A 72,089-nucleotide genomic window follows, 5' to 3' on the forward strand; every position below is an offset into this window, starting at 1 on the left:
TATGATGATTCTTGAACACAGCTTCTTTATGAGTCTTGGCTGTGGCCCTAAGCACTTTGTTTTCCAGTATTACCACCGGATACATAAATGCCACAGACACATAATTGGGTGAACCTTTTCAGATTGTGACTCAGCTTTGCTAAAGTCCCCAATTAGAGGTGTCCAGGGTTCTTAAGCACACTCTTTGTTTTTGCTTTGGACCTTGACTTTAACCGCTCAGTCTCAAGTTTTCACTTGACACCTACACGCCACAAGCACATGGTTAGGGACAGCTTGGTTTAGCCGCTTAGACCAGGATTTTATTCCTTTAGGCCCTCCTATCCACTGATGCTCAAAGCCTTGGGATCCTTTTTATTTGCCCTTGCCTTTTGGTTTTAAGGGTTATTGGCTTTTTTTGCTTGCTTTTTCTTTTTCTTTCTATTTTTTTTCTATTTTTTTTCGCCTATTTTTTTTTTCTGCAAGCTTTGTTCTTTGCTGCTTTTTCTTGCTTCAAGAATCATTTTTATGATTTTTCAGATTATCAAATAACATGTCTCCTAGTCATCATTCTTTCAAAAGCCAACATATTTAACATTCTTAAACAACAACTTCGAGTTCTGTAGCTCCAGAAAATCCACTTTGAGTGCAGGGAGGTCAGAATCCAACAGCATCAGCAGTCCTTTTTCAACCTCTGAATCTGATTTTTGCTCAAGTCCCTCAATTTCAGCCAGAAAATACCTGAAATCACAGAAAAACACACAAACTCATAGTAAAGTCCAGAAATGTGAATTTAACATAAAAACTAATGAAAACATCCCTAAAAGTGATTAGATCCTACTAAAAACATACTAAAAACAATGCCAAAAAACGTATAAATTATCCGCTCATCACTTCTCAAGTAAAATCTTGTGCATACACATAGCCAGACTTATCCTTTTCAAGTCACTAATGGTCCACCCAAGAGCTATTTTGTGGCTTCTAAGTACCTATATCAACGCCTCCTCTTCATCATGACTCAGAGAGGAGCTAATGATCACTGGATAGGAATTCTGCTCGCCTAGAAAGGCATACTTAAGAGAGGGAGGCAAAGGCTTCAACTCAAGCTTGGGTGGCCTTTCCTCCTTAGTATGCATGTTTGGTTCCCCCTTTTATGGTGGTGGATCATTCAAGCACATTAAGAACAACCTCTTCATCATTGACTTTCAGAGTTAACTCACCCTTTTGCACATCAATAAAGGCTCTCCCTGTAGTTAGAAAAGGTCTTCCTAAAATAATGGAAGCATTCACATCTTCTTCCATATCCAGTATTACAAAATCAGCAGAAAAAATAAAGGGTCCTACTTTTACTAGTAAATTCTCAACAACTCCAAGAAGAAATTTAATTGATCGATCGGAAAGTTGAAGAAAGATTTTAGTGGGTTTTACCTCATTTATTTGGAGTTTTCTCATAAAAAAAGTGGCATGAGATTGATACTTGTTCTAAGATCACATAATGCCCTCTGAATAGTGATATCTCCAATGGTGCAAGGAATTAAAAAGCTTCACAGATCTTGCATCTTCTCAGGGAGATCCTGCTGGATAATTGCACTGCATTCCTTGGTAAGCACTACGGTTTCACTCTCTTTCTAATTCTTCTTATTAGTTAACAATTCCTTCATAAATTTAGCATAGAGAGGCATTTTTTCCAAAGTCTCTGCAAAAGGAATGTTAATCTGTAGCTTTCTGAAGACTTCCAGGAATCTTGAAAATTTTTTGTCTTTGGATGCATTCTAAAGCCTCTAAGGATATGGAATTTTTGGCTTGTACTCAGGCACTAGAGACTTCACTTTGTATTGCTCAACATTAACCGAAAAAGGGTTGTTTGGGTGCCTCTCAGGGGCGTGCTCCACCTTGTCCTAAGCCTCCTCTGGAGCTTCTTTTTCAACCAGCTCCTCACTAACCTGTGCTTCTGTATGTGCTATCTTACCACTTCTTAGATGTATGGCCTTACACTCTTCTCTTGGGTTGGACACTGTATCACTGGAAAAGGTGTGAGGAGGCCTCTCAGCTACTTGCTTGCTTAACTGACCCATTTGAACCTCTAAGTTTTTAATTGAAGCTCTGGTTTCCTGCATGAAACTATTAGTGTTCTTGGAGAGTTTTGCAACTAAAGATTCCAAGTTAGAAGGTTTCTGAGAAGGAGGGGGTGCATGGTATTGCTGAGAGGACTAAAACTGATGGTTGTTGTTGTTGAAATTATTCTGATTGAAATTACCCTGGGGAGAGTTGTTGTTGTTGAATTGGCCATGTAATTAACCTGTTCAAAGTAGAATTGACCATAATTATAATTCTCACTTTGAGAAAATTCACCACTCATATTATAAGGAGCATCTTGGATATTAATAACTGAAACTTGTAATCCACCCAAGTGTTGAGTAATAGCATTTATCTGTTGACACATGGCTTTATTCTGAGCAAGAATAGTATCCAAAGCTTCTAGTTTCATGACTCCCTTCCTCATGGTAGTTCTCTCAAAAGAGTATAAATACTGGTTGTTAGCAACCATCTCAATCAACTCTAGAGCTTCTTAAGTAGTTTTCTTCATGTGAAGAGATTCTCCTGTAGAATTATCCAAAGAAGTTCTGGCGGCCTGAGTAATCCCATCATAGAAGATTTGTAATTGTATCCAATCAGAGAACATGTCGGGAGGGCACTTTCTGAGTATAACCTTGTACCTCTCCCAAGCTTCATAGAGAGATCCACCCTCTTGTTGCCTGAAGGTCTGAACATCGGTCCTTAGCTTGGTCAGCCTCTGAGGTGGAAGAATTTAGTCAAGAATCTACTGACCATATTGTCCTATGTATCGAGGCTTTTCTTGGGTAGTGTTTCAAGCCACTGCTTGGCTCGGTCCCGTACAACAAACGGAAAGAGCAACAACCAATAAATATCAGGATATACTCCATTAGTCTTGAATGTATCAAAATTCTGTAGGAAATTAGAGATGAACAAGTTTAGGTCTTCTTGTAGGAGTCCATGAAATTGACAGTTTTGTTGTACAAAAGTAATGAGTTGAGACCTCAACTCAAAATTATTAGCATTCACAGGGGCACAACAATGCTACTGCCATAGAAAGTGGGATTTGGAGCAGTGTAAGAGCCAAGAGTTCTCGTAGGTTGCTCAGGAGCATTAGGGGCAACAACGTTGTTGTTGTTAGGCTCCATAGTGATTTTCTTCAATTTCTTTCTCAAACTCGTCCTTGAAACTTTCAGTAGTTCTATAAGCTCTAGCCTGCTGTTGGCGTCTTCTAACAATCCTTTCAATCTCAGGATCGAAATCAAGAAGAGGTTCCTTATCCCTGTTCCTACTCATAAACAAAAAAAAAAAAAAAAACAAAAATAAGTGGGAATCTCTACATTAGAGTGAGGAGAATTTCCAATAAGGTAAATTGGATGAAACAAAATTTTCGAAAATAGGAAAAATTTTAAGCAAAAATTTCGAAACTAAGAAAGAAAAATAAGAAAATAAAATGAATAAAAATAAGGGAAATTAACATAAAATTTCGAAAATTAAGGAAGAAAAATAATCAAATTAAAGCAAAAAAACATCTAATCTAGGTAATCAAACAACAAGTTGTTGTCAATCATAGTTAATCGCCGGCAACGGCGCCAAAAACTTGATGCGGATTTTGAATACCATAAATTAACTGGCAAGTGCATCAAGTCGTACTAAGTAATAACTCAGGTGAGTGAGTGTCGATCCCACGAGGATTAATGGACTAAGCAACAATAGTTGAGTAATTAGACTAGTTAGACAAGTTAAAATGAGTGTTTTGAATTACAAGTAGCATAAAACAGTAAATTAGTGAGCTCAAAAAAGCAAATTGTGAATGATTGGTGAAAATAATATGAGAAAATAGTTAAGACTTTGGAGATGTTTAAATTTCCGGATTAACAATTCTTGTCAACTACTTTAATCATGCAAAGATACAATTCATGATAAATCTTAAGCGATTAAATCCTAATTCCTTAGTAATTTAATCTCCTCTAACCCAATCAACCGCCAATTCCTTGGTCACTTAATTTAAATTAGAAGATTAAGTCCAATTCTAGTTCATGAGCCATGCAAACTCTAAATACCCAAAAATGAGGCAATTATATGTCACGTATCGCATTAAATCTAGATAATTAGATAGTTGTGAGGAATTGATTTCAAGCTGTAATTCTAGTGATATAGCCTTTCCAAGATTCAACAAGCATTCAAATAGAAAAAGAGTTATCTTCTAATATATTCTAGCTCCTAGGATGAAGAATGAAATTAATCCTTGAATTTAAAGTAATGCATTAATTAAGAGTAGAATGACAATAGTATTAATTCATTAAAATAAACAAAGCTCCTAACCTTAACAATAGAGGTTTAGTTGCTCATGGTTCAGAGAAAAACCTAGAATTGTCAAAAGTGTAAAAGTACAGAATGAGGAAGAAGAAGAAAAGAGAGCCTGAAAGGCTGAATCTTTTTTCCTTTTATATATAATCCTAATTGATACAAAATTAACATTCTAAAACCACATAATATCTTTTCATAATTCAAAAATTAAATAAAAAACCAAAAATTGTCTTCTGTGGATTTGCTTGACACATGTGGTCCCCACTTGAAAATGCGGGCCTGGTGCTAAACGCCGAGTAGTGGCGTTTAGCGCCACCAAAACAGAATGCAATTCTAACTTTTTGAGGCACCTGGCGCTAGTGGCGTTTAGCGACACCTTCACAGAATCATTGCACATATTACGAGGCTCTTGGCACTAAATACCGAGTCATGGCGTTTAGCGCTATCTTCACATAATGCTGGCACGAATTTCGAGGCTAGCGGCGCTAAATGCCGGGTAGTGGCGTTTAGCGCTAGCTTGTCAACAACTATTTTTCTCGCTTTTCTTTTACACGAATTCTGTCAAATTCGGCCGAATTTTACCTGTAGTCAACAAAATAGCAATTTAACTCAAAGTAGCATTCATGATGGTTTAAAACACCAAAATCTCATAAAAACTCAACAATTCCACATCGAATTTATAAGAAAAGATAGGGAAGATGCTCATGCATCAATTGCTCATGTCAAGGATTCATCAAGGTCTGCAAATATATTATCGATGTATTTCAATTCCGTTTCAACACCATTAGCTTCAACTTCATCTCCTTGTATAGTTAAATTGGCCTCTTATTTTTGTTCTTTCCTTTTAATAGGTTCTTGATATAGCTTGACAAAATGTTCAGGGGTACAACATATATGCGACCAATGACCTTTTAATTCACATCAATAGCACAAAATTTTCACATTATGGCTTGAAGCACACTTCTCATATTTATTTCACTTTTGGTTATGAGTAGGAATCCTATTGTTCCATTTGCCACGTCCACGTCCACGACCACGACTACGACCACGATTTCAACCGTTATTCTGACCATGGTTTCTTTTATGTTCACGAAATGCTGCATTCACTTCAGGAAAAGTGGTCGAGCCAGTTGGACAGATTTCATGATTTTTCATTAATAATTCAGTATTTTGTTCTGCCAATAGGAGACAACCTATTAGGTCAGAATACCTTTTAAAATCCTTTTCATGATATTGTTGTTGTAACAGCACGTTGGATGCGTAGAATGTGTAAAAAGTTTCTTCCATTAAGTCCTCATCAGTGACTTCTTGGCAATACAATTTCAATTGATAACTTATTTTGACTGTTTTAAAATCTTGCAGCCTTAAATGTATCCACTCATAACTAGCTTTAGACAATAATACAGTTTTTTGATGTTTATACATTTCTTTTAAATTTGCCCATAATCTTTGTGGATCTTTAACAGTCAAGTATTCTACTTTCAACCCCTCATAAAAGTGATGATGTAGAAAAATAAGTGTCTTAACCTTATTTTCGCTTGAGGATTCTAATTCTTTCTTTATGACTCCCTAAGTTTTTTGGATACCAAATGGGTTAGCATCAAGTGTCCATTCTAAATAATTTTTGCCCGTTAAATCAAGAACGAAAAATTCAAACTTTTACAAATTTGACATGATAGATTTATTAACAAAAATAAATAAAAGTAAGTAAATAATTAAGAATAATAATATTAATAATTCATATAAAAAAAGAAAGATAAGAGAAGAAAAATAAATCAATTTACTTTATTTCAGAAAATTAATAAAATATATTATTCCTTTTAAGATAATAACAGTAAATTACTAAAGTTATACATTTATCGCTGAGAATGTAAATAAAATTGTGATACGTACTAATACTACAAGTGCTATATCTTCACTTTAAAATAATATTTTTAATATATATTTTCTTTAAAAAATTGTTTTTCATTCACTTCGAAAAATAAGTATTTATATGATTAATTATTATTCACTTCAAAGAATGATTATATTTATAATTAATTGTTATTTACTTTAGAGAATAATTATTTATATAATTAATTATCATTCATTTTGAAAAATGATATTAATATTAAATAAAATATTATAAAAAATTTAAATAACAATAATAATGTAAGAAATAAGAGAAAAAATAGGGAGGGAAGAGAGGTTCAATTTTATGGATATGGAAGGGTAGGGTGTGTTCTTCTCAGATATGGAGCTATGGTGTATAAGACAAAAATGTGGGATAGTTTTTTCTGAGTCCAAGGTAGAACAACTCGGACCGTACGAGTTCTTCAGACATAAAAATTTGCTGCACAAATCGCATGGTACGATTTGCAGTTAGAGAAAATTTGGTGTCTGAAGGAGGAATTTGGACCCTCCGTTTTGCTTGTAATGGGAAATTTTTTTGAACGTTATGGGGGATGAAATCGGAGGGTACGAGTTGATTTTTTATTATTTTGTTATATGGACATATATAAAAGTGTGTAACTGAGAGAAGAGATCTAGTCGCGTTTTCTTCTCCTTCTTCAACGTCTTCTTCTCCTTCTTCAACGCCTTGTGTTCTTGGTTTTTTTTACTGCGTTTTGAGGGATGCAACTCGGACCGTCCGTTTTGAGAGATGCAAGTCGCAGGGTCCGAGTTCTGCTTCCTCTGATTCCACAATGAGGTAAAGCACCCCTCCTCTCTATATGCGAGTCCAACACATACTTTGCTTTCATATACAAATTAAAAAGTGGGAAAGAGAAGTAACAAACTAAGAAAAAAAATTGAGAGACGATCGAAGAAAAAAAGAAAAAAAAATAGCATACGCGTCATGGATTAAGAAGTAAAGCATACGGATTCTTCGTAAAAATTACTTTAAAAGAATGCATACAGTAATATGTTCAGGATATACTTCATATTTTTTTTTTGTGACTTCAGGATATACTTCATATAATAATTAATAAGTACTGTTACGATGGGTAACCGGAGATTATTGGGTTGGATTAGTTTGGCTGGCCCAATCGTCTGAATGAGGAAGTATCCAAGCGGATTGATGATCCAAGGCCCCCGTCCAACTTCGGTATGAGAAAATGGGGGGTGGTACCTGCAAAGACACTCCGATGCCAAAAGTCAGCAAAGGGAGCAAAACAGGTCTAGAGAGTATTGGGTCTCTGTTATACCTGAGTCGCGTCAGTGTATTTATAGTGGTGAACCCATAATCACCGTTGGAGTAGTTCCGCCATTTAAGGTGGATAACCGTCCCTTTATCTTAGGGAAGTTGAGGTATGGCTCCTGGAAGTGGGTAGAGAGATTTTAGGGGCAGTTACTCATTTGAATGAGTGCTTATCTGCCAGCTAATCCTTGTCCCTGACTTCTTTAGGGCAAGTCGTGGTAAGAACCGACTTCATAGAGAGAAGGTCGGTGTAGTGCGAGGCTCAATCCTTCGGATTGGGCCTTTCATCTGGACCTGGGGCCTTATCATTGGGCCAGGGTATGAACAGTGCCCCTACTCAAGCCCAATTTCTTTCAAGACTTGGGTTCGAGTATTCTACTCGGGGTCGTAGCCGACTTGTGAGGGAACCGACATGATTGTTCGGAACCGACGTGATTATTCGGAACCGACGTGACTTTCGTGACTTTTGGTTTTTACAGTTACGTCTAATCAAACGTCGCATCCGTTAGAGGTTTGCGTAGGTATTAATTACCTTGGTAACGGTGCACCCATTAATGACCGCTTTTCGTTTTTACCATTATGCCCCTAACGTATCTATAAATACTTTCCCTCTCTTTTGTTATTTCGTTTCTGCGATTTTCCAAATTTTCTTCTCATCCGTTTGTGGAACATTTTTGCTTGAAGGCTTTCATTTTTTTCTACCTTTTTCCAGGAAAAGGTTGGTTCTTTCTCCCCTTCTCTTTTACTAAGTGCTTCTGTTTGCATGCTTTTTATTATTTAGAGGGAGAGAAGGTGACGTCGTAGGCTTCTGTTTAATTCCATGCCCCCTTAGGAACTCTCGTTTTTTATTCTTTCCCTTTTCCTTTGTAGGTTTTCATCATACCTTAGGAAAGAATGTCTTCTATAGAAGTTCTTGCTCAATGGGTCGATGTCACGGTCTTAGGAGAGGAACCTTTGGTCGATACCGAATTTATCACCAACCTTCGCACTCATCACCAAATTTGTACTTCTGAGGAGGATGAGCCGAAGTATGAATTGGTGGTCCCGGGTCCGGAAGACCGGGTTTGTTTCGGGAGGGCTTCTGAAGTAGCCCCTCATTTCTTTTACATGTATGAGAGTATGATCACCTGTCTGGGCGTTTTTCTCCCTTTTTCTGATTTTGAGGTTGCCATCTTACGTCACTGCCGAGTTGCTCCTACCTAACTTCACCCCAACTCTTGGGGCTTTCTGAAAATCTACCAGTTTATCAGCCATGTTTTAGACTTTCCGACTTCCTTGAGGATTTTCTTTTATCTCTTCCACATGACCAAGCCCTTCAGTGGGCAAAATAACAAGCAACAATGGGTGTCTTTCCAAGCTATACAAGGTCGGAGAGTTTTCACCCTTTTTGATGAATCCTTCCAAGACTTCAAAAATTATTTTTTCAAAGTTCAAGGTGTAGAGGGTCACCACCCCTTTTTCCTGGATGAGAATTCTTCTCCTCGCTTTCCTCTATACTGGTTGGAGGCCTCCCCCTGTGAGAAATATAGTTTGGATGATCTGGATGAAGTGGAGGCAGCCATTGTGGGGTTCCTCCGAGAAGTGTGGGGGAGGGCCCCATATCTGGATACCAAAAAATTTCTTCAGGGGTCGCCAACCTTTGTCCAGGCACAACTAGGTAGCTTTTATTTTTCTACTTTGTTTCCGACTTGCGATTTGTTTTTACCGACTTGTCTGACTTTTTGGCTACTAATTGTTTGTTACAGAGATGGCGAATAAGAACTCCAGTGAGTCTTTCCAGAGAGTCCAGGAGGCCAAGGCGAGGTCCCGTGCCAGGACCGGCGGCGCCAGGGTAACTGGTCCTCCTCTTCCTCCTCCTCCTCCCTCTTCCCAAAATTTGGGGACTCCTTCTCAACCCATCGTCATTTCCTCCTCGGCTTCTTCTCAGCCGCCCCCTCCTCCCCGATCTTCTCTTGAGCCAGAGAAGAAGAAGCGCAAGACTTTAGAGGCTAGCTCTTCTTTTGAAGGTGAGGCTAAGGTGGATGCTCCTGCATTTATCCGGAAATACATCTATCCCCATACTCGTATAGGTATGGATGATGTTTCTATCCGGAACCACCTCACTATTCTGGCTCAGGAGAATGTCAGGGCGGCGGCGGTGTGCACCAAGTTTCTTAATATTTTTGAGAAGACTCCTCTTAGCTCTCTGGGTTCAACTTCGAGGGTTGAAGAGTTGGAAGAAAGGCTTCTCATATATCAGAAACATGAGAAGGAGTTGAAGAAGGAGGTCGCTGAGTTGAAGGAGGAGAGGGATGTCCTTCGGGAGAAGGAGAGCAAGTTACAAGCCCAATGCAATATGGAGGAGGGCTTGAGGAAGAAGGCCCAGGAGAGTTATTCGAGCTTGTTCGAGGACCTCGTGGCGGTGAGGAAGGACTTGTTGAATTCTCGAACTGCTTATGCCGAGTTGGGGGACTCTATTGCTGAAGGAGCCGAGGAGGCCTGGAGGATTTTTAAGGAGCAGGTCGGAGTCCTTGCTCCCGACCTTGATCTCACTCCTTTGGATCCTGACAAGATTGTCATTGATGGTGCCATAGTTTATCCTCCTCCCTCCCCTAAGCCTGTCACTGATTCCGATCTGAAGACTCGGGGATAGAGGATAATCGAGTCCCCTCCTCGTCCAAAGGATGCTCCGAGTTCCTCAAGGCCTCATTCAAAGGATGCTCCGAGTTCCTCAAGGCCTCATGGAACCTCCTCTCCGTCTCCTATGGACACTTCTCTCCCTGGTACTGATGGCGCTCCGACTACTCTTCCTGGCTCTGGTGGTGATCCGACTACTCTTCCTGGCTCTGGTGGTGATAATCTCTGAAAATTTGTTGGGTATATGAGGGCCCAGCCTGTGGGTCCCCTCTTTTTTTAAACTCTTTTTATGTTTATTGTGGTGATTTGGTTGACATTTCTCTTGGCCTTTTGAGGCCGTAAACAAAATATTTATAAATACCCTTTTTTGGATAAGGGTTTAAGTTACCTTTTGTGTGCATGCTTTTCTGTTTTTGATACTTTAGGGAATTTCTTTGACCTTTTTGAAAACCTTTTTCTTTGGCTTGTCTGTCCTCCTGAGCTTTTCACTTTTAGGACAGTCTTTTGGCTTTTTGATAGGTTTTTCGATCTCTTTTTCACTATTCCTTATACTCAACTTTGTGATTTATTGAGTTTCTATGACTTAGGTTATTTTTGCGATGCGTTTTCCTTTCTACTCGGTTTTTCACTCCGACTTATGAGTCGGTATGTTTCCGAGTCTCTTACCATCAACTTTTATAACCTCTTTACACCGACTTGTACCTCGTTGTTTTATCCTGACGACCATCTAGGTCAGTTCATGGGATTTTTATGCTTTGTCGAGCTTAAGTCGGCGCGTTTCGTAAAATGAAAAATAAACGAAAAGGAATTTATAAGAGATATTGTAAAAGATCTTTATTTATTTGGGAAGGTACTTTACTGCTACTAAGGGTTTTTAATAGTCTATTCCCCCTTAGCCTCTACTATGATGCCTCATTAAAAACCCTTCTTCAGAAAAAACCTTTTGACTTTTGGAAAAAAATCGTGAAATTGAGAAAAGAGTACATCAGTGAGTAGAGTTCGCTTTTAACTATAGTACCTTTTCATGTTACAAGCATGCCACGATCTTGGTAACTCGGTGCCGCTTAGGTCGGTCACCTTATAATAGCCTTTTCCTAAGACCTCGCTAACTTTGTAGGGTCCTTTCCAATTGGCAGCGAGCTTTCCTTCCCCCGATTTGTTGACTCCAATGTCATTTCTGATCAAGACCAAGTCGTTTGGGGTGAAACTCCTTCGAATGACTTTTTTGTTATACCTGGTAGTCATCCTTTGTTTCAATGCTGCTTCTCTTATCTGGGCTTGTTCTCGGATTTCGGGGAGCAACTCAAGCTCCTCTTTGTGCCCCTGTATGTTCCCGATTTCATCATGGAAAATCACCCTTGGGCTTTGCTCACTGATTTCCACTGGTATCATAGCTTCTACGCCATAGACAAGTCGAAAGGGTGTTTCCCCAGTGGCAAATTGTGGCGTCGTTCGATAAGCCCATAACACTTGGGGGAGCTCTTCTGTCCAGGCTCCCTTTGCTTCTTGTAATCTTTTCTTTAGTCCTGCCAGTATGACTTTGTTGGCTGCCTCGGCTTGTCCATTTGCTTGTGGATGTTCCACCGAGGTGAACTGGTGTTTGATTTTCATACTGGCTACTAGGCTTCTGAAGGTAGAGTCAGTGAACTGAGTTCCGTTATCTGTAGTAATGGAATAAGGTATTCCATACCTTGTGATGATATTTTTGTAGAGGAACCTCCTACTTCTTTGGGCTATGATGGTGGCTAATGGTTCTTCTTCTATCCACTTTGTGAAGTAATCTATTCCCACGATCAAGTATTTGACTTGTCCTGGCGCATGGAGAAAAGGACCTAACAAATCCATTCCCCATTTTACAAAGGGTCATGGAGAAGTTATACTAATGAGCTCCTCGGGGGGAGCCACGTGGAAATTTGCATGCATTTGGCAAGGTTGGCATTTTTTCACAAATTCTGTGGCATTTTTCTGCAAGGTCGGCCAGTAGAATCCAGCTCGGATTACTTTCCTGGCTAGCGACCTGGCTCCGAGATGGTTTCCGCAGATCCCATTGTGGACCTCCTCTAGCACTTTTGTGGTCCTTGAGGTCGGTACGCATTTCAACAATGGCGTTGATATTCCTCTTTTATAAAGGATATTTTTCACCAGAGTGTAATATTGTGCTTCCTTCCGGACTTTCTTAGCCTCTTTTTCCTCTTTGGGGAGGATGTCGAATTTTAGGTATTCGACCAAAGGATTCATCCATCCGAGGTTTAGCCCGAATACCTCAAGGACATCTTGTTTGCCCTCTGCTTTCACTGCAGAGAGCTCTTGGAGAGTTTTCTGGATCAGGCTTCTATTATTCCCTCCTAGCTTAGTACTTGCTAGCTTGGAGAGGGCATCTGCTCTGCTATTGAGATCCCGAGTTATATGCTTAACCTCGGTTTCAGCAAAGTGCCCGAGGTACTCCAGAGTTTTTTCCAGGTATCTCTTCATGTTTGGATCTTTGGCCTGATACTCTCCATTTATCTGGGAGGTTACCACTTGAGAGTCACTGTATATCATTACTTTCGTTGCACCGACTTCTTCTGCCAGTTTCAATCATGCAATCAGGGCTTCATATTCTGCCTGATTATTTGAAGCTGGGAATTCAAATTTGAGGGATACCTCTATTTGAGTTCCCCTTTCATCCACCAGTATTATGCCTGCGCCGCTTCCTGCCTTGTTTGAGGATCTATCTACATAGAGTTCCCATGTAGTTGGCTTTTCCTCTTGGTCTCCTGCGTACTCTGCTATGAAGTCGGTAAGGCATTGGGCTTTGATTGCTGTCCGAGTTTCATACTTCAAGTCGAACTCGGAGAGCTCTATTGCCCATTGAACCATTCTCCCTGCAACATCCGTCTTCTGGAGGATTTGCTTCATGGGTTGGTTCGTTCGGACTCTTATTGTATGTGCTTGGAATTAAGGCCGTAGCCTTCGTGAAGCTATTACTAAGGAGTAAGCAAACTTCTCTAGTTTGTGATACCTTAGGTCGGGACCCTGGAGAACTTTACTGATGAAGTAAACTGGATGCTGTCCGACCTCGTCCTCCCTTATCAGGGCTGATGCGATAGCTTTGTCTGCTACGGACAAATATAGGACGAGATCTTTCCCGACTAGAGGTCGGGTTAGGATTGGTGGTTGGCTCAAGAACCTTTTGAACTCCTGGAATGCTCCTTCGCATTCTGGAGTCCATTCAAACTGGCGTCCCTTTCTTAATAAAGAAAACATTGGAAGGGATTTGAGTGCTGATCTTGCCAAGAACCTGGAGAGGGCTGCAAGTCGGCCATTTAATTGTTGAACCTCTCTTAAGCAAGTTGGGCTCTTCATTTTCAGGATAGCTTTACACTTATCGGGATTTGCTTCAATCCCTCTCTGTGTTAGCATAAAACCTAGAAATTTTCCAGCCTCTACCGCGAAGGTACACTTTGCGGGATTTAGCCTCATCCCGTGTAACCTTAGGGTGTCGAAGACTTGCGAGAGGTCTGACAAAAGGTCGACTTCTTCCCTAGTTTTCACTAGCATGTCGTCGACGTAGACTTCCATTAAACTCCCCAGGTGAGAAGCGAACACCTTATTCATCAGCCTTTGATATGTGGCCCCTGCATTTTTTAATCCAAATGGCATGACCACGTAGCAAAAATTGGCTCTGGGCGTGATGAATGATGTTTTCTCCTGGTCCGGCTCATACATCGGAATTTGGTTATATCTCGAGTAGGCATCCATGAACGACAAGTATCGATATCCCGAGCTAGAGTCTACTAGGGTATCAATACTTGGGAGTGGATAAGGGTCCATGGGACATGCCTTATTTAAGTCAGTGTAGTCGACACACGTTCTCCATTTACCATTTTGCTTCTTGACTAGCACTACATTTGCTAGCCATGTTGGATATTTGACTTCTCTGATAAAGCCGGCTTCTAGGAGTGCCTGTAGTTGCTTTTCCACCGCTAGAGCTCGTTCCGGGCCGAGCTTGCGCCTCCTCTGTTGTACAGGTCGCGACCCCGGATATACCGAGAGTTTGTGGGACATGAGCTCGGGGTCTATCCCAGGCATGTCAGAAGTTTTCCAGGCAAAGAGGTTAGAATTGTCTCTTAGGAGCTTAGTCAACCTTGCTTTAGGGTTTCCCCCAGGTTGGCTCCTATGTTGGTATTCCTCCCTTCCTCTTGGCCGACCTGTATTTCCTCGGTTTTTTCTCCTGGCTGTGGTCGTAGCTCTTCTTTGGCCCTTGCACCACCGAGCTCTATGGCGTGAACCTCTTTGCCTTTTTTCCTCAGGTTCAGGCTTTCATTGTAGCATTTTCTTGCCAACTTCTGGTCTCCCCGCACCGTTGCTATTCCCGCAGGTGTCGGAAATTTCATGCAGAGATGGGGGATAGACACCACCGCTCCGAGTCGATTTAGGATAGCTCTGCCGATTAGGGCATTATATGCTGACCCTACGTCGATGACTATAAAGTCTATGCTCAGAGTTTTGGATTTTTCCCCCTTTCTGAAGGTAGTGTGGAGGGGTAGAAATTCCAGTGGTTTTATTGGCATGTCGCCTAGCCCGTACAAGGTGTCGGGGTAGGCTCTTAACTCCTTTTCATCCAACCCTAGTTTGTCAAACGCCGGCTTGAAAAGGATGACTGCCGAACTTCCTTGATCTACTAGGGTTCTGTGGAGATGGGCATTGGCTAGGATCATGGTTATCACCACTGGATCATCGTGTTCATGGATTACTCCTTGCCCATCTTCCTTTGTAAATGAGATAGTAGGGAGGTCGAATGATTCATTTCTGACCTGGTAGACTCGCTTGAGTGTCTTTTGCAAGCGGACTTAGTGAGTCCCCCTCCCACGAATCCGCCTGAGATCATATGTATATGTCTCTCCGGAGTCTGCGGTGGTGGGTCTCTTCTATTTGTGTCGTCTCGCTTTCTCTTCCCATGATTGTCCGACCTTTCTATGAGATATCTGTCTAGTTGGGTTTCTCTGGCCAACTTTTCTATCACATTTTTAAGGTCGTAATAATCGTTTGTTGAGTGCCCATATATTTTATGGTACTCGCAGTAGTCGCTGCGACTCCCCCCTTTTTTATTTTTAATGGGCTTGGGAGGTGGTAGCTTTTCAGTATTGCAGATCTCTCTATATACGTCCACTATGGAAACCTTTAGAGGAGTATAAGAGTGATATTTCCTGGGTCTGTCGGGACCGAGGTCTTCTTTCTTCTTGGGCTCCCTTTCCCTCTCTTTTATCGAGGGAATGTGCCCAGATCGCCAACTCGACTCTCTCAGTCTGGCATTTTTCTCCATGTTGATGTACTTTTCAGCTCGTTCTTGTACATCACTTAAGGAGGTGGGGTGTCTTTTTGATATGGACTGTGAGAAGGGACCTTCTCTAAGTCCGTTGACCAGCCCCATAATAACTGCCTCGGTGGGCAGGTCTTGAATCTCTAAGCATGCCTTGTTAAACCTTTCCATATAATCTCGTAGAGGTTCTCCGACCTCCTGCTTTATTCCCAGGAGGCTCGGTGCATGCTTTAACTTATCTTTCTGAATGGAGAACCTCATTAGAAACTTCCTCGAGAGGTCCTCGAAGCTGGTGACTGACCTTGGAGGGAGGCTATCGAACCACTTCATCGCTGCTTTCGATAAGGTGGTCGGAAAATATTTACAGCGCGTCGCGTCAGAAGTATCAGCCAGATACATCCGACTTTTAAAGTTGCTTAAATGATGCTTCGGATCTGTGGTTCCGTCATAGAGGTCCATATCGGGGCTTTTAAAGTTTCTTGGAACTTTTGCCCTCATTATGTCTTCACTAAAAGGATCCTCCCCTCCTGGGGGCGACTCTTCTCGATCGTCACGGGAGTTCCGACCTTTGAGGGAGGATTCTAACTTTAAGAGTTTTTTCTCTAACTCTTTTCGTCGATCCATCTCCTCTCTTAGGTGCTTTTCTATCTCCCTTTGTCGCTCCCGTTCCTGTTTTAGTTGTTCCAAGCGACTTTGGTGGACGTGGACTAGCCCCATTAGTTCAGTTGCGTGGGGTGGTCCATCCTTTTCTGATTCACGCCCCTCCGAGGAATTTGTCTTCGGATTTTTAAATCTGGAGGTTCCTTCCCTGTGTTGGTCGTTGGTTTTCTGGTGGAGGGTCAGGTCTGCGTCGTTGTTTCCGGTATCCAGATTCTCTTGTTCAGAATCCGACGCCACATGACCATCTTCAGGGGATACATCCGCCATTACTGGCTGATCTCTCGGGTCCCCGGCAGCGGCACCAATGTTACGATGGGTAACCGGAGATTATTGGGTTGGATTAGTTTGGCTGGCCCAATCGTCTGAATGAGGAAGTATCCAAGCGGATTGATGATCCAAGACCTCCGTCCGACTTCGGTATGAGAAAATGGGGGGTGGTACCTGCAAAGACACTCCGATGCCAAAGTCAGCAAAGGGAGCAAAACAGGTCTAGAGAGTATTGGGTCTCTGTTATACCTGAGGAGCGTCAGTGTATTTATAGTGGTGAACCCATAACCACCGTTGGAGTAGTTCCTCCATTTAAGGTGGATAACCGTCCCTTTATCTTAGGGAAGTTGAGGTATGGCTCCTGGAAGTGGGTAGAGAGATTTTAGGGGCAGTTACTCATTTGAATGAGTGCTTATCTGCCAGCTAATCCTTGTCCCTGACTTCTTTAGGACAAGTCGTGGTAAGAACCGACTTCATAGAGAGAAGGTCGGTGTAGTGCGAGGCTCAATCCTTCGGATTGGGCCTTTCATCTGGACCTGGGGCCTTATCATTGGGCCAGGGTATGAACAAGTACGTACAAGCAGTGTGACGCATCTAGAAAATTTTGATAGTTGGGGCAAATATATATATATATATATATATGTATGTATGTATATAATATAATAATAATTTTATAATAAAAATATTATGTGTACATAAAAATTAGTTATCAAATTATTTATTAATCATTATGTATTCGTATATAAATATATGTATTATTGTTTAATTTACTTTTAATGTGTATTTTTTATTTCAATATATATACAAGTAATTATTTTCGATGTAAATATAACATGATTAGTTTTTATAATATCTAATTTTACAAATTAAAACACTAAAATAATCATTTATAAATAGGGTAAAGTATATTTTTTGTCCTTAAAGTTTGACAAAAGTTTCAAAAATATCCCTAAATTTTATTTTGTTTCAATTTTGTCCCAAAAAATTTTCGATTTGCATCAAATATACCCCTGACGGCTAATTTTTCAAAAAATTTAAGATCGATTCAACAACAATTTCATAAGAACAACCCCTCAACATAAGCAAATCAAGTATAATTTTCATGCATTATTGTTATATTGGTCTTAAATTTTTTGAAAATTTAGCCTCCAAAGATATATTTGAGAATTAATTATTCTAATGACATTTAATATAAAATTTTTAAATTGACTATAAAGTACTAAAAATTGAGTAAAAAATTATTATGGGGTTAAATTTAATAATTTTGTGAGGACAAATAAATATTATTATCGTATATTACTCAAAAAAATTTCAAATCGTAGTAGAAACGATTATCCCACACTTATGTACATACATCCGTTCCTGCGTACAAGATGTGTATATAATAAAGCAAAGCATGTCAGGCATAATAAAAAAAAATTGATGCAATGTTATGGATATAAAATAGTTTATGTGTGACATATACAAAAGAAACTTGAAAGTATAAAAAAAATTAACAATGAAGTTTAAGAATAAAGGAAGAGGAAAGCAATATGTTGTGAGGGTCATTAATTCATTATTGTGGTGTAGAAAAAGAAAATGAGAAAGATAAAGTAGATATAAAAAAAAAATTATTTAATCTTAGAATAGAATTTTGTGCTGATAATATATTATAAAAATAAAAAAAATATTATTTGTATAATAAAATTTAATTTTTAGCCAATTTTTAATATTATTTAATTATTTTTTAATTAAAACATATTTCTATTTTTTAGGATACACATTTATAATTAAGATTAATTTAAATTTTAAAAACTAAAATTTCTCTAACTTTCTACTCACTTCATAATTAGTTATTATTTTCTTTAGGGGTAGCAACGGGGGCGAGTTTTTGCTCTACCCAACCCCGCCCCGCCTTACAGTAACACGCATAAAACCCGCTCCGCTCCTATCCGCGGGTAGTAAATGATTGGACCCTAACCCGCCCCCGCACCCGTCCCGCCCCTATAATTATTAATATCTAATAAATAAAATTAAATTTCAAAATTTATATAACCATCATCACATACATAACATAAATTCAAGTAAATTTTTAAATATGATACAATATTATCAATCATTTTACTAATTATTTTACGTATATTACACATATTATATATTAAAATTATATATCATATATATACCGGGGCGGGTAGGGTGGAGTGGGTACCCGCGAGTTCGGGTGGTGTTGCCATCCCTAATTTTCTTCTTTCTTCTATTCTGCTGAAATATTTCAATTTGTATATGCAAAAAAAAAAAAAATTCAAAGTCAGTGCATTTAGAAAAAAATTAACCTCTTATTTATTATACCTTTGATAAAATGCAGGATCTGTCTTATGACTTTCTAGTGATGAATGGTCGAATATAATTATATACACAAACTATTTTTAATACTATAACAAACTCTAATAAATCGAACGACATAACTTAGAATTCCAAAAGATTCAGAACGATCGGAATGTAATTTTAGAGTTTATTACAACCCTTGCAGTGGCCGTAATTTCTTTTTCAATTGTAACACATCTAAAATTATTAAGTTATACAAAAAAAAATATTTTTGAAACACATCTAAAATTATAAATCTAAAATTTAAATTTAAACATCAAAAAAATAATTGTAACACATCTAAAATTATGATGTTATACAGAAAATGTTTTTGAAATATATCCAAAATCATAAATCTAAAATTTAAATTTAAACATTAAAAAATAATTATAACACATTTAAACATTAAAAAACAATTGTAACACATCTAAAATTATGAAGTTATACAAAAAATATTTTTAAAACACTTATAAAATACAGAAATACGCATACAAAAATAATTTCACATTGTAATATATATAAAAATCTCTTCAGACCATTTTATTTTTGTCAGACCTATTCAAACCTTAGGAAGAAGCACAAGTTGGAGCTTCCTCTTAGTAAAAAATGTTGATAAATGCAGGATGTGGTTGTTGTGAGGTTCATTGTGAAGAATGCAGGTAGCAGAATTGAAAGAGGGGAATGAGAAGAAGGTTCTGGAAGAAGAGTGTTGTGAATGGTGGAGAAGAGTGAAGCAAGTTTTCAAAGCCATTGGCACGGGGAGCAAGTTTCCATACTTCATGTGTTTGGGTTAAAGCCTTAAAGGGAAAAAAAAGGTAAGTAAATAAATAAAAATTGTTTGGGTTAAAAATTGGCGATGAAGATGAGCGTTGATAAAGGAGAATGCGGCGTTATAAATGAGTGTTAAGGAGGAGGAAGGCAGTGTTGAGGATGAGCGCGGAAGAGGAAGGTGGTGTGGATGAACGGTGGCGGAGGGCAGAGGATGATTTTTTTGGATTTTCGATGTGCGCCTCTGAGTGTTTGATGTGCGACTCTGGATTTTGAATGTGGGATAAACGTGACTAAGAATTTACAATCCTCTTTGCTGAGCGAGACTCTACTCAAATCTTTTTTGAGTGTTTTGTACGGATTTAGTTAATAATTAGAAAGTTTAAGGTTTATTTTAGAATTTTAAAATTAAAATTTTGAATTTTGAATAATTTAATTTTTAAATATGTATTTAAATTATAATATATTAATAATTAAATATATTAAATCACAGAAATTTAAATTTTAAATTTTAAATTTCAGTTTTATTTAGTTTATATTTTGAATGTGTATTTAATTTTAAAAAGACACTAAATCTATTTATAATTTTTAGATATATTTGTTTTAATTTTTTTAAAATTATTGTAATAAAAAGCTGAATATTGTACCATTTTTAAAGGATATCTAGTTGAATTGTAAAAATAAAGATTAGAATTTGAGAAAAGAAAAAAGATGAAAAAGAATAAAGAGAATAAAAAATGGCTTTATTAATAATTGATGTAGTACACAGAACATCAACTATTTATAACCAAAAGTTCAACTATTAGCTGACTCAACTATGTTACATTTATAACTGACTCTATTTACTTGAAATTTAAATTATGATTATAATCTAGAACATTCATAATAAATATATTTATAACAAGTTACTTAAATTTAAATAAAAAGTTTTAGGTTCAAATGTTAAAATTATTTAAAAGAAAAAATTAAAAATATATAATAAAAAATATTTTAAGAAAAAATTTGTACATCAATTCAACTAGACGTATCAATGGTTTAGGCAGAGAGTGGGTGAAGAGAATCAAGATGCTGTTGCTTCACCCAAAGAAACTTGCGGGGGTGGAGGAAGCTGAGCAGAGAATTTTGCCATGGGGAGAAGACATGTGAAAGGGAAGGGAAAGGAGAGAGTTTCGGTTTTTTTTTTAACTGAGTGAGAGATAGAAAGTGCACCAATAAAGATGGATTAGTTTGGGTTGATTTGGATGTTTTTTTTTTTTTTTTATTGGCTTGTTTATAGCTCAACTAATAGTTAAGTGTTTGCCTAGTTCCTTAATCAGTTACTTAGCATAATTGTATTTTTATATTTGTAAAGAGAGGGCATGAACTAATAAAATCAAGCCTAGCTTAAACTTATGATTGCAAGGAGAGAGAGAGAGAGAGGCCAATGACTACGAATTACAATAATGTGAATTATATATTCAAAACAACATTTTGTTATATTGAAAAGTTTTTGTTTTGTTTATGTAGATGATTTACGACTCTTAGCATAAAGGGGGGGACACAAACATCACACCTTTTTTTTTTGGGTTCAAATATCACTTCTAAAATTACACACACACACGCGTATATATTGTAAACAGTAATATTTTTAATAAAATCAATTAATCCTATATAAGGGTTAAGAAGAGTGACCTATATATGGCTAAGAAGAGTGTATCTTATACATTTGCAATATTAATAATTGGAACAATGGTTACTTATTCCACCATTGCCGAATTCCCTGGCAATGTTGTTGTTGGTCCTTGGAAAACGGAGAGTGAATGTAGAGAACAATGCTGGATGAGCCATGCACACAATGAGACCAAGTTGAAAGAATGCAACAAAAAATGTTGTACCTTTCAATGTCGCAGACGCTATTCATATAGTAGATCAAGGATGCTTACATGCTTTAGTGTATGTTATCTTGAACATGCCTAATACTTTATTAATTAATGGTAAGCAAATATTTCTTAGTTTTCTAAATTTAAAGTATTTGAAGATGTTTTTATATATGTAAAGTTTTTTTTTTTTAATAGTTGTTCACTCACCAGATCTAAACCAAGGAGGGAAATAATAATTACAACCAAAACAAGAAAGCAAAATACAACATTATTTAAACATAGAAACATGACATTGTTCATCATACTTAAGTTCTAATGGATATCATAGCAACATGCACAGCAGCACCATGATCCTCATATTAAGCCTCCAACTCCTTTACTTAAACACTGACACCTCCTTTTAGTTAAGCAATTTAGCTTCCTACAGCGAAATCTTAGTAACCGACACCATTCGAACTAATTTGTCGCGGATTTGAGCTCCACTTACCAACAGATTGTTGCATACACAAGACAAGATTCGAATCCCGACACTTGCTTAAGCAAACGAGTGAGTTGACCCAAATTGGTGTAGTACCACTCCTTTATCAGACTCCAATTCATCCTCCACTTCATTATAGATATGGCAAGGCCCGAATCCAGGAGGGAATGGACAAGTGCTACTAGATATTTGATCACTTTCTTTACTTCTCTGTCTAAAATTTTGGCCTACGCAATTTCCATTAAGTATACCCATATCAATTTTCTATTTGGATCAATTCACATAGTGGTCCAAATTTATTCACCATAAACCATTTCAGATACCTTTGCCTCATAACATTCTCACTGTTTATACTTCAGATATAGACAAATTTAACAATTACGATCTCATCTATCGTCTTTATACATATGAAAATATTTTTTTTACCGTAGTTATACATATGAAAATATTTTGTTGTAGTTATACTTTAATTATCTTTGACTTGAATAGTATAATTATGGTTTTGCTGATTCGGTTGCTGATGATTCACAGAGTACTGCACAATAAGATCACAACCCAGGAAAACGATGACATGAGATTAGAGAAGGAGAAGCAGATGATTTTGAAGAGAGTGAAGAGTCTAGTTTTAATAACTTGGATTAATTATGTGTAAAACTGACCATTTTATTATTTTTTTCTGGGTCAATATTTATTTTTTTCATTAAAAGAAAACATTATTAACCCACATTATTAGTTAGGCAAAAGAAATTAATGGTGCACTGTGAGAGATTAGTTCCAAGAGAATCTAAGAACCACTCTTATATAGGGCAATTTTAGTAACTACTTAATTAAGGGAAGATCAGATGTAGTAACATTTTTGTGACGAACTTCTAATGTTCTTATACGAACTTCTAATATTTATTTAAACATACGCATGTTGAGTGGACCACTTGTCAATCATCGAAAGCTTTCCTTTTCATGAAAGTTTTCCAAAAAAATCTCATTAATAGTCTAATTCATAAACCTAATTTTCCAATTTCGATACGCCACAAAATATCCTTCTACCCCAAAAAAAATTTTCAATTTTCTTTTCATGTGTAGTGGATTTCTTTTTGACATATATGCTCCTTTATTCTGTGTTAGATATAATAATAAACAACATTTAAGAATATAAAATTTTCAATATGTAGGAAACTTTTTAGCTAACAGCTGGGTAATACGTAATAAAACGGTGAAAGAATAAAAAAAAATTTATTTTTTTTAATATAGAGAACAATGTTATCTATTTATATTAAATTGATTATAAATTTTAAAATAGTTAAAACAATTAAATTCTCTAAATAATTCTATTAAAAAAAAATTAAGTATAACAAACTTAAAAAAAGATAAGCACGACAAATTTTATTTATAGAAAAAAAATAATAGTTTAATAGGCTCCTGTAAACTGGTGGATGAAAGATGTCAATAATCCACAATTTGGATGAGTTTTGATAAAATGGTTGAGTAAGATGCATGCAGTAGTGTGGTGACGTAGAGGGAGATGCGGTAGAGCTAGGGTTGCCGGCGATAAAAACATAGAAGGAGATGGTGTGCTTGAGGGAGAGAAAGCAAGCAGCGATCTTGAGAGAGTGTGTAGAGCACAGTAAGAGTGATCTTCAAAGAGCACATAGATCGCAGTAAGAGTGATATTCAGAGGGTGTGTAAAGCACGGTAAGAGTGATCTTCAGATGGCGCGTAGAGCACGGTAAGAGTGATCTTCAGAGGACGCGTAGAGCGTAGTAAGAGTGATCTTCAGAGGGCGTGTAAAGCACGGTAAGAATGCAGACGAAACCACTGGAAAGAAGCGTAGATGGAACTGCTGTAAGAGTGCTGACAGAATTGGCGGAAAGAAGGGCAGTGCTGTAAGAGTGCAGGCGGAACTGTCGGAAGGAAGCGCTGCGAGAAGGAGGAGGTGCATGGCGGCATGTTGCAGCTCCAACGGTGATAATTTTGGGTTCATTGGACTGGGAAGAATGAGATAAAAAGAATGGATTATTTGTTGAGGTGAGAAAGTATCAAATCAATAACAATAACGAAATTATTTTTTATCAGTAAAAAGAAGTATGGTGATTTCTCACTGAAGAGATGATAGTTTATATGATACCATGACTTTGATACTATAATAAAACTTAAAAAATACGTAAAGAGTACGCAAAGATAAAGAATGTTGTGTTGTGTTTTTTGGTTAAAAAATTATAAAGATAAAATTAAATACATATGCTAAAATTGTAACTAAATTTATATATTCTGTTGGATTAAATTTATAAGTCTGTACGCTTTTTTTATTATTATAATGGATTAAAATGAAAGAGTGGTTTAATAGCACCTCAAAAACGAACTGCAAAACAAACTCATATCCTTAAAAATCATATCATAATTAAATTAATAATAACTTTTTAAATATATTATAAATAGAAAATTGAAATAGAAATCATAAATTTAAAGTTCTCAATGAATTATATACGTCAATAATACATTAAAAGAGTAAAAAAATATTATTTTAATTTTTTAACCAATACTCTTAGAGCATTCTTTAACTAATTCCATTTTTGAAAAGTTATATATGAGATATTTCATTATGGAAAAATATAGGTAACTAATAATATTTTTAAATAATGTATAAATAATGTGAATTTATAGGGTTAAAAGAGTAAATTAATTTTAAATTTAATTAGTAGCATTAGATTAGGATATAGTATATTTTTATTTGATTAGTAATTATTCATGTTGTTCAAAATGATCATTGTTTACCTAGCACTCTCCACTCATTATATATCATTCTAGATTCTTTCATGATCAAGTAACAATGAACCTCAATATATATGCAATGCAACAATCATGAAAAGAAAAATATCATCTATTGTTTGAAAGGGGGTTCAGGTAGTATGCATGAGATTTTAGCTCCAAAGATCTTCGCTATTATTAATTAATTAACCAAAAATAATTCCACCGCTTATGATGAAGAAATGATCATGCTAGATAATTTTTTTTTCAAAGATAATAGATTATATTTTATTAATTATTAAAAAATAAAATACAAAGATGTCCAAAAGCAGAACAGCATAATAAAAGATGGAGATTTCCCAAAAACACTACACTGAAGATATTCATCCAACGGTGCGTGGTCGAAAAACGAAGAAAAATCTTAAAGAAGAAATAATGATAAATCAAATTGAATGCAACTAAGAGCTTGTCTCATGGAGATGACGACCTAAACTGGGAGTTCTTTGGATTTCACGAAGCAACTTGATAGAACTAGCTAGAATGGCAGACAGCATAGAAGTAGAACCTTCAAAAATCAACTGGTTGTGAGCTTTCCAGCAGTTCCAGCAAATGATGGCAAGCAATTGAGGATTACGGTCAACATTCTTCAACGGGTTAAGTATCTCTATTGATGCAGTCCACCATGTCCAAAAGTCGTTAGAACTCTGAGGGGGAAGACAGTCACGAAGATAACTCTGAGACCATACGTCTTTAATTCTAGAGCAATCGATCAAACAATGAGTGACTGTTTCCATTGCTTCATGACAGCAAGGGCATATTGGTGATATAGATGGGATGCGGTGATGAATCTGAGCAAGCACCGGAAGTCGGCCATGGAGAGCTTTCCAGATAAATAGCTTAATTTTGTGAGGCAAGTTCAACTTCCATAGATCAATCCACGGCTTTTTCTGCTGCATATAATTAGGGCAATGCTCCAGAGGCGGATGGTAAAATAAATAGCCAATTCTGTAACCTGAAGCTGTATCATATTGCTTGAATTTGTTCAAATCCCATTGCAATTTGTCCCTACTCTGCTAAATTTTAACTGACAAAATCCTGTTTGCAACGTCTTGGGGAAATAATTCTTGAATGAGATTCTGATTCCAATTTCTATCTTCAGTAATTAGATCTTTAACTCTCGGAATCAACTCAGAAATAGCCTGTCTATTTGGCATGTCAGAAATCATTAAAGGATACGGAGGAGGCAGCCAAGGATCCTCAAAGGTTCGGATATTCTCACCAGTACCCACAGCCCAATTAAGACCTTTTTCAACAATCTTTCGGCCTTCTAGTATGCTCCTCCATCCCCAAAAAGGTAAGACTCCAATTTTTGCCGTTATAGCATTACCATTGCTAAAGTATTTACCTCTTAAGATTTTGGATAATAAGGAAGTAGGCTGTGTTACAAGTCGCCAAAACTGTTTGCCTAAAAGTGCCAAATTTTGGATTCTGAGATCTTTAAATCCAAGGCCTCATTCTTTTCGTGAGCGAGTCATAGTGTCCCAACTAATCCAAGCCATCCTCCTTTCAGAACCTTTTTGTTCCCACCAGAACTGAGAAAGTAGAGAGTGAATTTCTGAAATTAAACCATCAGGCAACTTGAAGCAAGACAATGTATAAATAGGAATAGCTTCTCCCACTGCCTTAAACAATACGTGTCTACCACCTGACGAAAGAAGATTGCGCTTTCACCCTTGGATTCTTTTCCGAACCTTTTCTTTGATCATACTAAAAGAAGCCTTTTTCGATTTAGAGACTGTAGAAGGCAAACCAAGGTATTTATCCTGAGGCCCAATATGATTAATATTCATAGAGTTAGCCAGTAGTGTACGAGTAGTTGACGGAGTGTTGTGGCTAACGAATACAGCAGATTTATTAAGATTTACCCTCTGGCCACTGATGCTTTCATAAGAATTCAATAAATGCAGGATATTTGAACATGCTTCAGGATTAGCCTTACAGAATAAAATGGAATCATCAGCAAACAGGAGGTAGTTGACCTTGGGACATCGCCTATGTATCTGAAGACCCTGAATTAGTCTGTTTTGTTCTGCCTTGTGTAGCAAGAAGGAGAGACCTTCTGCACAAAAAAGAAAAAGATTGGGGGATAGAAGATCTCCTTGTCGAATACCTCTATTTGGTTTGAAGAAACTATAAGGTTGTCCTTCCACAATAACAGAATAAGAAATAGTTGTCACTAATTCTCGAATCCACATGATCCATCGGGAGTCAAAACCAAACCTCTCCAATATAAACCAAAGAAAATGCCATTCCACCCTATCATGCTAGATAATTAGAATTTAGAACAATCAATAATTCATGTTATTTTTGTCTCTTATAAATGCACTCTACATCCTTTTTTCTTTTATAATGATTTCATCGTACATGTAATTTTTTACTCTTTATAACCCGAATTTAATATTTAGCATTATCTAACGACCAATATATCATATAAATTTTTTACACAAAATCAAGTAGCATTTTTTTTTATATATATATTTGTCAAATTCAAGAGACAATCAATCTTAACATAAATCATAACTCTCTTACTAGGATTATAATTCATTATCTTTCGCTATGGTTTATGAAGTTATTTGGTTAAAATTTCATAAAAATTTGCAAGTTAATTTATTATTATTAACTAATAGTACAGTGTCAGATAAATAAAAAGTGATATTTATGTAATTTTCAACTTACATTGAAAGCGAAATTAATTAAAGAAGCTCAATTTCAAATGCCAACTCATAGTAGATGCACTTGATTTTGACTAGAAAGGGGATAAAACATGCAAAAATTCATAAAATATACATGATTTTCATTAAATTACCGATGTAATGTCATAAAGGTCAAGATAATCAAGTTGCCAAATGAGAATTACAATCAAATTTTGTAAAAATTCAAAGATTTGCAGCAGCTACAATCACATTTTCTTCAAATCATGCATGTTAAGAGTTAAAAATTATGCATTCTTTGTTCTGTAAAAGGAGAAATCACTTAGAGCTTTAAGCCGGGAGTTTTATAGAGAGTTTTTAGTGAGAAATGTACTCAAAAACAGAAATACATTTTAGAGAAAAGATAGTAAAAGAAGATTAGAGTTTTGAATCAACAATTCAATTTCATTTTTTAATAATGTACAATTTTTTCTTATCCTTCATTTATATTTTTTATTTTATTTGTGTTATTATGAGCTAATCTTATTATTAACTAGGATAAAAATGTATTTTTTTATGTGAATTATTAGATAATTATAGATCAATATCATTCACTGATACTTGTTTTAAATCATATGTGTTTATAATCAATCTTAATGCTTTTAAATGCTTGATCAAATGATGTGTTGATTTACAATATACTTAGAAAAGAAGTTGTAAATGAAGCTACTTAGCTACTAATTATAAACATCTAATAAATTGAGTAAAAATTAGAGATAGATAAATCCGATTTATGTGATTATTATACAAGTTTTACAAAATAGAATCTTTTATTCATATAAGTTGTAACTAAAAGAATAATACATCTATATGAGTTTAAGAGAATTTCTTGACCTTGACAAAAATTAAAAACTATATTAAAAAACTTAACCAATTTGAACTTACAACTAAGAAATTGAATGACATAATCATAAATATCCAATTCTGTAATATGGTGAAATTAATTATCCTAGTATTCATTTTTATTTTATTCAAACTCTCAATTATGAATTATGAAACTAATGATATTTGTGAAGGGCCTTGGCCAACAATGGATGAATGTCTAAGAAAGTATTTGTATAATGGAGATAAACATTACAATATTTTAAATCTATGCTCACGATTTTTTTAGTTACAGTAAAAAATTATAATTATAGAAGGTCTATGATCACGATTTTTTACCGTGACAAAAAAAATCTATGGTCGTGATTTTTTAAGAAATGGTGACCATAAAGTACTTATAGTCACGCTTTTATAAAAATGGATAGTCTAAAAAGACCTATGATCACGATTTTCAGAGTGACCTAAAAGAATCTATAGTCATAATTTTAGGAGTGACCTAAAAGGGTCTATGGTTATAATTTTAGAGAGTGGCCTAAATAGATCTATAGTCACAATCTTGGAGGGTAACCTAAAATGATCTATGGTCATGATTTTTCAAAAAAAGGTAACCTAAAAAAGTCTATGGTCACAGTTTTAGGAAGTGACCTAAAAGAGTCTATGGTCATGGTTTTGGAGGTGACCTAAACGGGTCTATGGTCACAATTTTTTGAAAGGGTAACCTAAAAGGGTCCATGGTCACGATTTTGGAGTGATCTAAAATGGTCTATGATCACGGTTTTAGGGGGTGACCTAAAGGTATCTATAGTCATGATTTTTTATAGTGACCTAAAAGGGTCTATGGCCACAGTTTTTCGAAAGAATGACCTAAAAAGGTCTATGGTCACGGTTTTAGAGGGTGACCTAAAGGAGTTTATGGTCACGGTTTTGGGGTGACATAAAAGGGTCTATGGTCATAATTTTACGAAAGAGTGACCTAAAAGGGTATCTGGTCATAATTTTGGTGGGTGACTTAAAAGGGTCTATGGTCACAGTTTTGGAGAGTGACCTAAAAGTATCTATGGTCACGATTTTGGGAAGTGACCTAAAAGCGTCTATGGTCATGATTTTTCAAAAAAAGGTAACCTAAAAGGATCTATAGTCACAATTTTAGTAGCTGACTTAAAAGGGGTCTATCGTCACGATTTTACAAAATGGTGACTCAAAAGGGGTTTATGATCACAGATTTTTAGAATAAATTTTTTAAACTAAATCAAGTTTTGATCATTTAAGTTTAAATTAATTAAGGTTCTTATATATATATTTATGATTTTGAATATTTCATATATTTAAAATTTAAAAATTTTAATAATTAAAAACTAATGAGAATTTTATATGATTTAATTTAAATATTAAAATTTAAAATCTAATTTTAAAAATAAAAAAATAAGTAGAATACTTTAAATTTAAATTAAAATTTATTTAAAACATAAAACTAATTAATAAGTTGACAAAATAAATATTATACTTTTAAAATAATTTAAATAAATTATTATTGATTTTCAATTACTATTGTATCTTCTAATTTTATTAAACTTCCTACACTATTCTAGTCGTAATCCTAACCATAACCCTAATTACTATTCAAGAACTTTTTTGTAACTAAATCAGGTTTTGATCATTTGAGTTTAAATTAATTAAGATTTTTATATATTTTTTATATGATTTTGGGTATTTATATATTTAAAATTTAAAAATTTTAATAATCGAAAGCTAATGAGAATTTTATATAATTTACTTTAAATATTAAAATTTTAAATTTAATTTTATAAATAAAAAATTAAGTAGAATACTATTATCTTTAAATTAAAAAATTATTTAAAACTTAAAACTAATTAATAAATTGACAAATAAATATTATAATTTTAAAATAATTTAAGTAAATTATGGTTGATTTTCAATTATTATTCTACCTTCTAATTTTATTAAAATTTTTACATTACCCTAGTCCTAACTAACCCTAACCCTAATTATTACTCAAGAATAATTTTGTAACTAAATCAAATTTTGATCATTTGAATTTAAATTAATTAAGATTCTTATAAATTTTTTATGATTTTGGGTATTTCATATATTTAAAATTTAAAAGTTTTAATAATTGAAAACTAATGAAAAATTTATATGATTTATTTTAAATATTAAATTTTAAATCTAATTTTATAAATAAAAAATTAAGTAGAATACTATTAACTTTAAAGTAAAAAATCATTTAAAACATAAAACTAATTAGTGAGTTGACAAATAAATATTATATTTTTAAAATAATTTAAGTAAATTATGGTTAATTTTCAATTACTATATTACCTTCTAACTTTATTAAAATTTTTATACTACCCTAACTAGTCCTAACCCTAATCCTAACTCTAATTACTATTCAAGAATATTTTTGTAACTAAATCAAGTTTTGATCATTTGAACTTAAATTAATTAAGGTTTTTATATATTTTTATAATTTTGGGTATTTCATATATTTAAAATTTAAAAATTTTAATAATTAAAAACTAATAAAAATTTTATATGATTTAATTTAAATATTGAAATTTTAAATTAGAGTACTTGATTAAAAATCAATCAGCAAATTGATAATTAAATAATATTTTTAAAATAATTTTTAAAAGATTAAATTTGATCTTAAATTAATACTCTATATCTTAATTTGATTAAAATTACCAAACCCTAACTCAAAAATTCAAAACACACACTAACCCTCACAACTCTATCCGTCACTCACCCCTTTACCCCCAGAAAGAAAGAAAGAAAGAAAGGGAGTACGAAGAAGAAGAGAGAGATGATGATGACGCCGATGAAATTGGGTGTTGTCGTCACCGTTGTCATTGTCAGAATCGAGAAGAAGAGGGAGAAGACATTGAGAGAGAAGAACGTCGTCGAGTCAAATGCAACAGAGAGAGGGGGCCGTCGCAATCTATGCTGCCGCTGGAGAGATTCTCGCACGTCGTTGCTGCCGTCAAAATCGTCATCGTAAGTCAAAGAGACTTCCAAATTTAAAAATATACAGAAAAATAAAACAATGCAATCAAGATACATATCTTATATCAAGAAGTTTAATTTATCTATGTGTATCGTAAGTTACATAAACATCAATATTAAAAAATAAAAAAACTAAAAACTATTAAATTGTAGATAAGCTTCTTAATTTAATTTTCAAAAACAAAATTATAATTCATAAATAAAAAACAAATCAAAGTTTCGTGTTCTATAAATTTATAATTATCATTCATAAATAAAAAGCAAATTAAATTTTTATGTGTATACAAGTTAATGCTAGTTGAGTACCTCTTGATTATGTTTGTAGTTGACTAGTTGATATGAAAAATTAATGGTGGATTATCAACCATTTCTTATAGAATATGTGTTGTCAACCATTTTTTATAAAATATGTGTACTAATTTTAGTTTTAAAGTTAATTTGGTATTATTATGTTCTGTTGTCTAAATGAGTATCTTTACAATTATGTGAGTAAAATAATCTAATTTGTAATAATTTTTTTAGTTTATTTCTCATTGTCTTACTAAAATTATACGATGCATGATGTTCAAAATTCTTTGATGGTTTTGTCTTGGAACTTTCATGTAGATGTGTTGTTGATTGTGATTAGCATCACCTTTCTTTTCCTTCATTGTCATTGAAATTTTTTTATAGTACCTTTCTATTGTTAATTAACTTGTTAATATAGTCTTTTCTAATGTTGATTGACTTATTAAATATGTGTCACATATTCATTATTTAACTGTATTGTATCATCAAAAGCATTTTTGCTCTATTCTAATATGTTTATTTCTTTTGCTAGCAGGAAGACTTGATGTGAGAAAAATATTATTTTTCATAGAAATATGAGATGGGATGGGTTTCATATATACTTTAGTTATCTAAATAAAATATTTTTATGTCTTCTATACTTTTTTTAAGAGACTTTATCCGGTATTAGTATTACATGTAATGGATAAATTACGCCCTATTTTAAATTGTGTTGTTTGGACTGAAAATATATCTAGCTTATAATGTAAATTCTATGATTTAGATTTCTTGAATTTCTCCTTTTTAGACTTATTCTGTGATTATCATAATTTTGGGATGTGATTATACTTTAAAAATAAATAAAGATCAGAAAACAGAGTAAGCTATGGTCACAGTTTAGATAAGACTATTGTCACGATTTTTCAAAAGAGTGACCATAGAGTGAGCTATGATCATGGTTTAAAACAGGAGTGGTCATAGAGTAAGCTATGGTCATGGTTTTAAAATAGGATGACCATAGATAAGTTATGGTCACGGTTTTTTAAAAGGGTGACCATAGATTGAGCTATGGTCACGATTTTAAAATAGGGTGACCATAGGTAAGCTATGATCACACTAAAACCGTGACCATAGATCATCATATGGTCACGGATTTATAAAAGGGTGACAATAGCCTAATCTATAGTTACAATTTTTATAATTTTTTGTTATCTTTCTCTTTCGTTATCGTCATCATTAATAAATCCAATATTTTGCTAACATCTTTATTGATTTTTATTTTCTCTGATACCATCGTTAAATAATTTCAGTTCATTTCTTAGTTTATTTCGGTTCATTTGTGTGTTAATTGAGGTTCACTTGATGCGGCTGATAAGTATTGACCAAATGTTTTATTCCTTAAGTAATTTCGGTTCATTCTTAGTTTAATTGAACTTCATTTGGATTCAGAAATGAATTCGATATATTTTTGTTAATGGTTGAGTCTTTTTGACTGTTTGTTCAAATCTGAACTAATTTCGATTCATTTGCATACTAATTGAGGTTCACTTGATGCTGCTCATAAGTATTGACCAAATTTGTTAGCAAAGAAGAATGAAATTATTCATTATCACTTTATAAAATTACATTAGATTCCACTTTATTCCATTCAATTAGTTCAGTTTTAAACAAGTAGTCAAAAAGACTCAATCATCAACAATGAAAAAATACAACGAATTCATTTTTGAATCCAAATAAACCTCAAATAAACTAAGAAATGAATCAAAATTACTTAAGAAATAAAAAACTTTGTCAATACTTAACATCAGCACCAAGTGAACCTCAATTAATTCACAAATGAATCGAGATTAGTTCAGTTTTGAACAAGCATTCAAAAAAATTCAATCATCAATAAAAACACATCCAATTTATTTCTGGATCCAAATGAACCTCAATTAAACTAAGAAATGAACTAAAATTACTTAACAAATAAAAAATTTGGTCAATACTTATCAGCAGCATCAGGTGAATCTCAATTAACACACAAACAAACCGAAATTAGTTCAGTTTTGAACAAGCAGTCAAAAAGACTCAATTATCAACAAAAACACATACAATTTATTTTTGGATCAAAATGAACCTCAATTAAACTAAGAAATGAACCGAAATTACTTAAAGAATAAAAAATTTAGTCAATACTTATCAGCAGCATCAAGTGAACCGCAATTAATTTATAAATAAACCAAAATTAGTTCAATTTTGAACAAGCAATCAAAAAGACTCAATCATCAACAAAAACACATCAAATTTATTTCTGGATCCAAATGAACTTCAATTAAAAGGAGAAAAAAAAATGCAGCAATAATAGTAGTAATAAAATAATGAAGAAGAGGAAGAAGAAGAAGAAGAAGAAGAAGAAGAAGGAATGTGAAGACGAACAAAAATATGTTTGCCTTATTGAAGCGGGTATATGTATGTGCTGATATAAAAAAAATGATTTTTATTGAGTTCATATTAACTTAATTGTACTTAATTGTTAAAAAATCTTGAATGTATAGCTGGAATGTAATATATTTTTCTTACCCCAGTATCATTATACCTGGCATACCATGCATTCATAGTGTTTTCAAGATTTTCCAAGTCAGGTAACTTTTCACTTCTTTAATCATCAACCCATATTTATTAGTAAAGTAATGCTAGGGAACCAAGAGGGAGTCCAGTCAACTCCTGCCAACTCCCTAATGGACTGGACTCCCAAGCCCAATTCAACAAAAAAATCATTTCCTAATTACCTAGCATTTACCCTAATATTTTAAAATTCACCATTGCAGCCAGCTGCCTTTTATTACCACGGCTTATCACCTCCCACCTCAATTCCATCAGTGAGTATCCCCCAACGGCGGCACATCACCCTCCCAACCTAACACCTTACGTCATCGCTGGCATCTTCAACAACCACTATATGCGCCGTGTAGTCCGCCGAGCTCGACAACAGCACCATCAGACGCGAGTCTAACCCTATTTGACCTCGCTGTCGCGGGTTCGTCTTCACTGTTGGCTTGGTCGAAGCTCCACATCGTGCACTAGTCAACGCCTCCGTGTGAAGGCCAGCAGTGGTTTCTGGACGCGTGGACCCAACTCCTCCAGTTACATCCCTTACTGCTGCTCCACAACCTCCTCAGGCAGCTGTAACAGGTAAATGGATTGGTATGGTTTCGTTTGACAGTGAATGTTACTAATCTGTGCTAGGGTCCATGAACTGTAGTGGTAGTCAATGTGATTTAATTTTGCTAATTTGGTGTATGGTGCTGAATTGTTGTAATTAGAAATTGGATGGTGTTAAAATTAGGATTGGATGTTGCTGTTATTAGGGGTTGGATATGGTAATTGTTAAAGATTGGATGTTTCTTGTAACACCCTACCACACAGAGCATTACACCTAGGATGTAAAACAGAGGTGGCGAGGTGCTACGACTTTTAAAATTAAAACACATACATATAATAGCAGAAAGAATATAATAAACTAGGAGCCTTAAAAAACGAGTAAAACAAAATCGCGAAACTAAAAGCACATCGCTCCGGAAACGGAATAACTTACGTGTGAAAAAAACTATAACTATCAAACATAAGATGATAAAAGTAGGAATAGAGAGCCAAAGATACAAAATAACAAGCTCCTAACTCAGCCTGCGAAGTTAAGGCTGGCCGGAGAAATATTTACACATATATATATACATATCCAAAACCCAAATGTACATAAACAAAATCCTGTCTCTCCATAAACCTCTAAGAGGATCAAAAGAACAAGTTATGCGGAGAGAAAGCTAAGTACATATATATACATCACTGTACAACAAAATAACCCAGTAACCACTTTGCTTCAAGAGTCCAGACGCCTAACAAGATACCTCTTGACTTGCATCTGAAAAATAACAATATAGCATGGGGGTGAGAACCAGAGGTTCTCAGTATGGTAAAGGTGCCATACACATAATATATAAGGTCCTGGGAATTCCAGAGGCAATTTTAGAACGCCGACACTCAGATTATAGAGCTTAAAGTATTAAGCAAAAGCCATAAAAGGTTGTTTTCTAAGAGTATCTAAGCATAACTTAACTTAACCTTAAAATCTAAGTCCCATATTGCCATTCCTCCATACCTCCATCTCCGTCAGCATTTCACAGACAAATAAACAGATAAAAGCAAGCACACGAAGGTTACAAATACTGCACGTAATAAATATACATTTAACATGGCAAGTACACTTAGGCACACCCAATTAATGCACAAACAAGTAATTCAAGTAGTATGCATATGATGCATGCCTGTCTTATGGCTGATGAGCCTCATCTGTCGGTTATTCAGCCAACCCGACAAGTCCGAAAACCTTAGACTGTCCCTCGACGTGCATCCCCAAGAGTCTATGCATAGTTTTTCTCAAATAATCAATATTGTTCAATGGGGTTAACATTCTCGGGAATTTATAAGTCCCCGGTCACCCTTACATCGTAGGGTCAACAGAGTATCGAGTTTTCATCCTGGTACACGTGGTGGCAAACCACGGTACTTTATCCAAGGAATCTCGTATCTCAGATCATTTAATCATTCAAGCCAAATATCATACATGATCATTCATTTAATTATCAAGTCAAGTATCATACATGATTATCCGTAACATCTCATAATCAATTCATCACTTTTCAACTTTACTTTATCTCCAAGTTATCCATACTTCCTAGCTTCATCTGGTTATCAGGTTTAATATTACTATTCATGACTAAAGGAATGAAAATAGAGATTTAGAAGCTTAAAGTGCAGTTTAAAATTCTAAAATCCATGTTTGCTGAAATAGAGGCCACGCGTACGCGTGGGGTGTGAAAGTGCAGCTCGCGCACGCGTCCCTTATCATGTGTACGCGTAGGTGAAAACTTCACGTCACGCGTGCGCGTGGGTCACGTGTGCGCATGGACATGCTTGTTAGCTCCTTACGCGTATGCATAGAACTAGATGCGTACGCATCGCCAAAATTCAATACCACGCGTACGCGTGGATGCGCGTTCTTTGAAAAAGAGGATCAACCAGAGAGTTGCACAATCCGGGAATGAAACCTGCATAATTACATACTCTTCACCTAAATTTCTGACGGGCATAACTCAATCATTTTAAATTGTTTTTCTTCCCTTCTTTGAACGGCATAAACCTCACGAACCCAATTTTACTTTAAAACAAGTTGGAAACAAATTGAGGGTCCGAAAGCCAAGTTATAGTCCGCCGAAGTTCAGCCCAAAAACCAAGTTTTGCCAACCTTCAAACCTCATTTTCAATCCAAACAATTCCTAGGCCATTAATCATCAAACGTACACCTCCAACATAATATGTCCTACTTCAACCACCACAAAATAAATTATGTCTCATACCAACCACAATTACATAAACTCTTCTCAAATTCAACCACCAAAACCATAATTTACCATTCCTAAGCTTATATGCTTATAACCTCTAATGACTAGTCAATAATCCACTAAGCCATCAACCAAGGAGCAATACGAATCAAACATATTCATTAGCCAGCTACTAAACAATATACATGCACATACATTCCAACCTATCCTATATGGTCATCTAGCCTAAGTTTTCACAGAACATTATATATTAAATGCAAGAAACCTAAACCATACCTTGGCCGATTCCCACATAACAATCTAGGCAATTTAACTAAAACCAACACAGCCCCAAAACCTCAACTAAACAGCTTCCTCCAAGTTTCGGTATTCACAATTTTAAGTCCCAATTATTTATTCACAACCTAATACACATTCAGAACACATATATACCCAATTTAATTTCCAAAACACAAATTCAGAATATTTAGATAGAATTATTATATCCTAACCTTACCCAAGCTTCATATAAGCAAGAGTGGACATTTTTCTCAAACTAATTGGATCCTAAAACAACAAAGAGTAAAGAAATTCAATATCTCCACTTAATTTTCCAAAATTGGGGGAAGAGGAGGCTGAGGGTGAATAAGCGAGTTACCTATGAAATTGTTCTGGTAGAAACATAGAGCTCGATGATAAACCCCAATTTTGTGGTTTATATTGTGTAGAATTTGGGGGTTTTTGTCAATATTTCTCACACTTATTCACAAGAAATGCATGGTTTTGTGTTCCTTTCCTAATATTGCTCCATGATGAAAAACATGATTATTTTGCCTTAAAATTGCCATATTTTAATCCTCTTTTATTGCCATTCGATGCCGTGATGTATTTGTTGAGTGATTTCAGGAATTATAAGGTAGGAATGGCCTAGAAGAGAGAAAGAAAGCATGCACAAGAGGAAGGAACATGAAGATTTGGATTTTGGAAAACTCAGCATTGGCGCGCACGCGCACTCCACGCGCATGCGTGGATGAGGATAGCTAGAAGTGGCGCGCAAGGATGGACGCATCCGCGCGGATCAGAGGATTCCCATCGACGCGCACGCGCACTTGGCGTGCACGCGTGGATCTCAAAAGCAATCGGCGCGCACGTACACATGGCGCGCACGCGCGGAAAGCTGCACGTGACCTTATTAAAGGAAATCGTGCCTGGCAATTTCTGAGGCTCAAGAGGCCCAAATTCAAGCTGTTTCTGCATGGAAAAGACCCAAGGATGCTAGGGGAAAAGGGGGGATCATTCATTTTACACTAGACATTTTTTTTAGCTAGTTTTTTGGTTCTTTGTTCTTCTAGAGAGAGAAACCCTTGTTCCTCTCTAGATCTAGTTTTAATTTGATCTTCCCTTGTTGAATTCTGATTTGGATCTTGTTAATTACTAGTTTTAATTGTTCAATTTGAATTCCTTAGTATAATTTTGCTTAGATCTTGTGTTAGTTTTATGAATTCTTGTCAATTGTCATTTTATACCCATTTCATGAATGTTGTGAATCTTAATTTGTTGATGCTACATTGATGATTTCTATGATTAATTGTGTTGTTTTAGTGATTGTATGTTGATAACTGTTAGTGGGTACTTGTTAATTTCAATTTAATTGCAATTTGAACATGTCTTTTATTAATGCCTACCATGTGTTTGATGAATTATTTACTTTGATTATGGAGTAGTTCTCTTTACTCTTGGCCTAGGCTAAGGGAATTGGGTAAACTTGAGTCATTGGGTCTAATGGATTTGATAATTTGGGAATCCTTAGTGGTCAATTTGATAACCATTGACACTAACCTACTACTAAGTCAATTAGTAGTGAGGTTAGAACTTATGAGTTGATGTTGACCAAACCATTTGACGTACTTCAAGTATAGAAGTAGACTTAATGAGTTTGGTTCCTCATAATTGTCAAGATATGGTTATTAGACAAGGATGGTGACCCCAATTCCCATGCCTAGCCAAGAGTTGCTTTTATCATTTATATTTGAAAACCCAAAATTCTTGATTACTTGTCTTAGTTATAGTTATTTGTTTAGTTTAGAATAGAATTATATTAGATGTTACTTTGTTAGTTTGGAATTGCTCATATCTTGCTTAGTTATTTGAATTAGTTTCTTGCAATTTAAGATTACTTGCTTGTTAAGATTCCTAGTTTGAATTCTTGCTCATGACTCACAACCCCGGATTTCCAACCAATGTTGAAGCACATGTTTGCCCATTCCTTGTGAGATGACCCGAGGTTTAAATACTTCAGTTATTTCTATTGGGGTTGAACTTGTGACAACCAAATCCCTTTCTAAATTTGATACTCGAGGATTGTTGTTGGTAGAGCTATACTTGCAACGCAACTTTATTGAGAAATTCTTTACCAACACAACCCCGAGCTCAAATCAAAATTTTGGCGTCGTTGCCGGGGAATGGTTGTAACATATGCTTTGATATTGGTTATGTGAATATGTGAATATTGTAGATAGTTTGATTGCTTTCAATACTTAGCTATAGTTTAGATTTCTTTTATATTTGTGCTATGACTCTCAAGTTTGATGACTTGGTCTCAACCAAATTCTAGCTTAGCCGATTTTGATCCCGAGATTGAAAGAACTTTGTTACATACTCGGCAAGCTAGACGGCGGTTGGATTATACGGCTAGTACTTCGGCCTCTCTTGAGGAACACACCGAATCACTAGGCGATACCGAGAGTGACTTGGAGTCCGCTATTTCATATTCTTCTGTTGGCACTAATAATACATCTTTGCATCCTACAGGTGAGCCACACATGGCAGAGCCACGACGGATCACTTTGCATGAGCAAGGAGCTCCGGATATCATACTTCAACCGTTGCAAGCAAGGTATCCTAACCTTGATCCAAACTTTGAGTTGAAGAGTAGCTTGATACATCTACTTCCTAAATATCATGGGTTGCCAGGTCAAGACCCCATCCGACATCTAAGAGATTTTCAAGTTGCTTGTTCTACGGCTCGAAGGCATGGAGCCGATGAGGTGGCTATCATGGTTTTTGCCTTCCCTTTTTCTTTTGAAGGGCAAGCGAAGACATGGTTTTATTCACTACCGGATGAGATTGTGAACAATTGGGATTTCTTGAGAAGAGAGTTTCTAGATAAATTCTTCCCACCGGAGAAGACCGACTACATCTGGAAGGAGATTTCGGGCATAATGCAAAAAGACCAAGAGAGTTTGTATGAGCATTGGTCTCGATTCAAGAGGCTATTAGAATCTTGTCCACACCATGGAATGAACACTCACTTGCTCATTAGCTACTTCACCGGAGGTCTTTGTGTGGAAGATAGAAGATTTCTCACCACTTCTAGTAGTGGTTCCCTTTCGAAAAACAAAACGGAGGGAGAAGCTTGGAATTTGATAAAGGATATTGCAGAAGCTACACAACATACAAGGGTGAGAAGTAATCCTCTCAAGGGTGTGGTAGAACCGTCCCTTTCCGAATCAAGCCTAACCAAAGCACTTGGGGATATGACCACCATCCTTACACAAATACAAAAGGATCAAAAGGAATACTACTCCATCCAAGCCGTCCAAGCCCCACCTCCAATTGCTCAACTTGAAGGCCTTCCTAGGATTTGTGGTTTGTGCTCTAGCACCACACATTACACCGATCAATGCCATCAAATTCAAGAGGAACATGCTCTTGTAGTAGCCAATGTGAATTATAACAACCGTCCACCCTATCCTTCTCAAGGCCAAAATAACTACCCTCATGGTAGTAATCAACATCAAGGGTGGAGGGATAATGCACAAGGGAGCAATCAAAACCAAAGATGGAATAACTCTTCTTCTCATCACAACAACAACCAATCTTCATCCCAATACCACTAAAACAACACCAATTACCAAGCCAACCAAGGCCACTCTAACCAAAACCAAAACAACTACATCAAATACCAAGCACCACACCATAGACAACAATCCAACCAAACTCCTCCATCTTCCAACAATCAAGTTGATGAGCTTAGAGCCGCCATAGAGAAACAGGACAAGAGCAACAAGGCTCAATTTGATGCCTTGGGCGCTCAATTGGCTAACCTCACCAACATGCTTTCAAAGATGGCCATGTCAAACCAACCCTCAACCCCCAACAACAACACTAACCAACCTTCAAGCTCTTCTAACCTTCCATCCCAACCCCAACCAAACCCAAAGGGCGGTCTCAACGCCATCACTCTACGGTCAGGGACTACATTGGAGGAGATACCTCCAAGGGTCATGGGAGACATTCATGAGGAAGAAGTGGTTGTTGAAGCTCCACATAAAGAAGAGGTGGTAGACAAAAGGCATGAGGAAGAAGGAGTAAGCCTCAAGGAACCCAAGAGGAAAGCTATAGTGGATGAGTCCATTCCTATTCCATTCCCATCCATGGTGAAGAAAGCAAAGAAAACACCAGAATTTGATTTGAACATGCTTCAAGTGTTCAAGAAGGTTGAGGTAACCATACCACTTCTTGATGCTATTCAACAAATTTCAAAGTATGCAAAATTTTTGAAAGACTTGTGTACACACAAGGATAGGATAGGAGAATTGGAGACATTATCCTTGGGAAGTTCAATTTCTTCCTTGATGGAACCTATTCCAAAGAAATGTGGTGACCCTGGACCTTGTTTGGTGTCTTGTTGTATTGGTGGCGCACTTTTCATGATTGTATGTGTGACTTGGGATTTTGTGTAAGCATCATGCCGCTTTCTATCTATGTGCGGTTGAATTTAGCTCCATTAAAGAAGTCGGCGGCAAGGTTTGCCTTAGCCGATAAAAGTATGATCACGGTGATGGGAATAGCGGAAGATGTACTTGTGGCGATCAAGGATTTGGTTTTTCCGATTGATTTTTACATCCTTGAAATGCCTCCAACAGAAAATAGAAGCTCATCCTCCGTTCTACTTGGTAGACCCTTCCTCAAGACCTCTAAATTCAAGTTAGATGCCTTTACTAGCACATATTCTTTTGAGGTTGGAGACAAGACTATCAAGTTCAATTTGGAAGAAGCCATGAAGCATCCTCCCGAAGAACATTCCGTGCTCCGATGTGATGTAATTGATGAAGTGGTGGCGGAAGTGCAAGAAGAAGATCACAACAAGTTGTGCTACCCTATTGTTGAGGAGACGGATGGCCAAGAGGATGAACATGAGAAAGTTGTCAAGAATAAACTCCATGAGCTTGATGAAAAGGAACCTCAGCTTGAGGCAAAGAGTGAACTGAAGCCCCTTCAATCTCATTTGAAGTATGCTTTCTTAGAGGACAACCAAAGGTTTTCGGTCATTATTGCTAGTGAGCTTTCAAGTGATGAGGAAGAAAAGCTCCTAGATGTTCTAAGAAAGTACAAGAAGGCAATTGGATGGAGCCTAGCGGATATTGTGGGAATTGACCTCGGCAAGTGCATGCATCGTATATTTCTCCAAGAGGGAGCTAGGCCGGTTAGGCAACCGCAAAGAAGCCTCAACCCAACTATCCTCGATGTGGTAAAGAAGGAGGTCACTAGACTACTTGATGCGGGTATCATATACCCAATTTCTGACAGTGAATGGGTGAGCCCGGTCCGGGTTGTTCCCAAGAAATTGGGCATCACTGCGGTCAAAAAGGATGATGGTGAAGTGGTCACCAAGAGAATACAAAATGCGTGGCGCGTGTGCATCGATTATAGGAGATTGAACGCCGCTAGAAGAAAGGACCACTACCCTTTGCCCTTTATCGATCAAATGTTGGACCGTTTGGCGGGTAAATCACATTATTGCTTTCTTGATGGATTCATTGGTTACTTCCAGATTCACATTGCTCCTGAAGATCAGGAAAAGACCACATTCACTTGCCCTTTTGGCACCTTTGCCTATAAAAAGATGCCATTTGGACTATGTAACGCACCTGCTACTTTTCAGCGGTGTATGACCAGTGTCTTTTCTGATCTAATGGAGAATTGTCTGGAAGTCTTTATGGATGACTTCAGTGTTTATGGAACTTCATTTGATTGTTGCTTAGAGAACTTGGCCAAGGTCTTAGCTAGATGTGTTGACACTAACCTTGTCTTGAATTTTGAAAAGTGTCACTTTATGGTAAGACAAGGTATCGTGTTAGGACATGTAGTATCTCATGAAGGCATTTCTGTAGACCCGGCCAAGGTCGATGTTATCACCACTTTACCTCACCCCTCATCTGTGAGGGAGGTTCGCTCGTTCTTAGGACATGCAGGATTTTATAGGCGCTTTATCAAAGATTTCAGCAAGATTGCTTTTCCATCGTCGCGCCTACTCCAAAAAGATGTGGATTTTGAGTTTGACAGTGAATGTGTGAAAGCTTTTGAAGAGCTAAGGAGACATCTTACCACGGCACCGATTGTGCGAGGCCCCAACTGGACATTGCCATTCGAGATAATGTGCGATGCATCAAACCATGCTGTAGGTGTCGCGCTTGCACAGCGCGATGGTAAACTCCCTTATGTCATTGCTTACTCTTCTAAAACACTGGATGCAGCACAATCCAACTATACCACTACTGAAAAGGAACTCCTAGCTATTGTTCATGCTTTAGATAAATTCAGATCTTATTTGCTAGGATCAAAGATAGTGGTATACACGGATCATGTCGCTTATTTGCTTTAAAGTACTTATTGACAAAGAATGAGTCAAAGCCTAGACTCTTACGTTGGATCTTGCTTTTGCAAGAATTCGACATTGAGATTAGGGACCGGAGTGGATCTCAAAACCTGGTTGTGGATCATTTAAGCCGTATTGAGAATTTAAAATTTGACCCATTTCCGATCAATGACTCATTCTCATTGGATAGTTTGCATGCTGTGTCAGATAGTTTTCCTTGGTTTGCCCCAATGGCGAACTACTTGGTTGCGAAACACTTCCTTCCCAACTTTTCTAAACACCAAAGGAATAAGTTGAGGAGTGATTCCAAATACTATATTTGGGATGACCCTCACTTATGGAAGAGGGGAGTAGACCAAGTAATTCGAAGATATGTCCCGGAGTCTGAAATCCAACCCATTCTTGAAGCTTGCCATTCGTCCGAATGTGGTGGCCACTTTGGCCCATAAAGGACCGCTAAAAAGGTGTTGGATTATGGATTCTGGTGGCCAACCTTATTCAAGGATGCTAACCGGTTCTGTTTGTCTTGCCATCAGTGTCAGAAGTTGGGAAACACATCCCAAAGGGATGAGATGCCTCAGCAACCTATGCTGTTCTGTGAGATATTTGATGTATGGGGCATTGACTTTATGGGACTATTTTCCAACCCCAGTAGGTATCTGTATATTCTGTTAGCGGTTGACTACGTGTCAAAGTGGGTAGAAGCAATACCTACCCGCCTTGACAACGCCAATACCGTTGTTCCTTTTATTAGGAATAACATTGTATGCCGTTATGGGTTGCCACGAGCAATCGTGAGCGACCAAGGATCCCACTTTTGTAACAGAAAAGTAGATACATTGCTCAAGCGCTATGGAGTATCGCATAAGGTTACTACTGCTTATCATCCGCAAACCAATGGACAAGCGGAAGTGTCCAACCGGGAAATTAAGAGAATCTTGGAGAAAGTGGTCAATCCACAAAGGAAAGATTGGAGCCTCTGGTTAGGAGATGCACTATGGGCGTATAGAATGGCCTACAAGGCTCCGTTAGGGATGAGTCTCTTCCGGATCGTCTATGGTAAGGCATGCCACCTTCCAGTAGAAATTGAGTATAGAGCCTATTGGGCGATAAAGCAGTGCAACATGGATCTGACCAAGGTGGGTGAAGCTAGAAAATTACAGTTAGAGGAGCTTGAGTGTTTGAGGAATGAGTCATATGAGAATGCCCGGATCTACAAAGAAAAGACTAAAGCATTTCATGACCATCACATCCGGAAGAAGGACTTTCAAGAAGGTGATGAGGTTTTCCTCTACAAATCGAAACTTCGATTCATGCCTGGCAAGCTCCGCTCTAGATGGGAAGGACCTTTTAAGGTGAAGGAGATAAAGCCCTATGGAGTGGTGGAGTTGTTTGATCCAAAAAGTGAAGCAACTTTCAAGGTGAATAGACATAGAGTGAAGAAGTATCATGGCTACAAGCTCCCAAAAGAGTTAGAGGTGTTCCTATTGGAGGATGCACCAAGGAGAGAGGAAGCTTAAGCAAAAGACCGTCCAACTTAAGGACGTTAAAGAAAAGTGCTTGGTGGGAGGCACCCCACCGTAGTAAGATCTTCCTTGTGTATACCATCTTGTTTGTAGCCTTAAATTCTTGTAATTTTTGTGATTTCTTGATTATTGTTGATTGCATAGGAATGCTAGCTTTGTTAATTTTGTTGGATAACTAGGATGTTTAGATTGATTTCATCATTTTGATATGGATGAATTATTGAAGTAGAGAGAATGCTATGTTTTTAGTAACGCATGAATTTGTGAAGTGTTCTCTTGCCTACTAGCTTAAGAACATACCAAAAATGTGTTAGAATAGGTCTTGTTATGTTATGAAAAAAGAAAAAAAAAAAGAGGAGAGAAAAAGGAAAAATGGGCACCGACGCGCAAGCGCACTGCGCGCGCGCGCCGGTGGTGCATTTCTAACTCTTGGGCCAAAAACCATCAAGAAAGATCTAAAAGATGCCAAGGTATATAAGCACTTCCTATAAATCTAGCTCTTGTTGTTATGCTTGATCAATTCTGTGATGCTTAATTGCTCAGGAAGGCACAACAATGGAGCATGTAATCAAGCTTTTGCAGGTTTTCTATTATGGAGGTGCGGCGTAAATGATGCCTAATTTATTTTACGAGAATTTACAGGCTTTATGAAGACTTCAACTTCCCTTATTTTTAGCGGCAAATTTCTTCACAAATTTAGCATTACACTTTCACGTCTCTTGGTTGTTCCATTATATCTTTTATCCTCAGCATCTGCAGGCTAAGTAGCTCATGCATTTTTCTTCAGCTACACAGTAAAAACAATGAATCTTAGTAGTTAATTAGTTTCAACCAATTGCAATTATATCATATAACAGTCAGTTTACCTTGGTCTATTGACAAGTTAATAAGAATTTCCTTAACTCAAGAATACACCCTTTTTGTATACGTGTACCAAACCTATTCCAGACCAATAAGGTTCTGATCTATATATCTAACTTGCATATAGGAGCAAAAGCAGCTACATCAACAAAGAACTTATAGCAGTTCACGGAATTATGAGCCAAATATGAAACCACATGGAGCGTTAGCCCATTTTACCTTGGAGTAAAACTCAACTTAATTATGGAAAATAAAGCAACAAGGGTTAAACTTTAAACCAATTTATCAGAGCCTTTAATACCATCTCAATAACTGACCTTTCTAACAAATTAGGCTATTTGGTGGACGAGTAGAAGAACTTACAGAAGTTATTTAAGACCAGCCTTTTTAACAAATCTGCATCCATCATGTCCTCAGCAGAAATCAAAATATTTAACCATACTCAGTACTGTATTAGTAATTATGCAAAGTTAACTAGTACATTTATGTAAAGAGATAAACAAAAACAATAAAATCATCCACTTACAAGGGATAAGAGCAACTTTAGAGTTGATTTGGATAACGTGTAGTCTAAAGATGATGCTAGTGTAACCACTGCAGCTAATCTGGATTCTTTTTCTTCAGAAGCTAGAATGAAATGATAAAACATGCTAATTATCAATTTGATATCTAATAAGAAATTGAATGAAGGTATTTTTAGTCAACCCAACATTGAGATAGAGATAACTTTACAGCTATACATAAACAAAGAATATGTTAACAAAGCAAAAGATATAATTGTTAATACTAGGTAGAAGAAAGTGATTGCAAAAGATATAATTATTAATAACTATCAACACAATAAACATGAGCAATCAATATATAACTTTCAAGCATGATAAGAAGTCACCTCACCGCAGCAGGAACATCTTGGGAGCGATGTTGTACTAGCGGGGTTGCAGCAATGATGGGGAGGAGGGCTGCGGCGGTGATTTGTGAACCACGAGGGGAGGAGGGCTGCGAAGGTGATTTGCAAACCGCAAGGGGAGAAGGGCTACGACGGTGGTGGCGGCGTCACAATCGCACGAGATCGGCGATGCTGTGCTGACGGGGCTGCGAATTGCAACGAGGATGGCGCTGTGGTGGTTGGCGGCGCTTCGAATCGCGACGAGAAGGACCCTGCGGTGGTGGACGACACTGCAAATTGTGAGAGAGGCACTGCGGTGGTTGGAAGTAGTGCAAAACGCGAGGGACCACGATGGGGGAGGGGATTGATACGGGATCAATTGCTTTTTTTTTTAATCCTTATAATTCAAATTGTTAATTAATGCTAATTACTTGGATTTTTTTAAATAAAAAATATTAATTATAGTTGTTTAAAAAATTGGCTGGTTTGAGTTGTGTACTTATACTTTTCCTTATTAGTATTATCTAACAACCAATTAGGCTACTCAAATTTAATCGAAACTAGTGTATGTTTTTGTGTCCTACCCGGGATAATACATAAAATTATATAAATTTTTTTATTAAAATTTAAATGAAAAATATCTATAGTAATTATTATTATAAATATTTTATAATTTAAAAATATTAAAAATAATTAATATTTATTTTAATTAATTTGGATTGGTTGAATGGTCATCTCATTTGTCCGTTTAAGCAAGCATTTGGAGTTCGAATCTCGTCTTGTGTGTATAACAATTCGTTAGTTAGCGACAGACCCTTAATAAATAGAGTATCAATATGTGGTGGATTAGTCATCGACTTGTCGAGTTAGGAAATCCGTAGAAAAAAAATTGTATTTGTCTTTAAAATAGATTAATTTTTCATTAATAGCAATACTCATGGACTTTTGTCTTTGTTAAAATTTACTTTGGACAATTTTATTTGTTGGTATCATATTCATTCTTGAAGTCAAAATAATATGATCAACCTTGTTACTTGTTAAAACTTCACATTTTATGAAATAATTTCTAAATTTTCAAATTCATAAACTTATGTCATTACAAAAGTTATTAGATCAATTAATATTTCTTGGTAACATAGTGTACCGAAACACCATCGTTGAGTATTAGTTAGTGTGAAGAGAAACCAATAACAACTTTTGTTATTCAATATATAATTTATTCTATTGAAAAATAAATTAATATTTTCTAAAATTGTAAATATATTTTCTTCTAATTTCTTACACTATTTTATTTGACAATATTTACCATTAAAAAATAGCAAATGACCATACTATTTTACAATATATATGATATACAAAATAATTTCTTATCTTGAAATTAATTCTGGTTAGTGAGATAGAATTTAATTTTTTTTTTATTTTCTTACTCAAATTTAAATTTGATTAACAACTCATTTTTTTTAATTTCAATAAAAAAATAAATTGATTAAATACAAAATATTCAGCATTTAATAATTTCAATCATTTAAATTTTAATTACCAAAAATTGGATTAAAAATTAATTATAAACTTAATAATCGATAATATATATATATATATATTAGTATGTAAATAATAATATCCAATATATTAATTATTTAATTTTTTTACAGAATTAATGTATAATCTATTGAGGATTGATTTATTATCCAAAATTTTTTTCATATTAAATAGTGATTTTTTTATTATTATTTAAGAAATTCTTCATAATTTTTTAATTATATAATTAATTTAATTAATAACCTTTATTATTGCTTTTATACTAAAAATATATCAATTTATACTTGATGAGTTTAGAAAACTCTATTTCTAAATTAGTGATGATCAAACATTATTAATGTAATTAATTTTAATTTTCATATGTTGATTTAAATATTTTTGCAATGCAGATTTTAGTGTTGGACCGAAAAACATTAGATAGCCCAATTCATATACTCAGCCTTGGAATTAAATTTATATGGCTAAAATAATGGTTGTGGGCCAGAATTGATGAATTAAGCCCAATTGATCTTATCATTAGAAGTGTGGCTGAATTATTTTGAATGGGCCAGATTCAATTCACACTATCATTAGCCCAACTCAAAATCTTGGTTGGATACTCCAATGCTTGATCCGAAAATATTTCATCAGGAAAGCAAATGTTGATATTTGCCTATGCCTTCCAACGGATCTCAATTCTAACCATGTGATGGATTTCAAATTCATTCAATTATCATTTATTGCATGGGAATTATGAGAGAGAAATTGACAAATTGATTTGATGGTGATTATCAATACTACACGCTACTCCACCTAAGGGAAGTAAAAGCAACTCACTTTAATTAATTTATTCAAACACACTTGATTGCTTTTCTTCATTATTTCTTCTCTCTCATCACTTTCCTTCTCTTCTTCGGTCCTTACACAGCAAATCATGGAGATTTTGAGCTATCAAAAAGAAGGGAAGGCAAGCTACAAGACCATCACAATGATGGCAAGAAAACATAAAAATTGTAGTGGCTAAGATTTGCAACCATGAAAGGAAAGATATGGTGATGAGATCTTGGCTCCTCCATACCAAAAATGGAGAAGGAGATTCGGCCAGCAAAGAGAAGATCTTGGAGGAGATGGCTTGTCACTACTTTTGAGTTCACTCATCACAAAAGGTAGCTAGGGTGGCTACGTGAGGAAGGAAGCAAAAGTGGAACAGAAGAAGTCATCATCATCATGAAGCATCAAGGGCTAGAAATCCATCTTGGAGAGCAAGCCAAGGATGGAGAGCTCGGATTGATGAAGAGTGATGACCAAGAAAGGACTAAAGGTAATTGCATGTTGGTTATTGCATGGATTATCTCTTCTCTCTCTCTCTGGCTGAACCGGTTTTGTTACTTGGAGAAGAAGAAGTTGGCTTGGTTTTTGGCTTCAAAAGTGGAGGCTTCCCTCTTCTATAAAAAGAGAGAACAGCCACTGTTTGGAGCAAGGAGAAAGTGTGAGAGTGCAAGGCACAAAGTTCTCAGAGTTACCTGAGCTAACAGATTTCTCTTCTCCTTCAATGTATTCTATTTTGTAATTTTTTTGTTTAATTTTGTCATGTCTTGAGTCTCATGGAAAAAGGCAAACAGTGAGGTTTGTATGAAAAAGCCATAGAGTGGAAAAAGGCAGAGAGTGCAAAATTAAAAGAAAAAAAAACCATAGATGTCCTTAGAGTTCCTTTGTTCATCTATGTTGTATTTCATGATTCTGTGGGAATCCCCTTGTAAGTTGGGTTAGCACTTTACAGATTGCAATCAGGAAGATTATAGTGAAATTTCATCATGGTTGTGATGGAGACTGGATGTAGGCTGCACTGCACTTAGCAGCTGAACCAGGATATATCTGGGTGTAATTTTCTCTTTTCTCTACTCCATTTCTGTTTCTACTGCACAGGAGCTAAAACTAAAAATATCTCGTGACAAGTGACGAGACAAAAATAAAAGTCTTGTGGCTAAGGACGAGACAAAAATCAAAAAGTCTCCTGAAGTCATTTCAAAGACCAGCAAGTGTTACTGAGTGAAAAGGGGGCTAAGATTCAACCCCCCTTTTCTTAGCCACTGAAAACCATCAATTGGTATCAGAGCTTGGTCTCAAAGAGATCAAGCTTTGCAGCTTGGAATAAAGATTCTCATGGCAGAAAACAGTGGCTCAAATGTGGTGTCCTACAATCTGACCGAAGAACAATCAAGCAACATACCTCCTCTTTTCAATGGAAAAAATTATACCTATTGGAAGGAGAGGATGAAGATATTTGTACAAGTAGTAGATTACAGACTTTGGAAGATCATCCTGGAAGGGCCTCAATATCCAACTGTTACAAGTGCCGAGGAGTTGTTTCTCTTAAACCAGAAGCAAGTTGGACGGATGAAGATAGAAAAAAAGTGGAGCTCAACGCCAAAGCTATCAATCTGCTCAACTGTGCTATCAGCTTTGAGGAGTACCGATGGGTATCACGTTGCACAACAGCAAAGGAAATCTGGGATAAGCTCCTAGTCACTCATGAAGGAACAACCATTGTGAAAAAGACCAGGATTGATATGTTGAACAGAGAGTACAAAATGTTTGCAATGAAGGAAGGAGAATCCATTGATGAGATGTTTGAACGCTTCAACACCATTATTGTTGGCTTGGATGCTATGGGAATCAAGTATCCTGAATCTGTGCTAGTGAGAAGAGTGTTGAGATGTCTCACAAAAGAGTGAGAAACTAAAGCTTTAATTATCTCTGAGAGTAGTGGTCTTGACTATATGACTTATGATGATTTGAGAGGAAATTTACTTGCTTTTGAAAACACCTACTTGAAAAAAGATTCAAAAAAGAAAGGAATAGCTTTTTCTTCTGTCACTAACCCTCTGGATGATGAATCCAGTGATAACTCATCTGAAAATGAATTTGTGTTGTTTGCAAAAAAATTCAGGAAAATGGTGAAGCTCAAAGGCAAAGGCAACAACTCAAGGAAAATAAAGAAAGACCTTAGCAAAGTAACTTGTTACAACTGCAAGGAAATATGGCATTTCAAATTTGATTGTCCCAAGTTAAAGAAGGAAGAGAAGCCAAAAAGAGGAAAGAAGAAGGGACTAATGGCTTCATGGAAAGATTTGGAAAATGACTCGGATGATGATGATGAGGAATCCGAGACCAAGTCACAACCTTGTCTCATGGCAGATCACATAGATCAGGTAGTCTTTCATAACCCTAACACTGAAGATCTTCATCTTATGATAAACCACCTTTCTGAAAAAATAAGATGTTTCCTGCTGGAAAATCAAGAACTTGAACAACAAATCACCATTCTTAAAGCTGAAAACAGTTTTCTTAAAGAAAAAGTAAGGGAGGCCGAAACTGCTTGTGATCTTGTTGAAGAAAATAAGCAGTTAAAAGCCCAAATTAAGAGCTGTGAAAGTGATCATTCCATTCTTGCATATGTAGACTGTTTTAAAAGAAATGAAGAGTTGCTTAAAGAGGTTAAAAGGCTTAAGGAAGACTTAGCTAAGTTCACCCAAAGTTCTGAAAATTTGAATCAAATCTTGGCTAGTCAAAAACCTCTTTATGATAAGGCTGGGTTGGGGTTTTATAAATCTGCTGAAAAATCTCATTTTGAAAACTTTGCCTCATCCTCTAATGATACAAGATTTCAAGACCCCACCTACTTTAACAAAACAGCAACTCCAAGATTTTGTAGACTATGCAATCGAAATGGACACTTTCCTATTCAATGTTTTTTTGGTGAAAGAATGATTGGTGATAAAGTTTGTAAAGTTGTTTTTTATTACAATGGCTTAGGACATAGGAGATGGTTTAACGTGAAAGGATCCAAGAAAATTTGGATACCTAAGGTCACTTAAGCTTGTTTTGTAGGTGTGCCTAGCATCCAAACGGAAAGAAAATATGTGGTATATGGATAGCGGATGCTCTAGGCATATGACCGAAAAGACAACCTTCTTCATAAAGCTTGATGAATATGATGGAGGACTTGTCACTTTCGGTGACGATGCAAAAGGAAAAATAGTGGCTGTTGGAAAAGTTGGTAAAAATTTTTCATCTTGTAGAAATGATGTTCTTCTTGTACATGGTTTGAAACATAATTTACTTAGTGTTAGTCAATTGTGTGATTTAGGCTTTGAGGTTATTTTTAGGAAGTTTGTTTGTTTAGTTGTTTGTGAGAAAACTGGGGATATTTTATTTGAAGCTAAAAAGATGCAATAATGTGTATGGATTGACTCTTGAGGACCTAAAAGAACAAAATGTGACATGCTTTACATCTCTTGAATCTGAAAAATGGCTATGGCATAGAAAGTTGGGTCATGCAAGCATGTACCAAATTTCTAAGCTAGTTAAGAAAAATCTGGTTAGAGGAATTCCAAAAATCAAATTTGATAAGGATCTTACTTGTGATGCTTGCTAATTGGGCAAACAATTAAAATCCTCCTTTAAACCTAAAGATGGAATCTCAACCAAAAGGCCATTAGAGATGTTATATATTGATCTTTTTGGACCAACAAGAACTCAAAGTTTAGGAGGTAAACACTATGGTCTTGTGGTGGTAGATGATTACTCTAGATTTGGTTGGGTACTTTTCCTTGCTCATAAAAATGATGCTTTTCATGCCTTCTCCACTCTTTGCAAGAAAATTCAAAATCAAAAGGATTTAAAAATTGCCCATTTAAGAAGTGATCACGGAAGAGAATTTGAAAACCAAGACTTTAAAAAATTATGTGATGACTTAGGAATTTCTCATAACTTTTCATGCCCTAGAACCCCCCCCCCCAACAAAATGGGGTGGTTGAAAGAAGGAATAGGAGCCTTCAAGAGATGACTAGGGCTATGCTTTGTGAGAATGAGATTCCTAATTTTTTATGGGCTAAAGCTGTGAATACAGCTTGTTACATTTTGAATAGGACAATCATTAGAAAAGGGTTGAAGAAAACCCCTTATAAGCTATGGAAAGGAACCCCTCCAAATCTTAAGTACTTTCATGTTTTTGGATGCAAATGCTTTGTTCTTAATAATAAAGAAAACCTTGAAAAATTTGATCCAAAATCTTATGAAGGAATGTTTGTTGGATATTCCACCACAAGCAAGGCCTATAGAGTTTATCTCAAGGAACATAGAACTATAGAGGAATCCATACATGTTACTTTTTGTGATTCTAACTTAATTTCCAGTGCTGTGATAGATAATGATTCAGATGGTGAAGAGGCTGGAACAAGTAAAGAAAATCCCAAATCTGCTCAAAATGAAGAATCTGCTAGTCTAGTTTTGTCTCGTCAGATTGGAGGAGATATTTCCATTTTATCTCCTGAGCAGATACGAGAAACTAAAACTGTGAGACCACCAGAAACTCATCAAAGCTCAACACTACTTCGGAAGCCTAGAGAATGGAAGTCTATGAGGGGTTATCCTCATGACTTCATAATTGGTGATCCCTCTCAAGGAGTAACAACAAGATCCTCTACCAAAAGGCAATCCGAACAAAGCAATTTTGCCCTCTTGTCACAAATGGAGCCCAACAATGTCAAACAAGCTCTTGAAGATCCATCTTGGGTCAAAACAATGCAAGAAGAGCTTGCTTAATTCGACAAGAATGAGGTTTGGACACTAGTACCTCATCCGGATGGTAAGAAAGTTACGGGTACTAAGTGGGTGTTTAAAAATAAACTTGGTGAGGATGAACAAGTTGTTCGTAACAAGGCTAGATTAGTGGCCCAAGGTTACAATCAAGAAGAGGGTATAGATTTTGATGAGTCTTTTGCTCCGGTAGCTAGAATGGAAGCAATTAGGTTGCTCTTTGCCTATGCTGCCCATAAAGGTTTCAAAATGTTTCAAATGGATGTTAAATGTGCTTTTCTTAATGGCTTTATTGATAGAGAAGTGTATGTGACTCAACCCCCCGGTTTTGAACATAAAGATTTCCCAAATCATGTCTTCAAACTATCTAAGGCTCTTTATGGTCTTAGACAAGCTCCAAGAGCTTGGTATGAAAGGCTTAGTGCTTTCTAATTGGAAAATCAATTTCAAAGGGGTACCTTCGACACTACTTTATTTATTAAAGCATCTAATGAAGATATACTCCATGTTCAATTTTATGTTGATGACATTGTATTTGGATCGGCCAATGTATCCTTGTGTGAAGAGTTTGGAAAACTTATGACTAGTGAGTTTGAGATGAGTTTAATGGGAGAGCTAACTTTCTTTCTTGGCCTCCAAATCAAACAAACTCCTAGTGGTACTTTTATTCACCAAGGAAAGTATGCAAAAGAACTTATCAAAAAGTTTGGCTTAGAAAATTCCAAATCAATGGGTACACCAATGCATCCTAACACAAAACTTGAAAAGGATGATGATGGTCAAGATGTGGATGAAACAAGGTATAGAGGAATGATAGGTTCACTCATGTACCTTACCTCCTCTAGACCGGATATTGTTCAAAGTGTAGGTGTATGTTCAAGGTTTCAATCACACCCAAAAGAATCTCATTTTACGGCCGTTAAGCGCATCATTAGATACATTAAGGGGACTTATAATTTTGGATTATGGTATCCTAAATCTGATGACTTTTGTGCAGTAGGGTTTTATGATGCAGATTATACGGGAGATAGAGTGGATAGACGGAGCACATCCGGCATGTGTTGCTTCCTTAGAAGCTCACTCAACATGTGGTCAAGCAAGAAGCAAGCCACAGTGGCTTTATCCACGGCTGAAGCAGAATACATTTCCGCATCTGCATGTTGCTCTCCATTAATTTGGTTAAAAACACAATTGGAAGATTATAAATTAAAAATCAATAGTATACCTTTATTTTGTGATAATATGAGTGCTATAAACATTTCAAAAAATCCTGTTCTGCACTCAAGAACTAAGCACATTGAGATAAAATATCATTTTATTAGAGAACATGTGCAAAAGGGTACTATTGATATTCAATTTGTAAAATCTGAAGACCAAATTGCTGATATTTTTACAAAACCCCTCTGTGAAGACAAAGTCTGCACCTTGAGAAAAAGTTTGGGAATGTTTGATTTAAGTTCTATTGATAACTTGTGAATATTTGACTCTGTTCAGTTTTGTCTCGTAGGTTTGGACGAGATAAAAATGAGGGCATGATGTAAGAGCTATAATCAAGGGGGAGGCAACGCAGAATTCAATTTTCATGGGCCCTACCAAATATCTTTGACCCCACCATGACAGTTTTGTTAGTTTCTCATTTTTTTGAAAAATAAAATCACAAAATCTCTTGGTTGTCTTATCAAATCTTGTTGGAAGAAGCATGTTGTCAAATCAAATCTTTCCTTCCAACTAATCCCTTGATTCAAGGAAACTCCTTTTCAGTTTTTTTTTAAAACTTCCCTGGTTAATAACCGCGCCCTTAATGGTTAATAACTCCCTCCACTATCTCTTTCCAATCAGCATTTAATGTCCCTCTAACCTCCCTCCACTCACCTCACCATTCGGCCACCTCTCTCTCTCCAACTTCCATCACCATTCATCTTCCTCATAATGAAAAAGAAAACAGCACCAAGGAAGAGTGAAAGAATTCGTCTCTCTCAAAAGCCTTCCACTCCCCAAACACATACACACATACACATTCACTCCACTTCTTTATCTTCTCCTTCACCTCCCACCAAGAAAACCGAATCCATGAGGCACAAAGTTATAGCCCAGAAATCTTCTGGAAGGAGAAAAAGTGACAAGAACAAGGAACCAAGCATGGAGGAAGAAGAAGAGGAATCTCATACATCACCTCCTCCATCACCACTGATGAAGTCCACCCCTCATGCGTCTAGAAAAAGCTATCAGAAAACCAAAGGTTTCGTGCTTCATGAGACCCGGGAACCCGCAAACCTTGGATCAATGGATTTCAAGAACAAATTTCATAAGCCACATTCTCATTTTGACCCTTCAAGGTTTTCTACATGTGCATTCTATGAATTCCACAAAGAGGTTTTGGAAAAGCGGCATCTGTGTCCCTCATACTTGGTGAATCTTGATTCTCTGGCCTCCAAAGGGATTGATTTACATCCTCTGTTTGACAATCTCAAATGGTCCCCATTGCTCCTCATTCACAAAATGGTTTACCCAGGGTTGGTAAGACAGTTTTATGCGAATCTTTAGATTGATTGATGGTAGTCTTCACTCCTACATGAAGCGTGTGCATATTACTCTGAATGCTGAAACCATTGGCTCTGCCCTTGGTTACACTGATGAAGGGTCGAGGGTTTATATGACTGACAAATGGGATGCGCACGTTGGGGTCGCATACAAGCAAGTTCTTCATCAAATTTGTGAAAATCTGTCTGGACTAGACGGCACCGTTCCTACTCACAAGGCTCTTGGACCAACCAACTCACTACTGCACCACATCATAACTCACATTCTTACCCCCACAGAGTGGCTCTCATAACAGGGTAACTGTATCTGATTGTCTCATAATATTTGCCTCGTTACTTCATCTTCTATTTCATTTAGTTATCTCATGATTAGACATATGTGGGAGTCTGTAAAGAGTACAAAAAAGGCTAATTTACCTTATGGAATGTTTCTCACATGCATCTTTGAGTACTTTAAGGTAGATTTAACAAATGAGGATGTAGAAAACAAAGTCTCTATGATCAAAGGAGGCGGCGCTGTTAAAAAGGGAAAGAAATCTATGGCTTTGGATGATGATTTTGAAAGCCGGCTAGAATCCTCAAAGGTGACTGATTCCCTAAGAGACATTCTCACAGAATTCTCAAACATGTCCGATCTCATGGTTCAATTTCATAAGTCTACTCGTAAACTTGCATATGAAAATGAGTCGGCCTGGAAGAAATTCCAAGAAAGGGTCGGTCTAATGCTAGAAAGCCTGGATGATGAAGTGGGTAGTTAAGCAGGGGCCGAGGGATCTGACTTTAATCTCTCTGATGATTAAACTTATGTTTACTGTTTGATATTGGCACACTTAGGCTCAATTTGGTACTTTGTTTTGGCTTGTTTCTGTTGGAACAATAACTCTGTGATACTTTGTAGACATTTTTGGGTTATATTTTGCATATTATGTTTCCATGTTAAATCTTCTTGCAGGTGCCCCTTTGATGACAAAAGGGGGAGAAAGTGCTGAAAATTGAAATGAAAAACAGGGGATGAACAGGGATAAAATTTTCCTTTGAAAATTCATGATCACCCTTGTTAAAAGAATACATGATTGATAATATTTGATGCATGTTGATAATATTTTGTTTCACTGTGATTACTGGTGCTGGAAATGCATTTGGTTTATGATGTTTAGGAATGCATTTGTCTTGATGAATGCCTAGTTGTTGAGTTATCTTGATAAATATGCATGCCTCTATTGAAATAAGAATCTTCTGATTCATCTTGGTAAACATGCTGGCTTGATAACTTATTTTTTGGCAGTTCCTTTAAACTATATAAAATATAACAGCTGCCTGTTTGATGTGATCATGTGTGTTTCAAAAAATATTTTTCTTACCACAATAATATTGCTCTGATATTTTGACTGAAAAATATTTGAAAATCTTTTGAACATCATTTTTCTTTGTACTCAATTGATGTGTGTAAAATTTGAGCAGAAAATTAATTTATGATAACAAATAAGTTTTTAATTATCAATTCAAATCTGATCATAAATCAAGCATTTAGCATCATGTAATGAATATGCTAAATAACATTGTTACTTGAAGCTTGATTAAAACTGTTACAGGTTAGTGCTTTCCTTGATTAGAATGGCATATATTAAGGGGGAGCCTTGTGACAATTTGAAAGGGGGAGAAAAACAAATCTTCAAAGGGAGTACTCTATACTCTAATTTTTAAATTTCTTTCCATTTCAATTTTAATAATGTTTGTCATCAAGGGGGAGATTGATGAGTTTGGAAAACTCTATTTCTAAATTAGTGATGATCAAACATTATTAATATAATTAATTTTAATTTTCATATGTTGATTTAAATATTTTTGCAATGCAGATTTTAGTGTTGGGCCGAAAAATATTAGCTAGCCCAATTCATATACTCAGCCTTGGAATTGAATTTATATGGCTAAAATAATGGTTGTGGGCCAGAATTGATGAATTAAGCCCAATTGATCTTATCATTAGAAGTGTGGCTGAATTATTTTGAATGGGCCAGATTCAATTCACACTATCATTAGCCTAACTCAAAATCTTGGTTGGATACTCCAATGCTTGATCCAAAAATATTTCATCAGGAAAGCAAATGTTGATATTTGCCTATGCCTTCCAACGGATCTCAATTCTAACCATGTGATGGATTTCAAATTCATTCAATTATCATTTATTGCATGGGAACCATGAGAGAGAAATTGACAAATTGATTTGATGGTGATTATCAATACTACACGCTACTCCACCTAAGGGAAGTAAAAGCAACTCACTTTAATTAATTTATTCAAACACACTTGATTGCTTTTCTTCATTCTTTCTTCTCTCTCATCACTTTCCTTCTCATCTTCGGTCCTTACACAGCAAACCATGGAGACTTTGAGCTATCAAAAAGAAGGGAAGGCAAGCTACAAGACCATCACAATGATGGCAAGAAAATATAAAAATTGTAGTGGCTAAGATCTGCAACCATGAAAGAAAAGATATGGTGATGAGATCTTGGCTCCTCCATACCAAAAATGGAGAAGGAGATTCGGCCAGCAAAGAGAAGATCTTTGAGGTGATGGCTTGTCACTACTTTTGAGTTCACTCATCACAGAAGGTAGCTAGGGTGGCTACGTGAGGAAGGAAGCAAAAGTGGAGCAGAAGAAGTCATCATCATCATGAAGCATCAAGGGCCAGAAATCCATCTTGGAGAGCAAGCCAAGGATGGAGAGCTCGGATTGATGAAGAGTGATGACCAAGAAAGGACTAGAGGTAATTGCATGTTGGTTATTGCATGGATTATCTCTTCTCTCTCTGGCCGAACCGGTTTTGTTATTTGGAGAAGAAGAAGTTGGCTTGGTTTTTGGCTTCAAAAGTGGAGGCTTCCCTCTTCTATAAAAAGAGAGAACAGCCACTGTTTGGAGCAAGGAGAAAGTGTGAGAGTGCAAGGCACAGAGTTCTCAGAGCTACCTGAGCTAACGGATTTCTCTTCTCCTTCAATGTATTCTATTTTGTAATTTTCTGTTTAATTTTGTCATGTCTTGAGTCTAATGGAAAAAGGCAAACAGTGAGGTTTGTATGAAAAAGTCATAGAGCGGAAAAAGACAGAGAGTGCAAAATTAAAAGAAAAAAATCATAGATGTCCTTAGAGTTCCTTTGTTCATCTATGTTGTGTTTCATGATTCTGTGGGAATCCCCTTGTAAGTTGGGTTAGCACTTTACAGATTGTAATCAGGAAGATTATAGTGAAATTCCATCATGGTTGTGATGGAGACTGGATGTAGGCTGCACTGCACTTAGCAGCTGAACCAAGATATATCTGGGTGTAATTTTCTCTTTTCTCTACTCCATTTCTGTTTCTACTGCACAGGAGCTAAAACTAAAAATATCTCGTGACAAGTGACAAGACAAAATAAAAGTCTCGTGCCAAGTGACGAGACAAAAATAAAAGTCTCGTGGCTAAGGATGAGACAAAAATCAAAAAGTCTCCTGAAGTCATTTTAAAGACCAGCAAGTGTTACTGAGTGAAAAGGGGGCTAAGATTCAACCCCCCGTTCTCTTAGCCACTGAAAGCCATCAATACTATTTACATATTTTTCACTACTAATAAATAAATAAATATTTGTACTATTATACTTATTGTCCTAGATAATGACTTAAGTTACTTATTTTGTATGTTAAATAATATTTTGTATGTTAAATTTATTAAATATTAAGATGAAAAAATAATTCAATAAATTATATAAATAGTCATTACAGAAAAGAAAAAAATTATATATCATATATAATAATTCTTGATATATATAGTGTCATGTTAATATTAAGATTATCTATTTTAATTATGTGAGTGATTATTGTTATTTTCACTTTTTCGTTACATTAGAAAATAATATTTAAAACTAAAAAAGAGATAATTAATATTTTTAACTTGAATTAAAAAATGTCTTGTAAATATTAAGTGTTATAATATTAAAAAATTTCTAACTTTTACATATAGTAAGTGTTATAATATTAAATAGTATAGTATTTGCTATAATAATGACTCAAAATATTAATCCAAAATATATTTGAGCCTATTAAGACCTCAATGCAAGCAAGATCAACTAAAATCCATTGTTAGGGTCTCAAATCCAAGTTACATTCATTACCTTAAATGCCCAATGCAGATAAAGTCCACGTGTCCCCTCTTAAATCGGCTCAGATTGAATCCCGTTGCTAGTTAGATATGGTAATGAGTATTCAGGAGAGCGTGAGAAGCCCCTTTTCCATCCCTCACTTCTATTTAAAAAAATGCCCCCGTTCCTTCTCTGTCATTGCAAGTTCCTGTTTAATTACCTCTTAAGAAACGCAGATCTCCTCGAATATCTACGAATATTCTTTGAAAACTTTTGAAAAAAATTAACACAAAAAGACATAATATAATAATCATAAAATAATCAATTCAATATAATTCAACACAATTTATAACATATTCGTTATAAAAGATAACATTTTTAAAGGAGAAAACATAAAAACATATTCCAACATAATAACATAACATAATTTTTTGGGACGATACTGAGCGACGTAGTAACAGACTTGAGAGGCAGAGAAAGTGAGTTAGAGAGAGAGAGGATTAAGGCTGAGAATGAGTCTGAAAGAAAAAGGAAGAATTTGAATTGGAGGCAGAAATTAGGATTACTAAATTCAAGAAATGGATATATATATATATATATTAGGATAAATTAATAATTTTATATTCTCGTATATTTAATAGGTTCTATACAGCGGGTACTTATGTTCATGTCCCATTAGGGGTGACAAACGGAGACCGCCCTGTCTAGTAAGGTGGTCCTGAATTTCTCCCCCGCTCCACCTAATGGTACGCTGGCGAGTTGGTGGGTTCTCCTTTTTTTATAAACCATTAAATATTAAACAATATATATAATTTCACAACAATTTCAATAAATTTATAATTTCTAAAAACATAAAAAAATTATAATTTTTAAATTCACACACATTAAAGTCTTTATCATTATAAATATGTAATAAATATAATTATAAACCAAATTTATTGAAACAAAATAATAAAACCAACATTGTCCAAAGCAAAATAAATATTGTCCAAAATATATAATTAAACATCTTCAAGTTTATAATCAATCAAACATAAAACATAATCCAAAATATAATAGAAAAATTATATATAATAGAGTAAAATTATATTAATATTTTTATATATTATATATAAATTATAATTCAAATGGTAACTCTGTATTTTTATACATGTTTGTACTTTTATATCAGTTTTTTTCACAACTTTAAAGAGAAAAAATTTACATGAACTCCACATACACTTTTATGTTTTCCATTCAATTTATTGTTGATCCAAACAATGAAAAAAATAATTTTTTTTGTCCATTTTCTTCTCCAACATTTTATTTTCCTACAAATTCTTCTAATCCAAACAATGCATAAATAAGTCACATTTTTTATATAACAATAACTTATATTTCACTTGTAAAAACATACGCTAATTAAAAAATTCTATGTAAATTCTATAATTTCACTTGTAATTCCACGTGTATATAAAAATATTTTTATTATAAAAATAAAAATTATGATAAATATCTCATATATTTGTTAGTAAATTATATACAAATATTTTTTGAAGTATATCACTTTTATTATATGAAAATAACTTAAATACCTTTAAATGTGATTATGATAATTCATTAAGTATTATATTTTTTTACTAATTTATATTTAATAATTTATCTCTAAATTTTAATTATAATAAAAATATAAGATATGAAACTAAAAAAAAGTTAAAGCGACATAAATTTTTTACTAACAAAAAAATATATTTTATTTTTTATTTTTTAGACACGTCTCTTTTTTTTAAGTTATACATTTTAATTTATATAAATTAATGACAACTAAATGTACAAAAAAATATTAATTAATAAAAAAATAAAATTTAAGATAGATGAACAAATTGAAATAAAATAAAGACTTTTAATTATGATCATTAATTATAATCATATATATTTACTTCAAGATTTATACTTCGAAAATTCAGCATATTAATATTTTGTATTTTTATGTCTCAATTTTAGACTATTACAAATGTTAGTTACTCTCCAATAATAACAATGTTTTTTAAAAAATAAACATAATTAAATGATCATAAAATTATATAATAATTTTTAAAATAACAAAATAATTATACAACTACCTAAAATATAATATTTGTATAATAACTGAAATTTAATTGTCAATATGAAAGTAAAATATAATATTATTTCGTAATCAAATAAGTGTTTAATCAAAGAATTGAATATTTATATAATAATATGAAAAAATAAATTAAAGTTTGAATTTAACCATAACAAGCGCTCAAGTTTAAATTTTCATAAATTAATTTATTTTTATTAAAGTGAATTGCGCAATAAAAAAATTCATAAAAAATTCATATATTAAAGTAAAAAATAATTTATTTATAAATAAAAAATTAAAAAATTATTTTTAAAAGTCGAATATGCAGGTAAAAAATAAATTATAACTTGCAAAAATTATCTCTAGAATTTATTATAATAAATAATAAAACTATAAAAATTATGTATCTATATAAATTAAATTATATTAAATTATAAGATATTTAGATATTTAATCAACCTAATTAATTAGTTTCTAACTGATTTAATTTAATAATTTAAAAAAATTGAATAACCCTTTTTAGAAATTTACCAATCTAAATAATATATATTGAAGATAAGAAATATATAACTAAATTATATAATACAACATTCTATTCATAAAAATTTGTTTGATCTAATACAAAAATATTAATCATCACCTGTGGTATAATCTAATTTCACAATTATTTAAACGTTATTTTTATGAAAAAATCGCATTATTTATTTTGAAAAAAAATATTTACTCACTATTATAATTTAAATAGAATATAAAATAGATATTAAACCAATTTCTTTTAATAATTACTCAGTCACAAATATCTATCAAAGACATGAGATTTAAGAGCATATAAAATAAATATAATACCTACAACTTTTACACTACTATGATAAAATGATTATCATAAGTCTTTTTAGCATAAATTAAACAGAACAACATATAATAATAAAGAAACAATCAAATCCAAAAGAATTATAAAACACCTATCATACACTATGATTATTAGTATTGAGAAAATTTTAACCATTTTTTTTATTAGTTGTCTTTTTATCTACTCTGCACTTTATCTACGAATATGTTAAGAACTAAACCTATACTTCAATCTTTCAAAATCCTATATATTATTGCCAAACACAATATTATTATGTCTTTTTTCTTTATAAAAATGAAAAGTATGAAATAATATTGTGTATATTTAAGTTCATTTTAATCTTTTTTAATAACCAGATTTATCATAACGTAATTGATAAACAACGTCAGTTAATACGGATTGGATATGTTTTGAGTATGCTATACATTTTATAATTTTGTATAAAACAATATTAGTTTTAATTTATATATTTATTATTGGGTATTAAAAATAAAAAGTATTTGTATTGTTAGCATTTTTCAAACCTTCCTCAACTCTTACCGTGATTGGGCCTAAAAGATCACCTACCTCAATGGAAATAAATGTAATCCAATCAATTTTCATCTGATAGTGCTATACATTCGCATAATCATAGGTGAATTAACTTTAGCGATATAACAATATGTTATTTAGTTACTATATAAGTATTTTTATATATAGAATTATCAATCAATTATGTATAGCTTATGATGAAAATAATACAACATGGATATTGTTTGTTAGGTAAAATATAACAGATTGATAAAAAAAATTAATTATAATGGGTATATTCATTTTAAAAAATATTTTTCTATGTAATACTATAAAAAATATCATGGTCACCCTAAATTATTAGAGGTTCAACTTCCATCGACAATAGTAGAATGCCTAAGTTGTAAGATCCCGAATTTTTAAAAATTAAATAATTAGTTATTTATGAGATATTATGTTTGTTGAGATTTTGTTTAAAAAAAATTATTTTACTAAAAATAATTAAATAAAATAAAATTGATTATTAAAATTTAATTTTAATTATAACTTATTTTATTAATTTAAATTATTTATTAAAAATTATTTTGATAGAGAAAAACTAAATTTATTATTATTATTATTATTATTATTATTATTATTATTATTATTATTATTATTATTATTATTATTATTATTCAAAAGAAAAAGAAAACTTGGCCGAAGCCATTAGGGGGAAACAAAAGGAAAAGAAAGATTGGCAATGTTATATATACCATGCATTAACATAATAATGACACATACACATATTCATTTCCCTTGATAAATATTTTGACACCTAACCACCATTGGCTTGCCAAATCATCATCAAATTCATTAAGCATCTTCTTTAATACATTATGGTAATCACTGAACGTTCATTTTATCAATATGAAGAGAGAGACCGAATTGCATGGTGAAACCGTGAGCTCCTCTCATTTCTTTCCTCTTCGATTTCTTTTAATTCGCAGTTTCAATAAAAAATCTAATCCGATAAAAGTGTTCGTATCTTTCTCCTCTACATGTTGATGTCACTTTAGTTTGGTAGAAGTTGACGGTGACGTAGCTCCTCTTTTTTAAGAATTCGGCCAATTGGAGTTCTAGGAGACACAGACGATTTCTGACGTTTTCTTCTTCAGTAGTTCAATCAGAAAGCTTCTCCAAAATTTTTATGGATTCTAATTTTGTACGAATGTAGGGAATTTATTTTAAAATTAACTATTCTAATTTACGAATGCTATTGAAGTTTAGTGAGTAAATGCAAATAATTCATAAATGTCTCGTTTGATTAACTGATGAAAATAGATGAGATTGAGATTGTTGGTGATTGTGAATATAATTGAATGGTGATTAATCTGGGATTATTTATTAATTTGAATATGTTGAGTTGATTATCGAAAATCTGTTGTATGAGTAATTGCTTAGTTGAGTTTGGATTATGACCGTAATTATGACTGGTTTCGTTGTTGTGAGTGATTAACTGGGGAGATTGATTTTGGTTTGATTTGTTGGTATTGAACTGAGATTTGAAAATGATTTCTGATTTTGGAAATGTTTGAAAAGAGATTGAGAATGGTTCGGTTGGGACCCAAAAAGGATAGCAAAGTCCGAGTTTTAGGGGAGATGTTACCGAAATTTTATAAAATTTGAGATTTTATTTGAAAAGTTATTTTAGAAGATTTGGATTTGGAAAATGATATTATTTAAGTTTTATTTAGTTAAGAAAAGATTATGTATTGAGTTTTTACTCATTAAAGAAGACTTTATGTTTTGAGTTTGATTAAAGAATTACATTTTAAGGAATTATGATTCAAGGAGTTTATTAATTTTAAAGAACAAGTTTGATTGTCGTCCTCCCCAAAGTGTCGAATCTCTGTCGTGAGATTTACTTAATAAATGATTCTTTTTAGTCTTTTGAAGGAGGTTTAAATCTGAAATAGTTTTGGAGTTATTGTTGGTTTTAAATAAAAATGATTTGAGTTCGGTTTGTTAAGAAGAAGAAAGAAAGAGAAAAGAGAACACGACACGTGTGATTTATGAAATGATTAAAAGGTCACGAGAGGGTGACAGAAAGTAAGTGATTATGGTGCGGATGTGAAAATGTTAAGCCGTGGGCTTTATATGTGAATGATTGTGCGGGGATTCCCGTGTGTATAGAATGGCTTCTAGGAGAAAGTGGCACATGCTTCAGCTGGAGAATTAGTGCCTGCAAGTACTTGCAGAGGTCATGTTCAACATACTTCAGCTGGAGAATCAGCGCCTGCAAGAAGTAAAAACTTGCAGAGGTTATGCCGCTGGAATGCCTTATCTGGCTTGCGAGTCGAATTGCGTCGGGTGCGGGTCGAAACCGACAAATGAGCTCATTACCTGCGATAGGACTAGACAAGTATCATCATTGTTTGCACATTTACATTTGATTGTGTTTGCTTATCTTGTCTCTCTATGATTGTGCTATTTGTCTTATTGCTATTTGTTTGTGTGTTGATCTGTTTCTTGTGCTATTAGTTTGTGTATTGAGGTGACTAAGAACTGAGGTTGTGATTGAGATTTGTCTTGAGTTCGGAATTTAAAGAAGGTAATTAATTATATAAAGTAATAGTAAAAAGCATTTTCAAAAGGTTTGATAAAAATATAGTTTTATTGAGTAAAGTTAATTATTTGCAATTTATTTCATTACTCTTACGGCATTCCCATTCCCTACTGAGGATGCGTGGTTTGTTCTCACCCCAAAATCTTTCACCCTTTCAGTGACACAGGTTCGAAGACTCAATTCGAAGCTGCGGGCGATTATTAGTCTTATTTGAGTTAAGTTTATGTGTTGAGTCGCTTTTCTAGAATTCCCTCGCCTTTGTTAGTTAAGATTTTATTTTATATAGAGGGATAGGAGTTGTATATGAGTTTCATTTGAATTCTTTGTATGATGTTTACTATTATTAATAACTATGTGACTAGTATTGCTTGGAGATATCTTTGATATATGATTTTAATTAGTAGAAACATAACTTTTTGGCTTTCTTAAAAATTGAAACGCGAAGTCAAACTAAAGGCTCAATATTAAATAGTAAATACAGAGAACAGGTCAGTAACACATCACTTTTGGTATGATCATGACGTGCTAAAAGATAGGGTGTTACATTATGGTATCAGAGCAGTTCGTCCCTGTTAAAGCCTTGGAAATAGACTGACTATGCTTAACTGCATACTCTGAGTGTCTGTCATGCGATAGGACTTGTCCTAATGACGAGTTTAAGTTTTAGATGCATGACTGTCTATTGATTAATACTGTTAGTCGACCGTTGCATTTCTCATAGTATTAAGTCTGGCCAACTTAATTCTAATGACTTATGTATATGAGAATACTAATGGGTTATCATGGACGAAATAGAAGTAATAGGTAATGCGAATTACGGGATTTGAGAACGTTAGAAGTTAAGTTTTAGGGATTAGCTCCGTTCTATCGTATAATCCTTATTCGTGCTAATGAGGTTTGAAGTCATCTCTTCCTTGATTACTTGCAGTGGAATCCTTTGTTTCGAATCTTCATCTTGGGATGTGTTTTGAATATCTTTTAACCATACCTTGTCATTCATACATATCCTTACTTGAGTATGCTCCTAGTTATTGTTTGATCCTTTCATAATATTCATCCTTATTGCTGTTTACCTATCATTATTATGTGTATTCTTGTTAGAGTCTAATCTTAAGAATTCTTCCAAATTTTCGCAATACACTACACATTCTGTGTCATATTCATAAGATATGGTTTCTTTTCTGTTACGGCCTGGCCCAAATTTACGCGGGTCAACCCGACCCGAGTTCCCTCCGGCTCGGCAATGCGTCCTCCACCCGACCCGGACACGCGTCCCGTACGGCTTGCACACAGCCGTGGGACAGCGTCCTTGTGGGTATGGGCCTGTCCACTTGAGGGGCCCACTATTGACATGTATATAAGGGGGAGACTGGCTCTCCCCCCGAAGTACGTCACATTCTTACACCACCTCCCTTCCGCCTGCACATATTCTGACAAGAGCGTCGGAGTGTCTTTGCAGGTGGCACCCCCCTCTCCATGCGAAGTGCTCGGGACCTCACACACCCTAGACCAGGAGACCACGACCAGACGAGCCTCTCCACCATCCCAAGCGTTGATCTCAGGGTCCTGACCCGAACCGTCCAGTAGCCGACCTACCGAACATTGGCGCCGTCTGTGGGGAAAAAACATCGTCCATGGATTTCGTGCTGGTCCAAACTGGGACAGGCTCCGAGGTAGCGCCTCCCGTGCTCGGGGGAGGCGCCGTTGCGACGGAAACCCGGCAACAACAGAGGTCGCCCCCAAGGGATGCGACGCAAACTTACGAGAGACGCCCCTTCGGGGGGATAGGTGACAACCACGCCAGGATAATGCAAGAGCTACGCCACAGAATGCAGGACTTAGAGCGCAGGCTAGCAGAGAGAGAGCGCGACTGGTGCACGAAATTGTGATCTCCAGGCTCGAACAAATCCTGGTAAAGGCTCCAAAGCTTGGTGCTCTGATCTTAATTTATAATTGTCACAACTTCGATACAACTAACCAGCAAGTGCACTGGGTCGTCCAAGTAATACCTTACGTGAGTAAGGGTCGAATCCCACGGAGATTGTTGGTATGAAGCAAGCTATGGTCACCTTGTAAATCTCAGTCAGGCGGATATAAATTGATAATGGAGTTTTCGAATAATAAATAATAGAATAGGGATAGAGGTACTTATGTAAATCATTGGTAGGAATTTCAGATAAGCGAATGGAGATGCTTTTCGTTCCTCTGAACCCCTGCTTTCCTGCTATCTTCATCCAATCAGTCTTACTCCTTTCCATGGCTGGCTTTATGTGATACATCACCACTGTCAATGGCTACTTTCGGTCATCTCTTGGGAAAATGATCCAATGCCCTGTCACGGCACGGCTAATCGTCTGGAGGCATCACCCTTATCAATGGCTTCATCTTATCCTCTCAGTGAATAATATGCTCACGCACCCTGTCACGGCACGGCTATTCATCTGTCGGTTCTCGATCATGCTGGAATAGGATTTACTATCCTTTTGCGTCTGTCACTAACGCCCTGCAATCGCGAGTTAGGAGCTCGTCACAGTCATTCTTTCATCGAATCCTACTCGGAATACCACAGACAAGGTTTAGACTTTTCGGATTCTCTTGAATGCCGCCATCATTCTAGCTTACGCCACGAAGATTCTGATTAAGAGATCTAAGAGATATTCATTCTAGCTTAATTCATGTAGAACAGAAGTGTTTGTCAGACACGCGTTCATAAAGGAGAAGGATGATGAGCGTCACACATAATCATCACCTTCATCATGTTCTTGGGTGCGAATGGATATCTTAGAAGAGAAATAAGAAGAATTGAATAGAAAACAGTAGTACTTTGCATTAATCTTTGAGGAACAGCAGAGCTCCACACCTTAATCTATGGAGTGTAGAAACTCTACCGTATGAAAATACATAAGTGAAGGTCCAGGCATGGCCGAGATGGCCATCCCCCTAAAGCGCGATCAAAGGATCATAAGGTAATCCAAAGATGCCTAATACAATAGTAAGAGGTCCTATTTATAATAAACTAGCTACTAGGGTTTACATGAGTAAGTATTTGATGTATAAATCCACTTCCGGGGCCCACTTGGTGTGTGTTTGGGCTGAGCTTAAGTGTTGCACGTGCAGAGGCCATTTGTGGAGTTGAACGCCAGTTTTTGTGCCAGTTTGGGCGTTCAACTCTGGTTTTGGATCCTTTTCTGGCGCTGGACGCCAGATTTGGGTAGAAAGCTGGTGTTGAACGCCAGTTTACGTCGTCTATTCTTGGCCAAAGTATGGACTATTATATATTGCTGGAAAGCCCTGGATGTCTACTTTCCAACGCAATTGGAAGCGCGCCATTTCGAGTTCTGTAGCTCTAGAAAATCCACTTTGAGTGCAGGGAGGTCAGAATCCAACAGCATCAGCAGTCCTTCTTCAACCTCTGAATCTGATTTTTGCTCAAGTCCCTCAATTTCAGCCAGAAAATACCTGAAATCATAGAAAAACACACAAACTCATAGTAAAGTCCAGAAATGTGAATTTAACACAAAATCTATTAAAAACATCCCTAAAAGTAACTAGATCCTACTAAAAACATACTAAAAACAATGTCAAAAAGCGTATAAATTATCCGCTCATCAGCGACCAACGCTCCCCAGAGCGGAGCCCCACCCGTTCCCGTTCAAGGAGCCGCTCGAGGCGCACGCCCAGCCCCCAATACGAGTCGGAGAGCACTGGGGGACGGGTACGCCCCAGAAGAAGAAGTCGGGACCCCATCATCTACGCCCGACACGAAAGGCGGCGTGCGTCGAACAGGGGCGACGAGGAGGTGCGCCGCGAGAACGACGAGTCGAGAAGAACTGCCCGAGGACCCGTCATAATAGGAGCGACTCCTTTCCACCGTTCCGTACTCGAGGTCCGGCTACCGAAACACTTCGACAAGCCGACAGACATGAAGTATGACGGAATGCAAGACCCCCTGGAACACTTGACGGCCTTTGAGGCCAGGATGAACCTAGAAAGAGTGGGAGACGAGGTCAGATGTTGCGCTTTCTCGGTCACCTTAGCGGGCCCGGCAATACGGTGGTTCAACAACCTCCCGCAAGGCTCGGTGACCCAATTCTCCGACATCAGCCACGCCTTCTTGGCTCAATTCACAACTAGGATTGTCAAAGCCAAACACCCAATCAATTTGCTAGGGGTGACACAGAGACTCGGGGAGCCGACCAGGAAGTACCTAGACCGTTTTAATGACGAGTGCTTGGAAATTGACGGTCTGACGGACTCGGTGGCAAGTTTGTGCTTGACGAACGGGCTCTCAAATGAGGACTTCAGGAAACACCTCACCACAAAGCCCGTCTGGACAATGCAAGAGATCCAGTGCGTGGCCAAAGAATACATCAATGACGAGGAAGTCAGTCGGGTTGTGGCTGCCAATAAACGGCAGCCCGCCTACAACCAAGCCCGGCACTTCGAAGGCAGAGAAAGACCAAAGGAGCACGCCAGGGACGGCGGTCCGAGTAAACCACCCAAACCGTTCCCCCGTGTTGGGAAGTTCACCAACTATACCCCCCTCACGGCATCAATCACTGAAGTTTACCAACAGATAGCAGAAAAGGGTATACTGTCGAAACCCCGACCACTGAAGGACAGGACGGGAGGAAACAAGAACCTCTACTGTGAGTATCACAAGGGTTACGGGCACAAGACCCAAGACTGCTTCGACCTAAAGGACGCCCTCGAGCAAGCTATCAGGGATGGCAAACTCGCCGACTTCTCCCACCTTATAAGGGAACCAAGGAGACGCAACCAGGACCACGATGGCGAAGACAGATCCCGACCAACAAGGCGACGACAAGAACCAGAGGGTGACGACCACGGTCTCACGGTGGTAAACGTGGTGACGGCCAGGAATATCACCCCGAGGTCAAAATCGGCGCAGAAAAAAGATGCCAAGGTCCTAGCGGTCTCCACCTCATCTGTTAGAAGTCTCAAGGGTCTCCCACCTATCTCTTTCGGCCCGGAGGACCAATGGTTTGACGAGGTGCCGGAAAGTCCGCCCATGGTCATCATGGCTAGGGTCGGAACTGGCATCGTCAAACGAATCCTGGTAGACACGGGGGCAGACTCAAATATCATGTTTCGAAACGTTTTCGATGCCCTGGGACTGAGAGATTCCGATCTGGCGACCCACCAGCACGGTGTGGTAGGGTTAGGGGACCACTTCATCAAGCCGGACGGAATCATCACGCTCCCGACCTCTGTGGGACAAGGGCAGAGACGGAGAACAGTCATGGCAGACTTTGTAATATTACGAGATTCCACGGCTTATAACATCATCCTAGGGAGAAAGACCATTAACGACCTGGGGGCAGCTATCAGTACGAAACTACTAGTGATGAAGTTCATCACCGATGACGGATCCGTGGGATCCCTCAGGGGCGACTTGGAAACGGCGGTCGCTTGCGACTACGCCAGCCTTTCTCTCAGGAAAAAATCCAAAGAAGCGTCAGGGGTCTTCCTGGCCGACCTGGATGCCAGGGTAGACGACAAACCCAGACCAGAGCCAAAAGGAGACTTGGAAAAGTTCA

The 72,089-nt window shown here is 35.9% G+C and overlaps 2 long non-coding RNA genes across 5 annotated transcripts; one reads left to right on the forward strand and one right to left on the reverse strand.

Annotated features, from left to right (window-relative positions):
* Nucleotides 1-20,539: 20,539 nt before the first annotated feature.
* Nucleotides 20,540-22,718, forward strand: LOC140178198 (uncharacterized). Its single transcript, XR_011870457.1, has 2 exons — nucleotides 20,540-21,448; nucleotides 22,344-22,718. It is a non-coding gene; the product is annotated as an uncharacterized lncRNA (long non-coding RNA).
* A 22,552-nt stretch (nucleotides 22,719-45,270) lies between these two features.
* On the reverse strand, nucleotides 45,271-47,086 carry LOC112736033 (uncharacterized). 4 transcript variants are annotated; one of them, XR_003168699.3, is made up of 4 exons: nucleotides 46,720-47,086; nucleotides 46,352-46,452; nucleotides 46,189-46,221; nucleotides 45,271-45,751 (listed from the first exon to the last, which is right to left on the reverse strand). It is a non-coding gene; the product is annotated as an uncharacterized lncRNA (long non-coding RNA). The 4 variants fall into 4 exon arrangements; XR_003812872.2 differs by having other exon boundaries at nucleotides 46,143-46,221; XR_011870458.1 differs by having other exon boundaries at nucleotides 45,271-46,221.
* Nucleotides 47,087-72,089: the final 25,003 nt, after the last annotated feature.

This window comes from Arachis hypogaea, chromosome 13 (assembly GCF_003086295.3).
Source record: "Arachis hypogaea cultivar Tifrunner chromosome 13, arahy.Tifrunner.gnm2.J5K5, whole genome shotgun sequence".
NCBI lineage: Eukaryota > Viridiplantae > Streptophyta > Magnoliopsida > Fabales > Fabaceae > Arachis > Arachis hypogaea.